The 70,296-nt window shown below is 45.0% G+C and overlaps 2 protein-coding genes, 1 long non-coding RNA gene and 1 pseudogene across 3 annotated transcripts; 2 read left to right on the top strand and 2 right to left on the bottom strand.

Annotated features, from left to right (window-relative positions):
- The first annotated feature begins 21,762 nt into the window (after positions 1–21,762).
- SULT2A1 (sulfotransferase family 2A member 1) lies at positions 21,763–42,645 on the top strand. The gene is made up of 6 exons (XM_066271670.1): positions 21,763–22,030; positions 23,400–23,608; positions 26,134–26,260; positions 34,472–34,566; positions 37,027–37,207; positions 42,235–42,645. The coding sequence occupies exons 1-6, from the start codon at positions 21,895–21,897 to the stop codon at positions 42,345–42,347; spliced, it is 861 nt and encodes a 286-aa protein (XP_066127767.1). The 5' UTR covers positions 21,763–21,894; the 3' UTR covers positions 42,348–42,645.
- A 7,765-nt stretch (positions 42,646–50,410) lies between these two features.
- LOC136330189 (tetrapeptide repeat homeobox protein 2-like) lies at positions 50,411–52,508 on the bottom strand. Its single transcript, XM_066266683.1, has 3 exons — positions 52,484–52,508; positions 51,460–51,629; positions 50,411–51,007 (listed from the first exon to the last, which is right to left on the bottom strand). The coding sequence occupies exons 1-3, from the start codon at positions 52,506–52,508 to the stop codon at positions 50,411–50,413; spliced, it is 792 nt and encodes a 263-aa protein (XP_066122780.1).
- A 2,905-nt stretch (positions 52,509–55,413) lies between these two features.
- LOC136329306 (ribosome production factor 1-like) lies at positions 55,414–56,444 on the top strand (annotated as a pseudogene).
- Positions 56,445–59,745: 3,301 nt separating this feature from the next.
- On the bottom strand, positions 59,746–64,113 carry LOC136329307 (uncharacterized). The gene is made up of 4 exons (XR_010730174.1): positions 64,004–64,113; positions 62,310–62,407; positions 60,862–60,940; positions 59,746–59,842 (listed from the first exon to the last, which is right to left on the bottom strand). It is a non-coding gene; the product is annotated as an uncharacterized lncRNA (long non-coding RNA).
- Between the last annotated feature and the right edge of the window lie 6,183 nt (positions 64,114–70,296).

A 70,296-nucleotide genomic window follows, 5' to 3' on the forward strand; every position in this document is an offset into this window, starting at 1 on the left:
TTTTGCCTCAGTATCCCCTCAGGCTCTATATAACTCGCCCCTAGTCTGTAACCCGGTGCACTTCTCCTGGAGGAGTGCCCCGGCAGGTCTTTCTTCTCTAATAAAGCCTGCACATCTGGTGATGGAGTGCCATCTCATTCTTACACGAGGGAAATATCAAATAGGTAGGGATGACAGCAGGAAGAAGCTGTCATCCCTACCAGACAGAGGAATTCCTGAATATTCTCCAAACCCCCCTTCCTTTTAAACCACAAATATTCAGACCTTCTAAAAACTTACACCAACAAGTTCCTTGTCTCTTAAAATCTCCACATGTCCTCTCATTTGAGAGGAACCAGACCAGCACATCTCATGAGGCTCATCCAGGAGACCATGTATCACCATGTCACTCTGCTCACTTGGCACTCGCAGCAAGCAACTAACAATTATTACCTCGCAAAATTTTCTTTACTTCATCACTCAGGTGTTCGAGGACATCGCCTGGTTCAGACCTCACAGCACGGAAATTGACGACCTCCTTAAATGGATGAGGGACTTGGCTTGGCAAGATTCCCTTCTTGAGTTCTCTCCAGAAGAAGCAATAATTTTTCAATTTTTTCTCCTTTTTCTCCTCATCACCCCTCACCATATATTATAAAATTAATAACTACCTTTCTTTTATATACAACCACAGAGTTGAGAAATGATAGATATGTGTATTCCAAACTGCCCTCTTGATGTTCCGCTTATCTGTCAGACCTCACCCTTACTGGACTATCGCCCCTGAGACAGAGGAATTCCAAAAAGCTGACAAGCCACCCCAAGGAGGAGCATTCCGGACATACCAGGACTTTTGCCTCAGTATCCCCTCAGGCTCTCCCAAACACTATATAACTCGCCCCTAGTCTGTAACCCGGTGCACCTCTCTTGGAGGAGTGCCCCAGCAGGTCTTTCTCCTCTAATAAAGCCTGCACATCTGGTGATCAAATGCTGTCTCGTTCTTATAATAAGATTATGGGAGATGGGATTATCTGGGACAGACCCTCCGGCTGCCTCTCGCTTTCCCCTCTCTAAGACTTGAAAGTCACATAGGCCCTCCATAGGTTAGGAGTAGTGACTTGTCGCCCTCTACTGGTGTGTGAGAAGTTGTGGGAAAGAGAGTGTGGAATGAACAAGATTGACACTAGGCTTAGAATCTATTGCAGAAGGCATAATGTCTGAGTGTTTAGTCTGTGCCCAAATACTAAGCAAAGTAAAGAAATTATAAAGAGAAACAGGGAGGGAGGAACTTTCCCAGGTGAACATTTAGAAATAGATTTTACTAAAGTAATTGACAGGTGGGTAGAAGCTTTTCCTACTAGAAATGAGTCTGCAGTAACAGTTGTTAAGAAATTGCTGTATGAAATTATTCCCAGATTTAGCTTGCCCATTAATATTGGGTCTAATGATGCACCTGCATTTGTATCCAAGATCTCACAGCTAGTAGGAAAGGCACTCAGTATTAATTGGAAATTACATTGTGCCTACAGGCCCCAAAGTTCAGGGCAGGTAGAATGCATGAATCGAATCTTAAAGGAAACTTTAACCAAATTTGTTTTTGAAACCGGTGAAAAGTGGCCCACCTTACTCCCCCTAGCCCTCCTTAGGGTGAGGTGTACCCCCTACAGGGAAGGATTAACTCCTTTTGAAATAATGTTTGGGAGACCCCCTCCCTTACTACCAAAACTTAGAGAAATAAAAGCTGACTTAAGTAACCACTCCTTCCTTAAGTACTTACAAGGTCTACAGATTACTCAGCAGGCTGTCCAAAAGACTGTCCAAGAGGCACCCCCAGCACTGCCAGGAGATCTGGTACATCCCTTCCAGCCTGGGGACTCAGTCGGGGTAAAGAAGTACACCAACCAAGGACTGACTCCCACGTGGACAGGTCCACACACCATGATCCTGACCACTCCCATTGCTGCCAAAGTAGAAGGCATACCCGCCTGGTCCACCACAGCCGACTGAAACCTGCAGTCCCAGCAGAGACACCCTTGTGGACAGTGGAGACTGACCTCACCAACCCTTGTAAGTTGACCCTGAGAAGGACAGCATGCTCTGCTCCAGCCACAAACCGGAAGCTGGCTGGTCTACGTATAGCTAATGCCTGAAGAAACTCATTGAGGACCTTTTAATGAGACTTTGGGGAGAAAGGGAAACTGGGGTCAAAGGAAAGCCAGAACAAGTTGTCATAAGGGTTGATGCATGTACTGCTATGAGTCATACAGAAGGGAGATATAAGTCCCTTTTATAGAAGGGAAGCTACAAGGTAAATGAAAAATATATATGTGCTTATACTTAACCTATAAATACTAGTTCTTAGAGGGAGGACACTTCCAAAAGGAAGTATACTTTAAAGGAAAATTACTTATTGCCATCTTGGTTGTCAGTAAAGGTTAAGATTTTTAAAATTAAGAGTTCTGACTAGAAAAGAATTGTATAGTTTGATAATAAAAGGTATAAGGTATAGAAATAGTTTTGAAAGAAAAAGGAAGTAAGTTGTTATGAAAGCTAGTTATTTCTGAATAGTTAAGAAAGTTTATAAAAATTAAGGGTTTATGTAAGTTGCAGAAGGTTTGTACAGGTTATAAGAAATTAATCAGTAGCATTTGTTTCTTCAGTAGACTGTATTACTGTTAATGAAAACATCAAGTCTACCTGTTAAATATCTGTTGCATATTATAGGCTGATGTTCCCACTTACAGGATCTGCAGATCACTAATCCTAGCCTTAACTTTAGGCCCCTGTCTACTCAACAGCCTCATGCACCTCGTTAAAATGAGTCAAGGACTTGAGTCAGGGTATAAAACCAGTGGGGAATTTGATAGGGGCCTAATGTCGTGTATGGGACCTCAGTATTGTGTATAGAGAGTTGGACATAAAGAGGAACTTTAAACTTGCTTTTGGTAGCTGCTTAGAGTAGAAAATCTCCAATACAAGGAAGTTAAGCATTAAATAAAGCTTGCCTGTGGCAGTAGCTTAGAGTGAAAAATTTTTACAAGCCCAACTAGTTAGATATCTTGACTTAAATTTTGCTTACAGAGGCAGGATATAGTTTTATGCTTTAGCCTTGCAGCAATTAACAGAAAGAACTGTAATCAGCTTTAGAACAAAGAATACTTTCTACAGAAATGTCAAGAATGTTGTGCATACATGTTGTAATAGCTATGACTTTGTGGTTTATCCCCTAAATACTGCTCTCTCCCTAGGTTCAAGGCTGTTAGCTCTTTCTCAGCTAGCAATTGCTGGCTGGCTAATAAAGGATCTTTAAATTTATAATCAATTTGGCTTCCAATCAATAATTACTTGCATTCGGTCCATAACAGCTACAATCCTCTAAACCGGTGTTTCCCAACGTGGGGCCCACGCCCCCCAGGGGGGCAATTTGATAGTTAAGGGGGGCAATTTGAAAATGGACTCAACACAACTTTAACTCTTTCGCCCCAGGCCATTTAAATGCAATGCTAGCTATCGGTGCCAAATTTAACAAAAAATGCAATTCTTAAATAATTGCGGTAAATAATTATTAAGTATAATTTCATTTGACGAGACCAAAATATCAACTGGGTGATTGGCGTCGTCAAGTAAACTTCGTCCTGGGTTCACCGTGGAGCGTGCCGTCTGCCGTGGGGAACCCCGGACGTTTTAAAAACTCGCTAAACAACGCAGTTATTCTCACCTAATTGGCCCATTGCAACTTCTGTAGTGTTTCACATCATTCAGTTGGTGTTAATTTGAAATAAGTGTCAGTCAAAACTGTTGTAAAAGCTCGTTGATTTAATAAATATACATATATATTGTATAGATATAATTGGTAAGTACTTGATTTTATTTTTATCAATATTAAACTCTTTATTAAGTACTTCTTGCTAGAAAGCACTAATATTTTATAAATATTATTGGGGCTATAATAGTGCATGCATGACAATTTTAATTTTAGAAGCATAACTTTCCAGAAAATTTTGTCAAGTGGAAAAAATATAGATACCTTTTGATTTGCAGTGGTAGTGTAGTAAATGTGTTATATACATTTAAATAAATATGAATTTTTAGTATATGTTTACTCTATGCCACATTGAATATATTTTAACACATATTTTAATATTAGTTTTTAATTGATCTTATTTTTATTTCTTATAGCCCATAGTAAAATGAGTGGGCAAGCAAGAAAAAAACTCGTTAATATTCGGAGGAATATTTAAAATTTGGGTTCATACCCGCTGTTCATGATGAGCGGATTCTTTTTTGTCTTTTATGCCAGCAATGCTTGACCAACGAATCAATGAAACGAGGTCATCTTGAGGCGCATTTGAAGGTGAAACATAGTGCTCATATTAATTCAGATTTGAGTTACTTTAAAACTTTAAAGAAAAGTTTTGAAAAAAGAACATTAAAGTCTCTATTTACTGCTCATACTTCAACTAATAATCGTGTTCTTGAGGCTAGTTATCAAATTTTTTTATTCTTCGCTAAAACTGGAGAAAATCACACTATAGGAGAGAATTTAATAAAACCGTCAATATCAGCATTTCTTAAAACGGTTCTTGAAAAAGATGTAAAAGCTATGCCACTCAGTGACAATACTGTTAGCAGAAGAATAGACGAAATGAGTGAGGAATTGAAAAACAACTTATTGAAAAGCTGAAAACAAGAAAATTCTCCTTGCAAATGGATGAATCAACTTTGAGAGACAGTGAGGCAGTATTGATAACTTATGTAAGATATATTGATAAAGGATATTTTGCTGAAGAAATATTGTTCTGTAAAAGATTAGAAAGCACCACTACCTCCAAAGATATATATAAGCTAAAAAACTACTTAGATGTCAATGATATACCAATGAAAAATATAACATCTTGTGCTGCACATGGTGCTCCCAATATGATGGGCAAGAAAAATGGCTGCTTAAAATTGATGAAAGATGCGAATCCAGAAATGATTCTTGTGCATTGTGTTATTCATAGGGAAAACTTGGTAGCTAAAAACATCTCGCCTGTTCTGAATGAAGTATTACATACAGTAATAAAGTGTGTTAATGCGGCCCTGGCCGGTTGGCTCAGCGGTAGAGCGTCGGCCTGGCGTGCGGGGGACCCGGGTTCGATTCCTAGCCAGGGCACATAGGAGAAGCGCCCATTTGCTTCTCCACCCCTCCCTCCTTCCTCTCTGTCTCTGTCTTCCCCTCCTGCAGCCAAGGCTTCATTGGAGCAAAGATGGTCCAGGCACTGGGGATGGCTCCTTGGCCTCTGCCCCAGGCGCTAGAGTGGCTCTGGTTGTGGCAGAGCGACGCCCCCGGAGGGGCAGAGCATCGCCCCCTGGTGGGCAGAGCATCGCCCCTGGTGGGCGTGCCGGGTGGATCCCGGTCGGGCGCATGCGGGAGTCTGTCTGACTGTCTCTCCCCGTTTCCAGCTTCAGAAAAATACAAAAAAAAAAAAAAAGAGAGAGAAACATCATTTGTAATGCCTGACCTGTGGTGGCGCAGTGGATAAAAGCGTTGACCTGGAACACTGAGGTCTCTGGTTCGAAACCCCGGGCTTCCCTGGTCAAGGCACATATGGGAGTTGATGCTTTCTGCTCCTCCCTCCCTTCTCTCTCTCTCTCTCTGTCTCCTCTCTCTAAAATGAATAAATAAAATATTTAAAAAAAAATAAAGTGTGTTAATGCTATTAAAGCTAGTGCCAAATGTGAGCGTCTTTTCAAGCTATTTTGTGAAGAACAAAATGAAGACCATGTGAGACTTTTACTTCATACTGAAGTAAGATGGCTATCTAAAGGAAACTGTTTGAAAAGATTTATGGAACTGTTTGATACTCTTAGTGATTTTTTAAGCAACAAACCTGAAATGAAGTATCTGTTAACAATAGATGGTAAAGCATTTGTGACTTATTTAGCCGATATCTTTGAAAAACTAAATATATTAAATAAGCAACTTCAAGGAACAAATAAAACTCTTGTCGATGCAAAAGCAAAGATATTTGGTTTCATTACCAACATTGAGTTATGTCAGAAACATATTAAAAACAAAAACTTTAAACAGTTTCATTGGCTCCAAAAATGTGAAGTAACTGATACCGCTTTACTTGTTATTGTCAATCATTTGAATATTCTATCGGCTGATTTAAAAGAAAGATTTTCTGATTTAAAACAAATTGATTTCCCAACATGGATGATGCAGCCAATGTTAGTGGATTTGTCTGATATATCAAATATGCAGTATCAAGAAGAACTCGCAAAATTGCAAAATGATGAGTCAGTTAAAGCTTTATTTAATATCAAAGGAGCGATGGCATGGCTTTGTGAGGAAACAGAAATCAAATACCCAAATTCAACCAAATGTGCAAGAAAACTATTGCTACCATTTCCATCTTCATTTTTAGCTGAATGTGGATTTAGTGCTGTAAATGATTTACTGGTAAAAAAAAGAAATTGGCTGGATATAACACAACGTGGAGACTTGAGACTAAAGCTAACCAAATTGGAACCTAATATAAAATCTCTGTGCAGCAAGCAGCAAGCGCAAGGATTACACTAAATTAAAATAATAAATTAATATAGAAAAATCTGTATTAAAATTATTTAAAATTTAAATTTCTGTTTTTCATTATATGTTTTGAAATTTTACTTACTGTGTTTTGTTAACAATTTCATAGTGATTTCCTAGAACCTATCATTTATGTTTATTAAGTGAACAAATCAATTTTTTAATGTTAAAAATTATGTATGTTACATAGGGGGGGACATAAAAATTTTAGAAAGGTAAAGGTGGGGCATGGCACAAAAAAGGTTGGGAAACACTGCTCTAAACTATCATTTTGGGGTTTTTTCTATTCTTTACCTTGAAATAGGCAGAGGGGACCCCTAAAGAATCTGACTACAGTTCAGCGGTAGAGCATCGGCCTGGCGTGCGGGGACCCAGGTTTGATTCCCGGCCAGGGCACATAGGAGAAGTGCCCATTTGCTTCTCCACCCCCAACCCCTCCTTCCTCTCTGTCTCTCTCTTCCCCTCCCGCAGCCAAGGCTCCATTGGAGCAAAGATGGCCTGGGCACTGGGGATGGCTCCTTGGCCTCTGCCCGAGGTGCCAGAGTGGCTCTGGTCGCGGCAGAGCGACGCCCCGGAGGGGCAGAGCATGCCCCCTGGTGGGCAGAGCATCGCCCCTGGTGGGCGTGCCGGGTGGATCCCGGTTGGGCACATGCGGGAGTCTGTCTGACTGTCTTTCCCCATTTCCAGCTTCAGAAAAATACAAAAAAAAAAAAAAAAGAATCTGACTACAAAATTTCCCAAGCAGCTGCCGAGAGTATATTTACTCCGGGAGGTTCTGCTAGTTTCACCCTCCAGTGCCTCTGTCAGAAAACGCCCTGACTGAGGTCAGGCAGGCATCCTCCTGGTCTGGTTGTGCTCTGAAATCCCATGTTCCTCTCTGGTTTGCCTGATTCTGGTTTCTGTTTAGTTTTCATCTTACATTATAACAGAATAGGTAGTGTTCTCTGTAGAAGGCTGCAAGCTGACAGAATCCTTGCAGTTTAGATTTGTGGGGGACTGGCAGTGAGCTGACAGAGTCCTTGCTGCCCATCCCCCATCTCACCTGCTTGCTTAAGTTGCTAGAGGCAATTTACATGCCTTTTCTCTCACCCTTTGTTTGTTTTGCTGTTGGTTGATTTCAGTTATGGCAGGGTGAGGGGATTCCTGTTTATGCCTTAAAAAGATTCCTGTTTATGCCTCAGCTCTGTGACTTTGTATTGGAGACTTCCTTATTTTGCATACAACTCGGCACTATATAATAAAGCAAACTAGGTTTTTTGCTTTGCTCTGGCTTGCCATCAGCTTGCAGAGACGTCTTGATCCCCTACTTATTTTCTCTGAGTTTATTTCTCCATTCTGCATCGTTCTCACTCATGACCTGGACAATCACAAGTTGTGCTGGTTTGCGGCAGTTTTTGTTCATTCCTAAGGATAGTCCCCCTATGGTGAATTCTGACTAACTGGTTGACCTATGCTTATAAATCTATAAAATAATATCAACTGAAATTAGCCAAAATGTGATCCTTTTGAGGCATGAATTAAGTTCTTGCATGCAAAAATTGGAAATGCCAGCTCTAATATTTAACTAAATAAAATAGTTTTTTTCCTGCATTGTTGCTTTAAAATGGAAACATTTAAGGAGCACTTATTTAAATTTAAATATTAATAGAATGAAATTTTGGATCCTAAACTTGTTAATCTAGTTAGTGTTTTGTGAGGTCTTGCCATGCTAATTGCTGTGCTCTGTGTTCTTTGTCTTTGGAGTTGGGGCCAAGTAGCAAATCTGATACTAGAATTAATCAGGTTTATGTGTCATGCTTGTGTCTACTGTAAATTGTCTTGTTTGTGTGTAAAATTGTACTCAGATCTATCAAACGAAGGAATTGAGCGAAGTTAGGCAAGGCCCTGATGAGCCATTTCAGGAATTTGTCTCACAGCTGCTTCAGGGTTGAAAGAATAGTGAATGGAGAAGCAGGATAGATTTCAGTAAAACAGCTAGTGTATGAGAATGCTAATTATGCTTGTCAGGCTGCACTCCAGCCTCACTGCAAGAAGGGAGATATAGGGGATTACATCAGAATATGCACTGATATTGGGCCTTCATACATGCAAGGTCTGGCTATTGCTGCAGTGCTTCAGGGGAGGCCTCCAGGACAATACTTTGATAAATGGCAGAACAAATGAAGGAAGGGAGGCCAGGGAAGTACTTCTGCCAATAGATCTAGTTTCCAATGGGGGGTTCAGGGCATTTTGCTAGAAATTACCCGACTCCCTCCAGAAATCAGTCTCAGCCTCCCCCTGAGGGGAAGCCAGCTTCTAAAGCTCCTGACTTCTGCCCATGCTGCAGGAGAGGGAAACATTGGGCGAGTCAATGTAAATCTAAGTATACTGCCAAAGGGCAGGTGATTCAGGGAAACAGACAGTGGGACCCTCCTTGGCCACGTCAAACAGTAGGGACAATGTTGGTGTTTCCTCAGCAAATTCTGATTCCAGCAGGCCAAACATCACCCAGTTATCCTGAGCAACAGTAGACAGCAAAGGACGGGCCTCAGTCTCAGCACCCAATTCATATTAACTCCAAAGATGGGACCTCAAGCTATACCCACAGGAATATTTGAATCGCTTCCCAGTAATACAGGGCTCTTATTAGGCAGAAGCAGTTTAACTATGGAAGGATTTTTTTTGTCTTCCCTGGAGTAATAAATTCTGATTATACAGGGGAAATTAAGGTCATGGCTCACACTCCAAGGAATATAAGGAATATAGTCACTATTTCCCCTGACATGAAGATTGCTCAATTAATCCTTTTACCTCTTTCAAGACAAGGCTACACCCTGCAGAAGGGGCACTGAGGAGATCAGGGATTTGGCTCCTCTGATGTTGCCTATTGGATTCAAAAGATAGGTCAGGAATGCCCTAAAATTGAGTTAACAATACAAGAGCATAAGTTCAGAGGACTCTTCGATACAGGAGCTGATGTATTTGTTATTGATTAGCAACACTGGCTTTCTTCCTGGCCCTCCTATGAAGCAGTCACTGAGCTGTGCTGCATAGGGCAAAGTAAATCCCCCCAACAAAACTCTAACTTTTTACAATGGGAAGATAAGGAAGGTCATACTGGTCTTTTTCAACCTCATGTGCTCCCTGGATTGCCTGTTAATCTGTGGGGTAGGGATGTTTTGAAAGATATAGGAGCTGTTACTTGTCAGTCTTAATGAGTTAGCCAGTACTCAAATGCTTCATCAGGGATTTTTGCCCATCAAGGAATTAGGGAAAGAATATCAGGGGAATTCTCACCCCCATAGAAGTGACACCGAATACCAGGAGGTATGGGTTTATGTATCAAAATTTAGCGTAGGAGCTGTGGTAGCTCCTGCTACCCCAATAATGCATTCTGCAGACTCAGTTACTTGAAAATCAGATTATCCTGTTTGGGTAGACCAATGAATGGCCCCTCTCAGAAGAGACTTGAGGCAGCTGCTCAACTGGTACAAGGGCAGTTATAGCTTGGGCACACAGACCCTTCTAATAGCTCATAGAATATGCCTATATTTGTCCTTAAAAAGAAATCAGGAAACTGGAGGCTATTACAGGATTTGAGAGCAATAAATACGACTCTGGAAATTATGGGTCCTCTCCAGCCGGACTCCCCTCTCCTACTGCCATTCCATGAGGTTTTCACCTTATTATTATTGATTTGAAGGATTGCTTTTTTACTATTCTTTTAAACCCTCATGATTGCAAACATTTTACATTCAGTGTTCCATCACTTAATTTTCAGGCCCCCATGGAGTGATTGATATCGGTGGAAAGTTTTGCCTCAAAGTATGGCTAACAGTTCTACCTTGTGCCAGAAATATGTTGCTTAAGTTGTGGAAGGAGGGGCAGGCCTCCCTTCCCTGAGAAGAAAGAAACAAAAAGAATACAAGGGAAAGGAGCCAGCTGGGGTAACTGAGTCAGCCAGTGATAAATTATCTATATCCCATAGTTACAATACAAAGCAAGAACAGCAAAATCTGTATGTAATTATGGCCAGTGATCTATGTTGGTAAAATAAGTTTGTAAATTGATATATATGTTTGCTCGCTTATATAAATAGTTTGCATTGTGTGTATGGGACAGGCTGTAAGCAGGCCATAGCCTGAGGCTTGGTTTTAAGACTAAGCTTTTCCCTACACCCTTGACTGTTGCATGATGTGGGTGGTGCACTCTTATGAGGAATCCCATTATGCCTCAGATAAGTGACTTTGTATCAGAGACTTCTTTATTTGTATATTGGATTAAAAGTTTTTATTTCTACACTATAAAATGGGGCAGACCAGGAGCTTGCTCTCTCTCGGTTCCTGAGATTAGCATTAGAAAGGAGAGCAGAAAAAGGCCATGTGGAGGAGAGGAGAGGCAGCCAAGATGGTGGAGTGCTAAGGGAGAAACCAGTTTGTGCAGAGAGGAGATGGGGAACAGAAATGAATAAGGCTGGTGAGGTAGAAACCTTTGATTCTAGGAAACTCAGATAAGTCAGTGGCTTTGGGAGCCCTGAATGGAAAGGGAAGTGTTTTCCCACTGTGTGTATTTTTTGCCCACTGGGTGCAAGCTAGGATAAAGATTGTCGGGAGCTGATCCACTAATGCTGGCTAACTAGGTCACAGCAGGAGAAGATCCACAACTGCTGATTGACAAAGTCACAGCAAAAGAAGATCAATGGCTATTGGTTGATAGAGTCACCGCAGTGAAGACCAACAGCTGCGGGTTGACAAAGTCACTGCAAAGGAAAGGCACAACAACACTTCCCCCTTTAATCTTTTGAATTAATCTGGCCTTATATTCCCCCCTTTTCTGGGTGTGTGCTATTATTTATGGCACAGGGATAATAGTACCGTGCTTTCCCTGTAGATTTGTAGTAATTTCTTTGGAAATGAGACAGAAGGTGTAAGTTCCACAGAAAAGCCTGTAAGCCCCTTGAACTGGGCTCATAAACATAAGAGGCTGGCTATGATATCCCTCATAAAGGGTTAAGTTTGTAGGAGAATTTATTCTTATTAATCATGTTAGAAAGAATAAAGTTAGAACTTAACTAGTGTATGAATATAGTAAATGAATAAAGTTTAACTAGACATTAGAATCTTAGGTAAGGTGTAGTAGAGTGGCCTGTTGTGTGGCTTTGGATAGGAGTGCAGCTGGCAAGTAAAGAATGTTTTGTTAAAAGACTTGTTTTGTGACTGAAGGCAGTTGCTGGGCTTTTCTCAGTAAAACATTCTCATGAGATTTTTGTATTTTCCAAGAATAAGGAGAGGAATGTGGTGGGATTCATAGCAGCAATAGCAATTAATGCCTTCTGATATTATGTTGCTACTAGCTATCTTGCAGGTGCACTCTATGTATCTTTAAGTAAAAGTTACTCTTAATACTATATTAGTTTCTTAAATAGCAAGCCTTTTGTAGTCTTGTGAAAAAAGAATTAGGACACTACATGAACTCAAGGCTATTTGCCTGAGCAAGCGGTGGTCCTTTGCTAGTCCTTGATGATTTTGTCTGCTATCTCTTTCTGCGCCCTTGACTCACAACAACAGTAAAATAGAGTTATTAATTAGTACTAATCTTTTAGAAGTTTGTACCGATATTGTTATTACTATTCAAGTTATTGTATAACTGTACTTTGAATAACTTACCACCTGACTTGTAGCTTATAGATATGAATTAACTGTTATCTGGAAATATGTAACCATAGTGAAACTAAAACAATGATGTATTCAAAATACCATGTGATTGTAACTTAGTGTGTGTGCATAAAAAGTAAAGTTAGACCAGCCATTGGCGGAGATACCTGGCAGTAAATGCTAACTAGAGAATAAAGAGAAAGAAAAGAATTCGGCTCTCTCACTCGATTTCGCCGACGCCGTCTCTTCCTGTGGGACCCCTGGATTCCCCCCGGGGCTGGACCCCGGCAAAAGATGATGGCCCACCAGTTCTTGGCTCCATTGTTTCATTACTGTCTGTCCGAATCTAATGCAAACCTGCACGGGCCAGGCAGCTGTGATGGTGGCCCTGGCTACTGGCTTTACAATCTGGAAACCCCATTCCCCATTGCTTACCCCACTGAAGCTTTCTCTCCCCTCTCCTTGAGTCCTGGGAAACCTTAAACAAAGAAATCCCATGCTCATTACTTAGATATTGTAAAGGTATATAACCTGTAAGAAAGTCAACTTCGGGGAGCCCGTGATTTGGAGCTACAAACTTTACAAGCTCCTCTAGCTTTAATAAATCCTACTTCCTTCATCAAGTTGTCTGGGCGTTTTGGTCCTCCTTTGATTCCTGCAATAAAGCCATCTCTCTGGTATGAAGACAACACCCCAAGCCTTACATAATTCATTATATGGATGATATTCTTATTGATCGTCCAGATAGAGACACTGTGTTGACCGTTTTGCAACAGTTAGAACATTCTCTGAAGTAATCAGGACTTTGTATAGTCCCTGAGAAAGTACAACAGTCCTTGCCTTTTTCTTATCTAGGACAAATCATTGAGGGACAGCAAATTTGTCCACAGAAATTAGAAATCAGGACAGGTCACTTGCAGATTTTAAATGGCTTCCAGAAATTGTTAGGAGACATTAATTGGCTTAGACCTTCCTTAAAATGAACTATAGGGGAACTGAAATCACTTTTTGACATTCTTAGAGGTTCCCCCGAACCAACTTCCTCTTGGCAGGTTACAGCTGCAGGGAAGCAAGCTTTACAGCTTGTAGAACAGGCCTTCCAGCAAGCTCAAGTGAAATGCATAAATCCTAAAGAACCAATCGCTTTACTAATTTGTCCCTTGAGCTACACTCCTACTGGACTATTATGGCAAGCCTTGGGTCCTATGAATGGATTCATTTAGCTGTTACTCCTAAGAAAGTTTTATCTCTCTATTTTGATCTTGTTGCTTTGTTGATTATCAAGGCACATGGAAAACTCTTACAGCTTATATCTTTTGAACCTCAACTCATTATTATTATTGTTTTCTTTTTTCTTTTTTTTTTTTTTTCATTTTTCCGAAGCTTGAAACGGGGAGGCAGTCAGACAGACTCCCGCATGCGCCTGACCGGGATCCACCCGGCATGCCCACCAGGGGGCGATGCTTTGCCCCTCTGGGGCGTTGCTCTGTTGCATCCAGAGCCATTCTAGCACCTGAGGCAGAGGCCACAGAGCCATCCCCAGCGCCTGGGCCATCTTTGCTCCAATGGAGTCTCGCTGCAGGAGGGGAAGAGAGAGACAGAGAGGAAGGAGAGGGGGAGGGGTGGAGAAGCAGATGGGCGCTTCTCCTGTGTGCCCTGGCCAGGAATCGAACCCAGGACTCCTGCACACCAGGCCAATGCTCTACCGCTGAGCCAACCGGCCAGGGCCTCAACTCATTATTGTTCCTTTTTCAAAAGACCAACAACAATGGCTCTGGGAAACTTCCGCGAAATGGCAAGCTGCTCTTACAAATTTTACAGGTCAAATTGATTCTCATTATCTAGCTGATAACATAGTTCAATTTTCATTAGTTACTACATTTGTTGTTCCTAAAACAATTGTTAATGAGCTCATTCCTGAAGCACCTACAGTCTTTACTGATGGGTCCAGCTCAGGAATTAATGGACAAGTTTATATTAAAACAGTCACCGCCCTGGCCAGTTGGCTCAGTGGTAGAGCGTCGGCCTGGCATGCAGGAATCCTGGGTTCAATTCCCGGCCAGGGCACACAGGAGAAGCGCCCATCTGCTTCTCCATCCCTCCCCCTCTCCTTCTTCTCTGTCTCTCTTCCCCTCCCGCAGCCAAGGCTCTGTTGGAGCAAAGTTGGCCCGAGCGCTGAGGATGGCTCTGTGGCCTCTGCCTCAGGCGCTAGAATGGCTCTGGTTGCAACAGAGCAATGCCCCAGATGGGCAGAGCATCGCCTCCTGGTGAGCATGCCAGGTGGATCCCGGTCAGGCACATGTGGGAGTCTGACTGCCTCCCCGTTTCCAACTTCAGAAAAATACAAAAAAAACAAAAACGAAAACAAAAAACAGTCACCTTAAAATCAGCTCAAAGGGTAGAATTACATGCCATTATCAGGGCTTTTTAGCATTTGCCACATTCCTCCTTTAATCTGTATATAAACAGCAAATATATGCTTATGGCTGTTTTCACTAGAGAGACTGCTATCTTGGGGACAACTGCAGATGAGGAACTATTTCAACAGTTTCTCCTTCAAAAACTTGTATGTCAGCATAAAGCTCCATATTTTGTAGGACATATTCGAGCTCACTCTATGCTCCCTGGAGCTTTACAGAGAATATGCTCTTGCTGATTAAGCCACCCAAAAGATTATTGGAGCAACCATGACAGATCAAGCAGTTCAGTCTCATACTATTTATTATCAAAATGCTGCAGCTCAGTTGATTGTTAAATCCTGCCCAGAATGTCCTATGCTGTAGTCTGTCCCCTCATTTGGAGTTAACCCTCGAGGACTCCTCCCAGGACCACTTTGGCAAATGGATGTCACTCATATACCCTCACCTGGCAAACAAGCCTTTATCCACATTACAGTGAATACTTATTCTGGATTTATAGTAGCCTCTGCCAGAACAGGTGAGTCTGCTAAGCATGTCATAACTCACTGTTTGTATGCATTTATTTTAGGACTTGCTAATATCATTAAAACTGACAATCCTGACTGACCAGGCGGTGGCACAGTGGATAGAGCATCGGATTGGGTTGCGGAAGACCCAAGTTCGAGACCCTGAGGTCGCCAGCTTGAGCGTGGGCTCATCTGGTTTGAGCAAAAGCTCACCAGCTTGGACACAAGGTCGCTGGCTTGAGCAAGGTGTTACTCGGTCTGCTGAAGGCCCGTGGTCAAGGCACATATGAGAAAGCAATCAATGAACTAAGGTGTCGCAACAAAAAACTGATGATTGATGCTTCTCATCTCTCTCCGTTCCTGTCTGTCTGCCCCTATATATTCTCTCTCTGTCTCTGTAAAAAAAACAACAACAACAAAAAAAAAAACCTGACAATCCTGCATATGTAAGAAAAGCACTTACTACTTTTTGTCAGACTTTTAGAATCACCCTGAGGACAGCTATTCCCTACAATCCTCAGAGCCAAGGCATTGTAGAGTATGCCCATCAAATGCTTAAAGGGTCAATTAGAAAAAATAAAAAAGGGGGAGCTATACTTCTTTATCATGCTCTTTTTACTTTAAATTTTTTAAATACTGATGTACGGGTATTTGAATACATTCAGTGGCTGAGAGACTCTGAAATCCAACGAGAAAAGCCTTCTCCAAAGTGCAATGGAAGGACCCACTCACAGGAATCTGGCAAGGGCCAGACCCTGTTCTCTGATGGGGCCGAGGATATGTGTGTGTTTTTACTAGGTCTGCTGAGGCTTCTTGGTGGGTTCCTAAACATTTGGTAATACACCATGAGTCAGGAGGAGAGACTCAGCCCACAAGAGCAATTGTATAAGGCTTATTTTACTCTTTCTTTTTTAACATTTTCTCCTCAGGACTTACTACAGCCAAGAGGCGCTTTTTTTTTTTTTTTTTTTTTTTACAGAGACAGAGAGTCAGAGAGAGGGATAGATAGGGATAGACAGACAGGAGTGGAGAGAGATGAGAAGCATCAATAATCAGTTTTTCGTTGCAACACCTTAGTTGTTCATTGATTGCTTTCTCATATGTGCCTTGACCATGGGGCTACAGCAGACCAAGTAACCCCTTGCTCAAGCCAGCCACCTTGGGTCCAAACTGGTGAGCTTTGCTCAAACCAGATGAGCCCGTGCTCAAGCTGGCAACCCTGGGGCCTCGAACCTGTGTTCTCCACATCCCAGTCCGACGCTCTATCCACTGCACCACCGCCTGGTCAGGCCCCAGAGGCATTTTATACCAGCCGAGCAACAGTCTACACCTCTCAGGAGGTAGCGGGATATATTAGCTGGCCCTGAGCGGCAGAATTCAACTTGGAGGCGAGAGTATATTTCAATTTTGTTATCAACAGGTCCTCTTTCAATATCAGTCTGGAATAAAAAAAAGTGAAGCATCATCATGAGTTGGCATCAGCCCCTAGAAAGCAACCTGGTTCTAGAGATCAAGAAGCCATTGACATTAAGCTTGAGGCAAAAACTTAATGCGCTGGAAGCAATGGTCATAGGACTTGGAAACCAGCCACAGAGTGTGAAAGTGTGACAGCAGCTCCAGTGCCATGCAGATTTTTTCCTGGATATGTGTGACTCCTGCTCCTTATAACAGTTCTCAATGGGACTGGAATAAGGTTAAGTTGCATCTGCAAGGAGTATGGAACAATAATAATGTCAGCATGAACTTGGTGAAATTACATCAACATATTCAAGACATTCATTCAGAACAGCAAAAACTCTATTATAGATCCTGCTGTATTGGCTAAGAATTTGCTTGATGATCTGAAAGGCTTTAATCCCTTCAGTGTATTAAAACACTCATTTTGGTATCTATTAGCATTGGCTATATTAATTTTGTGTTTACAGTATTTTGTATTTTTCCAGTCTGCCTCTGAATCAGGATCCAGGAAATCAGACAAGGACAAATCTCAGCACAGAGATAAAATAAAAAAAATTTAAAAGGGGGAACTGTGGGAGACAGGCTGTAAACTGACAAAGTCTTTCCTGTCTAGGATTTAGCCTAACTAAGCTTTTCCCCACACCCTTGGCTGTTGCATGGTGGGGGCGTGCACTTTTAAGAGGATTCCCATTTATACCTTACTTATGTGACTTTGTATCAGAAACTTCCTTCATTTACAAATGGCTTTTGTTCTATGCACTATATAATAAAGCTGGCCAGGGTTTTTTCCCCCATTCTTGTATGCCATCAGCTTACAGGAGGCTTCCCAATCCCATTCTTTTTCTCTCTGTGTTTATTTCCTAATCCTGCACTGTTCCCACTCAAGACCTGCACAATTACGAGTCACGCTGGTTTGTAACAGCTCTCCACCTGAACAAACCTGATTGATGTCTTACCTCTGCCTGACCCTCAGACATCCTGCCAGCCAGTCACCCCCTTCACTTACTGACCATTCTGTTGCTTGGCTATTAATCACTACCCCTCCCCCACCTTGTTTAACCTTCCATTGTTCAGCCGCCACATGTAACGGAGGTTCTCCCCCTGCGGTAAGAAATACAGCCTAACTCAGTCCTTTGCAGGCTGAGGCTTTTCATCCTCTCGCTGCGAACACCACTGGGCTTTCAGCCCATCTGTGCGCAGGAGCATAAATACATTTCTTAAAAACTCATCAGGCCTTGTGCATCCTTCCTTTGGCAACCTAACATTGTTAGCTTTGGCTTTGCACAATGGAACTGATGAGCAGTAAATGATAAGACACCTGTAGCTCTGGAAGGGGCAGGGTAGCATGGGGTCAAAGAGCATTGTGTCGGTTTCCAAGGCTGCCTAACAAATCACCAAAAACTTCATGGTTTAAATCAACAGAAATTTTTTCTCTTACAGTTCTGGAGGCCAGAAGTCCAAAATCAAGGTGTCTGCAAGTATCTGCTCCCTCTGAAGGCTCTAGGGAAGGATCCTCCCAGGTCTCCTCCAGCTTCTGGTGGTTTCCGGCGTTCCTTGGCTTGCAGCTGCATCACTCCGATCTCTGTCTCCCTCTTCATGCGGCCTTCTTCTCTGTGTGTCTTTTTCTCTTCTGTCTCTTAAGAAGACAGCTGTCATTGGATTTACGTCCCACCTGAGTAATTCAGGATAATCTCATCTCAAGATTTTTAACTCAGAGTTGAGGAATAGAGATAAATGTGGACCCGGGGCAAAGTCATCAAATCCCATGGACTAATAATAGAAATCTGAACACCTTTTACAAATGTACTGAAGTTATAATACCCTACCTATAGAAGCCACTCAGGGAAAGAATTGTTTGATTCTTCAGTCGAATGCTCAGCTTTTCCATAGCCTATTGTATTGTATGTATGTATGTATTTTGAGAGAGGCAAGAAGAGAGAGAGACTGGAACATCGAGCTGCTCCTGCATATGCCCTGACCGGGGAATCGAACTGGCAACCTACATACTCTGGGTTGACACTCCAACCAACCAAGGTAGCTGGCCAGGGCTTAATTTTTATTGATTTTTAGAAAGACAGAGAGAGGAAGGGAGAGAGGGGGAGGGGGAAGGGAAGCATTTGTTCTACTCAGTCGTGCATTTTTTTTTTTTTTATTTATTCATTTTTAGAGAGGAGAGAGAGAGGGAGAAAGAGAAACAGAGAGGGAGAAAGAGGAGAGAGAGACAGAGAGAGAGAAGGGGGAGGAGCTGGAAGCATCAACTCCCATATGTGCCTTGACCAGGCAAGCCCAGGGTTTCGAACTGGCGACCTCAGCATTTCCAGAGTTGTGCATTTTTTGATTGGTTCTCCTGTGTGCCCTGATGGGGTGTTGAACTCTCAATCTCGTTGCTTTGGGACAATGCTCTTAACTGACAGAGCTAACCAGCCCGGGGCCAACCTTTATACAAGAGTTAAGTGTATAACACACCACCCTATTACAGTATTGGCATATTCTGGATATATATTTACCTTTACTAATAAGTTACATGTATTCATGTTACTAATTAGCATTCTTTTGTTTCAGATTGAACTTTCCATATTTCTGGTAAGGCAGGTTTCACAGTGGTAAACTCCCTCAACTTGTGCTTGTCTGGAAAACTCTTGAACTCTCCTTTATGTCTGAAGGAGAACTTTACCAAGATGGACTATTCTTAGTTCAAATAATTCTGCTCATGGCATTTCAATGTGATGGATGAAAACTCTCTTAGCCCAGTTCCTAAAACCTGAAGTTTATTTCATTCAGCCATTTGAATATATCATCTCAATCTCCCTTGGCCTGTGAGGTTTCTTCCCGAGAAATCCACTGATAGCTTTAGGCAGGTTCCCATGTAAGCTATAAATTTTGTTTCTTTTGGTGTTTTAATTAATTAATTTATTTATTAATTTATATTTGGTTTTTAGCGGGGGGAGGGAGAGACAGGAACATCAACCTACTCTTCTATGTGACCAAACCAGCAACTGCTGCGCTTTGAGGCGAAGCTCTAACCAACTGATCTCTCTGGTCAAGGTTCTCTTGATGCTTTTAAAATTATCTTTGTCCTGGCCAGAGAGCTTGGTTGGTTAGAGCATCATCCCAAAATTCAAAGGTTGAAGGGTTGATACCTGGTCAAGGGCACATACAGGAACAGAACAATGTTTCTATCTCTTTCTCTCTCTCTCTCTTTCCTTTCTCTCTCTCTAAAATCAATTAATAAAAATTTAAAAAAATTATTTTTGTCTTTGATTCTTCACAGTTTTATTTTGTCTTGGAGAGATCTAAGTTGATGGGTGGGGCAGCTATATGCTTCATGAATTGGATATCCAAATCTCTCCCCAAATTTCGGAACTTTGCAGCCATTATTTCCTTAAATAAGCTTTCTAACCCTGTCTCTCTCTCTCTTCTCCTTCTGGCATCCTAGTAATTTGCAGTTTATTTTTATGATAATCCACATATTATGTGGGCTTTCTTTATTTATTCTTTTTCATTCTTTTTACCTTTTTCTCTTCTAACTGATCATTTCAAAGTTCCTGTCTTCAAACTCATGGATTCTTTCTTCTACTTGGTCCATTCCAATGTTGATGCTTTCTATTGTGTTTTGTTTTCCGTTTCATTCACTATATTCTTCCTCAGCTACAGAGCTTCTGCTTGGTTCTTTTTTATGATTTCTAGCTCTTTGTTAAACTTCTTGTTTTTTTTATGTACTATTTTCTTAATTTTGTTAAATTTTCTTTCTGTTTTTTCTTGTAGTTCATTGGGTTTTTTTAAAACCATTATTTTGAATTCTTTTTTGGTAAAATGCAGAATGCCATATCTTTGGATGTCAGCCAGTGTTAAGTGTCATACAGGTTAGAGTGTGGATCAGGTACGACCAGGGGATAATTGTAATTCAGCACAGAACATAGAGTCAGGAACCTAAGGGGCTGGGTGTGAGTCTTACTCAACCTCTTATTAGCTGTGTGATTCCAATAATATTAGCAATTTTATCTAGTTTCCTAGTGCTCCATGGAGTGTGAAGTGGGGGAAGACGATAACTTCCTCAGATAATCAGTGTTATGATTCAAACTCATATGTGTAAAGTGATCAAAATATTACTGACATATGCTAGCTCTCAATGGTTATTAGCCCTTCACAGTATCATTGATTACTATCTAGTTATTTGGCAACTATAAGAAATAAAATTATAATGAGTGAAAAAATAAAAGAGTTCACCATTTGGTGAAAATATAACTATTGGATCTTTTTTTTTTTTTTTTTTTTTTTACAGGGACAGACAGAGAGACAGAGAGAGGGCTAGATAGGGACAGACAGACAGGAGTAGAGAGAGATGAGAAGCATCAATCATCAGTTTTGTTGCGACACCTTAGTTGTTCATTGATTGCTTTCTCATATGTGCCTTGACCACAGGCCTTCAGCAGACTGAGTAACCCCTTGCTCAAGCCAGCGACCTTGGGTCCAAGCTGGTGAGCTTTGCTCAAACCAGATGAGCCCACACTCAAGCTGCCGACCTCAGGGTCTCAAACCTGGGTCCTTCCACATCCCAGTCCGATGCTCTATCCACTGCGCCACTGCCTGGTCAGGCTAACTATTGGATTTTATGCTCTCATATCCCCTTCCAGTTCCACTCAAATTTGAAATAACAATTTAAATATTACCTCCTTTCGGAACTTCACCTGTCTCCCAAACTTTCATGAGGTGCCCCTCCCATGTGTTTTTATAGGTCCCTTCACTGTCACCCTCATGGCACTTAATATGCTGTTAGATGATGACTGGTTTCTTCTCTTTCTCTCTCAAAAGCCAAGAGGAGCCTGAGGGGACACAATGACTCAATACAATGTAGTGTCCTGGATGGACTCCTGGGACAGAAAAATGACATTAGGTATAAACTAGGGGATTCTGAATAAAGTATAAATCATGAGAATTCTCTATATTAGTTTGGCAATTTCTCTCTATATCTAAAACTGTCCTAAAAATCAAGCTTATTAAAAATATTTTTAATTTGCTCACATTTCTACATCCTTGGGCTTGTTGTTGAATTCCTAGTTCCCTCCCATGAATCCAAACTCAGATTACCCCATAATGTTCTTGAATGCCTTTCCAGTTGCTCAATATCATCAACCTTGTGATCACCTGTGAGTTACAATACCTACGCCTCTTTATTATCAGCAGGCAAATTCTTCAACAAACCAGGGGAGATTAATGATTGTTTTATCTTTGCTATAAATGGTGATCTCTTGGCAGCTACTACAGCTTCTAACTGTGGCGACAGCTGAAACTCTAACACCAGGTACAAAGAGCTCATCGTCATGTCCGACGGTTTTATGTGGTTTGAGGGGATACCTTTCCCTGTGGTGGATTACACACCCGAACACCTGAGAGCAGTGCGGGAGAGTTTTGTGTTTAAGGATGAAGACGTCTTAACAGTGTCTTTCCCCAAATCAGGTAAGGACGCCGATCAGCGCCTGAGACGAACTGGGGCTGTGTTCCTCATCCGTTCATTAGACAAAGGAGGGCTTTCTCTTTGCCAGCCAGTGCTTTGGGGGGATGAATCTGTGGCCTCATATCAATTACAGTCAGGGAAAAGGGTTTAGCCAGGCAGTTACACACTAAGGTGAGTGTTCAGAGGGGGTAATAGAAGGCACTGGGGAACCCGTAGCAGAGAATCCATCGCCAGATTCAGGCGCTTGTGTGGAGAAGTGGAGGGCAGTGACCAGTGAAGTCCTTAGAGAAGAAATAGAACAAACTAATAATTATGTGAGAGGATGGATCTGTTAATTAGCTTAACTGTCGTAATCATTTCACAATGTATACACACACCAAATAGTCATGTTGTACACTTTAAATATGTACAATTTTGATGTGTCAGTTATATGTGAATGAACCTGGGAACAGGGGATGAATAAAACACAACTATCGAGCCCAGAAAGAAAAAGTAGAAGAAATAACACCCACACTGAGATGAAAAGAAGGAACATGAAATTATTCAGTGAAGAGGGATTATTCAGGAAGGGTCTCAGCATGAACAATGGGCGGGAACTGAGAAAGCCTGGCAGGTTCAAGGGGCCAAGAGGGTGTGGGTGAGGCCCCTGGGAGTAGAAGGGACTGCAGGTTGAGCAAGGACTGAGGCTGAAGGCATTGGAAGAGGCCTGGTAGTGAAAAGTCAAAGGCAATGGGAACAGATTAAAAAGATTTAGGCAAAAAAAAAAAAAAAAAAAAAAAAAGATTTAGGCAAATAGCCAAAAGGTGGAAGCAACCTGAATGTCCATTGGCAGATGAATGGATAACCCAAATGGGCTTTATACTATAATGGAATATTATCTAGTCTTAAAAAGGAACAGAACCGCTCCCCCACCCCCCACCCGCCCCCCTCCCGGCGACGGGGGGGGGGCCGCGCGGTGCCGGGGGCGGGGCGGACTGTCCCCAGTTAAAAAATAAAAATAAAAAAGGAACAGACACTACAACATGGCTAACTGAGCGCATTATGCAGTGCACTAAGCCAGTCACAGAAGGAGAAATACTGTATGATCCACTTAACTGAGCTATCCTGAGTAATCAAGCCCTAAAAGAGAAAGCAGGGTGGAGGCGGCCAGGGACTGGAGGGAGGCGAGACAGACCCGTTGTTTAACAGGTACAGGGTGTCAGCTTTGCCAGATGAAAGAGTTTGCACAACCATGTGAATGGTTACAACACTACTGGCCTGTACACTGGGAAATGGTTAAGAAGTTACAATTTATGTTGTATTTTATCACAATATTGTTAAAAATCAGACTGAAAAAAAATGAGTGAGCATCCTCTTTTCTTCTTCATCCAGGAACAAACTGGTTGATTGAGATGCTCTGCCTGATTTACTCCAAAGGGGACCCCACGTGGGTCCAGTCCGTGCCCATCTGGGAACGCTCACCCTGGTTGGAGAACACGCACGGATACAACACCCTGAAGGACAAGGACGGCCCACGCCTCATCACCTCCCATCTCCCCATCCACCTCTTCCCCAAGTCTGTCTTCAAGTCCAAGACCAAGGTCAGTGCGCAATGGTCAAGATATGTTTGAGGAAAGCTTTTCCAACTTAAACATGCCTGCAGAGACGGATTCAACGGCGGGCACACCAGGCATGTGCTCGCCCTGGGCCCTGACCTCTGAAGGGCCCTGCAAAACCCCTACTTGACACTTTTTTCTAATGAGAGGGGCACAATATTTTCTTCTGCACTCAGGGCCTCAACCAACCTTAATCCACCTCTGCCTGGGACTCACCTGGAGACAGTCTCATTCAGTAGGTCTGTGGAGGGGTAGGCACTGAGATTCTGCATTGGGTGATGTCACAGCCACACTTGGGGACAAGGATGTAAACTTTCCAGTTTATACTGGTCAGATGTAAACCAAAGGCAAAGCACAATGCCAGAATCTTAGAAAACCACGTTTTAAATCCAAGCAGAATATATCACTGTGTTACATGCTAGAGAACCTCATTTTGTTGCTCTAAAAAAAAATAACTAACCAGTCTTTATAGAAATAAATGCTGTCTGCCATGTGGGGAGAAGTAGCAGATATAAAATCAGCCATTTAGGAAGCAGAAATTTCATAAATGAAGTCCAAATCCAGGGTGATTGCTGGGGCATCGTGACTGGTTTTACTAACTGCTATGTCTTTCTATGGCCCTCTGATCTTAGACACACGAATCTCTCCTGGGGATAACAGATGATCACCAGAGGGTTCATGGAATTCCAGGCTCTCGCATATCTCAGATGATCTGTAGAAACACAATTGCCTGAAAGGTGCTAATTGGTTTGTGATTTTAAAAAACGTTTTATGGCCCTTGCCTGTTGGCTCAGTGGATAGAGCATCGGCCTGGCATGTGGATTTCCAGGGTTTAATCCCTGGTCAGGACACATGTGAGAAGCAACCATCTGCTTCTCTTCCTCTTTCTCTCTTCTTTCTCTCTCTCTTCCCCTCTCGCAGTCAGTGGCTTGATTGGTTTGAACATCACCCCAGGCACTGAGGATAACTTGGTTAATTTGAGCATCAGCCCCAGACAGCAGTTGCCGGGTGGATCCCAGTTGGGGCACATGCAGGAATCTGTCTCTCTATCTCCCCTCCTCTCACTTAAAAAAAAAAAAAATGTTTTATGCTTAAATTAGATTGCAAGGCTTAGAATAATACTCTTCTCTTGGAAATTTCACAATGTGTCACAGCACAATGAAGGTTTTTAATTTTAATTTTCAATTATGATTGGCCTTCATTATTCTATTAGTTTCAGGTGTGCAGCATAGTGGTTAGACATTTGTAAAATTTATGAAGTTACATCCCAATAAGTCACCATACATAGTTATTACCCATCTGGCACCATACATAGTTATTACAATATTATTGACTATACTCTGTATGCTGTACTTCATATCCCCGAAGAAACCCAAAACACTAATTTAAAAAGACATATATACCCTTACATCATTGCAGCATTATTCACAATAGCCAAGGTGTGGAAGCAGCCCAGGTGACCTTCAATAGACGATTGGATAAAGAAAATGAAAAACTTTCTTTTTAACCCATCACTTCTCAAGCTTATTTATAACACATCAATTATAAATTGTGGTAAGCATATTCACATTGTGAGTTCTCAGTGTTTGTTAGATCCCCGCATAGGGAAACTGAGGGTTAGTGAGAGCTGGGGTCTGGAATCATGGCACAAAGAAAATCGGTGCCGAATCCAGGGTACAACTCCGATATTCAAATGCCGAGCTCTTGCCTGACCTGTGGTGGTGCAGTGGATAAAGCGTTGACCTGGAGATGCTGAGGTCGCCAGTTCGAAACTCTGGGCTTGCCTGGTCAAGGCACATATGGGAGTTGATGCTTCCAGCTCCTCCCCCGCTTCTGTCTCTCCTCTGTCTCTCCCTTTCCTCTCTAAAATGAATAATAAAAAAAAAAATGCCAAGCTCTTGCACATGTGTGTGTCTGTGTGTGCACCAATCTGGAGTATTATCTTGTGGGATCTTTACACAACTGGGTAGCTACCGTCCAGATCCAGATTTAGAATATTTACCCCCAAAAAATTCCCTCATGGACCTCCCCAGTCAATGCTCCCCACAGAGGTGACCACACCACTGACTTCTAACTCCATAGATTAGTTTTGCTTGTTCTTGACTGTCATAGAAATAGATTCACCATACAAATGCCTGCTGTGTATCTGTGAATACAGCATAGTTTATTAGTCCCTCCTTCTGTTAGTAATCTTCAAACGACAGTACATAAACATAATACTGCGGAGCTTTTAAAACCTTCCGGTTGCTTCCTATTGTGAATAGGCTATGGTGTCCCAGAAGGAAGGAACAATGCTCTCCTCTTCCATTGTTATATGCTTAGCATTACCCCAGTGATTGGTCCATGGGAACTTTAAAATGTTTATTTGATTAATAAATGCAACAATTAACTTATTAAAAGAATCCATTGGTATTTAATAGGTATTTTCTAAAAATTGGCTTTTTTTTCTCCCATTTTTATGAAGATGAGACAGGACAGGAAACTTTCATTATCCCATTTTTCTCTTAAAGGTGATTTATCTCATCCGAAATCCCAGAGATATTCTTGTGTCTGGTTATTTTTTCTGGATCATTTCCAATTTTGTTAAGAAACCAGAGTCACTGGAGCAATATTTCGAATGGTTCATCCAAGGCAACGGTGAGTGAATGCGAAGGAGGGCGGCTGGGCCTTGTCAGAGGCTTCCTGCCTTCCTTGGACCTCCCTGACACCCGCCGGGTCTCTGCAGCTCACTAACCTGAGGGTGCAAGGCTCCATCCCCACTGCAACCCTAAGCTTCTAATCCCACAGAATCTCACGGTCACAGAACCCCAGCCAGCCTTCCAGATCGCACACCACGCTGGCTTTCCAACACTGACTTTCCAACACTGACACAGACACTCGGGTTTCTTTTCCTCTACTCTTCTAATTTTTAAAGGTCAGCCTTTTTTATTTTTAAAATGAGATGAGGGGAGATAGAGAGACAGACTCCCACATATACCTCAACTGTGATCTACCCGGCAACCCCTGTCTAGGGTCGATGCACGACCAACCAAACTATCTTCAGGGCCTGAGGCTGACACTCAGCCCAACAGAGCCACTGGCTGCAGGAGGGGAAGAGAGAGAAAAGGGGGAGAGGCAGGGGGAGAGAAACAGATAGTGGCTTCTCCTGTATGCCCTGACCAGGGACCAAACCCAGGACATCTACATGCTGAGCTGATGCTCTATCCATTGAGCCAACCCACCAGGGCAAAAGTCAGCTTTTTACTGGCCTCCTGTACAACTCAATCCTGACTTTCCCCCATGTTTTAGATGCATCCTTGTAGAACTCCCTATACCCTCTTATCTCATCAGTCTCAAAAAATATACACATCTTGCCTGACCAGGCAGTGGTGCAGTGGATAGAGCGGCAGACTGGGATGCCGAGGACCCAGGTTCGAGACCCCGAGGTTGCCAGCTTGAGCACGGGCTCATCTGGTTTGAGCAAAAGCTCACCAGCTTGGACCCAAGGTCACTGGCTCAAGCAAGGGGTTACTCGGTCTGCTGAAGGCCCGCAGTCAAGGCACATATGAGAAAGCAATCAATGAACAACTAAGTTGTTGCAATGCACAACGAAAAACTAACTAGAGATTGATCATCTCTCTCCATTTCTGTCCGTCTGTCCCTGTCTATCCCTCTCTCTGTCTCTGTAAAAGAAAAATTTAAAAAAATTACACATTTTTATCTTTTTTCAGTATGCAGAGTTTTTAGGCTTCCTCGAGTACTTGAACTTAGCCAATTTTCCCCAAAACTCTATAATGAGTCCCATAGTTTAGCTTGATGTGGCTTCCTAGCTTCAGAACGGTTTCTCTAAAACCCACAAACACGTGTCCTGGACAGAGCCATAGATTCCTCTCGTTCAATATGTTCAAAACCGACCTCATTGTCTTCCCACCCTAAATGGCTCCTACTGCAGATTTTTTTTTTTTTTTTTTTTTTACAGAGGCAGAGATAGACAGGGACAGACAGACAGGAATGGAGAGAGATGAGAAGCATCAATCATTAATTTCTCGTTGAGCATTGCAACTTCTTAGTTGTTCATTGATTGCTTTCTCATATGTGCCTTGACTGTGGGTCTTCAGCAGACCAAGTAACCCCTTGCTGGAGCCAGCGACCTTGGGTCCAAGCTGGTGAGCTTTTTGCTCAAACCAGATGAGCCCGCGCTCAAGCTGGCGACCTTGGGGTCTCGAACCTGGATCCTTCCGCATCCCAGTCCAACGCTCTATCTACTGCGCCACCACCTGGTCAGGCTGCAGATTTTTTCTGATTAAATAAATAGGACCACCCCTCACCCAAGGTCTGATGTTCCCACTTATCATCTTCTTCCCGTCCCAGCTCCCCATACCCCTCGCTGCTTGCCTTGGTCTCAAACCCAATGATTCATGCCTTCATTCTGGCCTCTGCTAAAATGCCTTTATATTGAATATTTAGAGAAATCTTTCTTTTCAGCACTGAATAGATAGCGTCCCTCCCTGTGTTATAGTGTTATCTTTTCACCCCTTAGCACTCCTCACCAGTGAGTATGTATTCTAATTATTTGCTCATTCCAGCCCTGGCTGGTTGACTCAACAGTAGGGCGTCAGCCGGATGGGTGGATATACCAGGTTCGATTCCTAGTCAGGGCACAAAGGAGAAAGCGACCATCTGCTTCTCCACGCCTCTCACCTTCTCTCTCTCTCTCCCTCTTTATCTCCCTCTCTCCTTCCCTCCCCTCACCTCCCCTCTCCTCCCACAGCCACACTTCAAATGGTTTGAACAGTATGGCCCCGGGTGCTGAGGATGGCTCCATGGCCTCCTCCTCAGGCGCTGAAATGGCTCACTTCTGAGCAACAGAGCAGCAGCCCCAGATGGGCAGGGCATCGCCCCCTAGTGGGTTTGCCAGTGAATCCCAGTCAGGGCACGTGCAGGAGTCTGTCTCTGCCTCTCTTCCTCTCACCTAATAAAAAATAAAAATAGCTCTGGCCAGTTGGCTCAGCAGTAGAGTGTCAACCGGAGTGTGGAAGTCCTGGGTTCGATTTCTGGCCAAGACATGCAGGAGACGTGCCCATCTGCTTCTCCACTCTTCCCCCTCTCCTTTCTCTCTATCTCTTCCTCTCCTGCAGCCAAGGCTCCATTGGAGCAAAGTTGGCCTGGGCACTGAGGATGGCTCCATGGCCTCCACCTTAGGCACTAGAATGGCTCCAGTTGCAATGGAGTAATGGCCCAGATGGGCAGAGCATCACCCCCTTGTGAGCATGCCAGATGGATCTCAGTCAGGTGCATGCAGGAATCTGTCTCCCTGCTTCTCATTCCATAAAAAAAAAAAAAGTAATAATTATTATTATTATTTGCTCATTTCACGAGTCTCCCACATGACCTCGTTGACTCACTCGCTTTTGATCCCAGGCCCTACAGTGGTGTGTGCTGCATAGTAAGCAGCTAATAAACCTTCATCAAATATGAGTATTTCTGTATTATCCCTTCCATTGGCGCTTCATTAGCCAGAGTCACTGTTACATCCCACCTAGGTTAACGTAACAGACTCAGCGGTGTTCTAGCCTGCGTGCCCTGTGCCCTGTGCCCTTCTAAGCTGTGTGGCAATCATCTGTTACCTGTGGACAAGTACACAGTCCCAGAGTTGTTTGCCCTCAGGGTAAAGTTCAGTCTTCAAAGCCCACCGTCATGTTTCTTATTGAGCTGATGCTGGCTGAACGCTTCAGCCCTCGTTCCCACATCACTCCTCGTTACTCTTTCAGGAAAAAAAAAAAAAGGCAACGATGAGAGCCCGTAGTGGAAGCCCAGATGTGAAGACACCCCCCCCCCCAAAAGTGGTGCTATATTTGATCTTGCTATTTGGTGTAGAAAGTAGTCCAAATTGTGCATCAACCGTCACCAGGAACCAGGACAGTCCAATCAATAGTGGGCAACAAAGGCATATCCTGAAAACCTGGTCACTCTCACAGTATCTTGCTTCTTTGTGCCTTAAAACTCACACACCAGTCTGTCTTATGAAGTCAACACCAAAATCTTTATTGTTATCAATGAATACCAATATCCTGAGTTGTCTACCATCCTGTAGGAGGTCTATCCAAGCCCTTGGGAATTTAAGGCTCCAGAAATACTGTCCTTAAACCCAGGTAGCCGGACTCCCTGACCTGGACCCTGGTCTTAGAACAGGCTCTGAATTATATATGACAAAGCCTTAAGAGTCACTGCTCTGGATACATTTCCTCCTGGGCAGAGTAAGGGGTCTATGGGCTCCTACAGCTTACAGCCTTTTCATCACCCATGCTCTGGCAAATTTGAACCCAAGAATCCCCTGTGCAAAAGACCCCAAGCTACTTTATACACCAAGCATGCTTTAATGGCCTACGAGGTCCCACCTCTAGGGCAGCCTGGACCAGCAGCACTGCTGGGTTAGGCTCAGCCAAAGGGCGAATCAAATGGAATGATGTGCCTGACCAGGTGGTGGTGCAGTGGATAGTGTCGACCAGGGACACTGAAGACTCAAGTTCAAAACCCTGAGGTCGCCAGCTTGAGCATGGGGTTGCTGGCTTGAGTGTGGGATCATAGACATGACCCCATGGTCTCTGGCTTGAGCCCGAAGGTTGTTGGCTTGAAGCCCAAGGTCACTGGCTTGAGCAAGGGGTCACTGGCTGGGCTGGAGCCACTCCAGTCAAAGCACATATGAGAAAGCAGTCAATGAACAACTACGGTGCCACAACAAAGAACTGATGCTTCTCATCTCTCTTCCTTCCTGTCTGTCTGCCCTTATCTCTCTCTTGCAAAAAGAAATAAATAAATAAAGGAATGATTGCTGTTTGCAAGCATCCCTGAAGCTGTTCATTTGTGATCAAATGCTTCCCCCAACATTTTATAAGTTCAAAGTCAAAGGGCTATTAGGAATAATGCCTCTCTGGTGCACATGTGCATAACCTTCTTTCTGGTTCATAAACCTAGGCGTAGAACTGCTAAGGCATAGCAAATATGAATTTTCAACTTTAAAAGAGAATAAACCATTTCCCATAGTGATTGTATCAGTTTATATTCCCACAATGTAGGCATTAATGTAGGCATTTATCATAAATTTCCCACAAATAACACCTGAGAGCCCCTGTTACACCGTATCCTCAGTGACACTGGTTATTGTCAGTATTTTATGATTTTTTTTATTTTATTTATTCATTTTTAGAGAGGAGAGAGAAAGGGAGAGTGAGAGACACAGAGAGAGAGAAGGGGGTAGGAGCTGGAAGCATCAACTACCATATGTGCCTTGACAGGAAAGCCCAGGGATTCGAACCAGCGACCTCAGCATTTCCAGGTCGACGCTTTATTCACTGCGCCACCACCGATCAGGCTTTATGATTTTTACTGTAGTAATTTTACAAAATAATTAGTGGAGAAATGACATGTATCACTTAGTTTATTTCTTCATGTATAGGCATGCCTCTTTGTTTATTCCTTCTCTTGCTTAAAGCTTTTCAAATGTCTTAAATGATCTTCCATGATTTTTTTATGGAAAGCAACCCTTTTTTGAATGTATTTCATTTCTCCTTAGATTAATGACATCTTTTTTTTTTTTTTTTTTGTATTTTTCTGAAGTTGGAAACGGGAAGGCATTCAGACAGACTCCCGCATGCGCCTGACCGGAATCCACCCGGCATGCCCACCAGGGGGTGATGCTCTGCCCATCTGGGGCGCTGTTCTGTTGCAACCAGAGCCATTTTAGCACCTGAGGTGGAGACCATGGAGCCACCCTCAGCGCTCGGGCCAACTTTGCTCCAATGGAGCCTTGGCTGCGGGAGGGGAAGAGAGAGACAGAGAGGAATGAGAGGGGGAGGGGTGGAGAAGCAGATAGGCGCTTCTCCTGTGTGCCCTGGCTGGGAATCGAACCCGGGACTCCTGCATGCCAGGCTGACACTCTACCACTGAGCCAACCGTCCAGGGCCCTAATGACATCTTTATGTTACATTTTCCAGTTGTCTGTGCCTGATTTTGAGGAATGTAATCGATTTTGAATGTTGATTGTGGATTTGCCAATATGAATTAATTCTCTTCTTAATTCTGTTTCCCTGTAGGTTCTCTTTGATTTTCCAGGAAGTATGAATATAACTTTTGAGTAATGACTATAATCTTAACTTCAAATAGGTATATATTGTCTTTATTTTTTTTCTCTTATCTCTTTGGCCAGGGCTCTGAGACAATACCGAATAGCAGTTCAGCCTGTAGTTTATAATCCTTTCAATTTGCTCTTGTATTCAGGTTGCTAATATTTTGTCAAAGATTTCTGCATCTATATCCATCAGGGATATTGGTCTGTCATTTTCTCTCCTTATAGTGTCCTTATCTGGCTTTAGGATCAAGGTAATGCTGGCTTCATAAAATGAGCTTGGGAGTGTTGCCTCCACTTCAGATTTTCCTTTTGACATTTGAGAAGGCTTGGCATTAATTCTTTTTTTGGGGGGGGGGATTTTTCTGAAGTTAGAAGTGGGGAGGCAGTCAGACAGACTTCTGCATGTGCCTGACCAGGATCTACCCAGCATGCCCACCAGGGGGCAATGTTCTGCCCATCTGGGTTGTTGCTCCGTTGCAACCAGAGCCATCCTAGTGCCTGAGGCAGAGGCCATAAAGCCCTCCTCAACACCTGGACCAACTTTGCTCCAATAGAGCCTTGGCTGCGAGAGGGGAAGATAAAGATAGAGAGGAAGGAGAGGGGGAAGGGTGGAGAAGCAGATGGGTGCTTCTCTTGTGTGCTCTGACCAGGAATTGAACCCAGGACTTCCACATGCTGGGCTGATGCTCTACTGTTGAACCAACTGCCCAGGGCCGCATTAATTCTTTTTAAAATTTTTTTCACTTTATTTATTTATTTATAAGTGAAAGGAGGGGAGACAGTGAAACAGATCCCCCTGGACCCCAACCAGGGTCCACCTGGCAACCCCTTTTGGGGCCAATGTTTACAACCGAGCTATTTTTAGTTCCTGAGGCAAGGCTCTACAGAGCCATTCTCAGAGCTCAGGCCAAAGCACTCGATTCAATCAAGCCATGGCTATGGGAGGGGAAGAGAGAGAAGGAAAAGGGGGAGGGTGGGTGAAGCAGATGGTCACCTCTCCTGACCGGGAATCAAACCCAGGAATTCCACATGCCAGTTCAATGCTCTACCATTGAGCCAGCCAGCCAGGGCCAGCATTAATTCTTTCTTTAATATTTCATAGAATTGACCAGGAAACTACCTGATTCTGGGCTTTTCTTTGTTGGGAAATTTTGATTACTAATCCAGCCTCCTTACTTGTTATTGCACTCTTTCTGATTTTCTTTTTCTTCATGATTCAGTCTTGGTAGGTTGTGTGACAAATTTCTAGGTATTTATTCATTTCCACTAGGTGTGTAATTGTTCATAATGGTCTCTTACAATCTCTTGTATTTCTGTGGCATCTGTTGTAATGGCTCCTCTTCCATTTCTTTTATTTATTTGAGTCTTCTCTATTCTTTTCTTAGTCTAGCTAAAAGTTTGTCTATTTTGTTTATTTAAAACAAACCAGCTCTTATTTTTGTTAATCTATTCTAATGTTTTCTGGTCTATTTTCTTCTCCTCTGGTCTTTGTTATTTCCTCCCTTCTGCTAACATTGGCCTTAGTTAGTTCTTCTCTTTCTAGTTCCATGAAGTGTAAGGTTAGGTTGTTTATTTGATATCTTCCTTTTTCTTCATGTAGAAGTGTATCACTCCAAACTTCTCTCTTAGAACTGCTTTTGCTGCCTCTCATAAGTTTTGATATATCGTGCTTCCAGCTGTTTGTTTCAAGAGTTTTTCAATTTCCCTTCTGATTTTTTCTTTGACACACTGGATCCTTTCCCCTGGATTCACTTTATTTGTTCCTGAAGTATAACTTAAACTGGTTTTCTTGTGACAAAAGTTGTAAATTTCCTCAGCATTTTGCCTGAAACCATCTTTATTTTGTGCTCATTTTTGCATGCTAGATTAACTGAACAGGATTCTCAGTTGATAATTGCCCACTTGACTTTGGGGTCAAGAAGGGCTTGGATGTGGTAGAAAACCTTTTAGAATTATGAAAGTCTTAAGAAATGGAAGATGGAGTGAGAAGATTTACCTCCCAAGAAGAAAATATTAACTATAGGAAATGACAAATTTCAGGTAGATGTGCCTGAGAATTACTGGCATTGATGAAATCTCAGGTTGAAGAACCACACCTGGCCTCACAGAGAATTACTACAGAGAAATCTTCACCCAGTCTCTAAGAAAGCTGCAGTGGAAAAAAAAAGGAAAGAAAATCTTAAACCAGAGAAAATGCAGATAATTTCCAAAGGCATCATAATTACAATACCAACAATGAAAGCAAGAAGATAGATAAATATTTTCAAGGGCAATGAGAGTGACCTAACAACCAAAAATTCTAAATATGAACAGATTGGGCGCAGCAAGAATATCAGTCCCCAGGTGAACATACAATACAATGTAGAGATAGCACATATAAAATTGTACACCTGAAACCTGTATAATTTTATTAACCTATATCATCCCAATAAGTTCAATTAAAAAAAAAGAATACCATTCCTTCAGCCACATGGTTCTCTGAAGAGATCTCCCTGGAGACCCTTGAAAGCTAGGTATATAACCTGCTCTAAATGAACCCTGCTCATATGAGGTAAATGCCTGGTGTTGGGTAATAATTTTCCATCTCTACACTCACTCAAGCATTCAGCAAATAGTTATGAGAGTTGTAAATGTGCCAGACATTGTGTGATCTGGTGTGCCCACAAGAGTGGATATAATAGATGGGTCCATACTTTCACAGATTCTGTAATCCACCTGCTCTTTCTGCCTCCCCCATGCAGTGGCATTTGGATCATGGTTTGACCACACTCGTGGCTGGATGTCCATGAGGGAGAAGGAGAACTTCTTGATAGTGAGTTATGAAGAGCTAAAACAGGTAATTTTTCTTCTTGTGGTGAGCTCCTTGTCTCATCACCATCTTTACGCCCTCTAATTTCCATCCGTTCCTCTGTGTCTGTCGTCCACCTTCTCTTGTCAAAGTGTGGCCTAGTGAAGGGTCATCAGGTGTGAAAGAAGCTCCCTGGTCCTCATTAGTCCTCTCTGGTTGGCCCCCCGGCTCCACGCTCTATTTCTTTATGTGTTCTCCTTTGTTTCATTTGCTATCCTAGGGGCTCTGTTTGTGTGTGGAGACAGAATACAGTGGCTTATAATCACACTGGCAGCTGGTTCGAAAATTTCTAGGGGTGGACACACGATGCTGCTGATAACCTCGTGGTGGGAGGGACTGAGAAACACCCGGCTCTCTCTCTTTCCTTCCTTCCTTCCTTCCTTCCTTCCTTCCTTCCTTCCTTCCTTCCTTCCTTCCTTCCTTCCTTCTTTCTTTCTTTCTTTCTTTCTTTCTTCTTTTCCTTCATCAATTTGGGACTGGGTAGAAGCAAGTTTGATTCTGAAGATGTGTCCATCTGTCTGGAAACCCAAACTGATTGATGGAAGGAAAAAGAGCTCATGAAATCAATCTGTGTAATTATTTTGACATGCCAAGTATTGGGCAGGACAAGCTGTCAGATGAAGCTCAAAGCCCTTAAGGGTGATTGAGCCATTAAAAGACCTTTACCTATTGGTGGGATCTTGGAAAAAAGAAAAAAACCCCATAAACACAAGGCCTGACTGTTGGTGGCACTGTGGGCAGAGCATTGACCTGGATGCTGAGGACCCAAGTTTGAAATCCCGAGGTCGCCAGCTTGAGCAAAGGGTCACCAGCTTGAGCATGGGATTATAGACGTGACCCCTTGGTTGCTAGCTTGAGCCCAAAGGTTACTGGCTTGAAGCCCAAGGTCACTGGCTTGAGCAAGGGGTCACTGGCTCAGTTGAAGCCCCCAGGTCAAGGCACATATGAGAAAGCAATCAATGAACAACTAAGGAGCCACAACTAAGAGTTGATCTTTCTCATCTCTCTCCCTTCCTGCCTCTCTCTCTCTCTTACTAAAAGGAGGAAAGAGAGAGAGAGAGAGAGAGAAAGAGTGAGAAAGAGAGAAAGAGAGAGAGAGAGAGAGAGAGAGAAAGAAAGAAAGAAAGAAAGAAAGAAAGAAAGAAAGAAAGAAAGAAAGAAAATAGGCTTTATTTTTTATCTGACAGATGTCATTCCCATCATCTTCTTCTGGTTTCTTCTGTCCAATCCTCTGTGATTTACACATGAATTTTATTTTGACCCAAAAGCCTCTTGTAACACATTTAGCATCCTCAAGAACATGCTTTCATACCCTCCTGGAATTATGCTTTCAAGTCACAATTTGAACTTTTATTGTATTAATTTCTTTGTTGTGCATGTTCTTGTTAGATCATGTTGGCTCATGAAATAAAGCAAATTTTTACTTTAAAAAATTTTATGTATTGATTTGAGGAGGGAGCATTGATTTGTTGTTCCAGTTATTTATGCATTCATTGGTTGATTCCTGTATGTACCCTGACCAGGGATCGAACCCACAACCTTGGTGTATCAGGTCGACGGTCTAACCAACTGAGCTACCTGGTCAAGGCAAGAAAATATTTAAAACACTGTAGCTCTAAGAGGAAGGTCAATGATTCAAAGCAAACTGTTTCTGGTTATAAAATTCATTTTTAAATAATCTTCCAGTAACATGTGCCAGGTTTTAATTATTAAAATAACATATAAGAAGATATTGTAAAACTCTACATGGTTAGTTATAGAAAACTGTATGATTTGATGGCATGGCCAGAATTTGAAATCAATCCCTTAAAGATTTGTCAAGTTCTCCCTAAACTTCTCCACGCTTAATCCTTATCATAATTATCTAGAAGCCTTTTCTAAGTCTCATTAGAAAATCCAGGCCTGCCTTGGCTGGTAGCACAGTAGATAGAACGTCGTTCTCTGGTGCCAAGTTTGCCGGTTTGATCCAAAGGGTGCAGGCTTGACCCTCAGGTCACCAGTTCAAGCCCTGGTCAGGGCACATATGAGAAGCAATCAATGGGTGTATGACTAAGTGGAAAAACGTGTTGATGCTTCTCTCTTTCTCTTTTCCTTCCTCTCTTTTGTATCAATGGGGAGAAAAGAGGGAAGGGAAGGGAAGGGAAGGGAAGGGAAGGGAAGGGAAGGGAAGGGAAGGGAAGGGAAGGGAAACCCAGGCTCTATATTTCATTGTTAAGGTGTCTAGAATTCAGCTGCGCTGTGAAATTCCTGTTGACTCCATCTTTTACATATTTGTGCTCTTTCTTTCTACCTTCTTCCCCCGGTCACATCCAGCTCGACACCTCATTTCAGTGCAGTTCCTCTCTTCCTCTCCTTCCTCCTCCGCTCCCAATCCTGCAATTTCCTCCTCATTTTCCTTTTTATATTCTTTCTCTCTCATATCCTTTCTTTCGCTTCTTCGTCTTCCAGGACACACGAAGCACTGTACAGAAGATCTGCAGATTCCTGAGCAAGAAATTAGAACCAGAAGAACTGAACTCCCTCCTCAAATATAGCTCCTTCCAGGTCATGAAAGAAAACAAGATGTCCAATTATACTCTCTTGCGTGGTTGGCTTTTGGATGGGGAGAGTGGATCACTAATGAGAAAAGGTAAAAGAAAGCAGTCCTCCTTCACGAATGTGTCAGAACAAGAGGACATTCTGTGCTTGCAGTAGGGCACTAGCAGGTGGGACTAGGGAGTGTGTTTGAACTTATCAACTGCTCATCACCCAGAGGACTTGTCACACACTCCTCTCAGGGGGTCTCTGTTCAGGGCACCGAAGTGGGCTGCAGGCACTTGGAGAAAGTTGACTAGACTGGAGTGGTCATCTGACTTAGGCAAGTCATTCAGATTCTCTCTCCTCCAAATTGGGCACAGGGGTACCAATTCTACAAGTGGTGACCAGGTAAATTTGCACACCTGCCAACCTGCCGGCTATGACTGACCTCGGAAGTGAGGACATGAGTGGGATGGTCATGCTGGTGCTACCCCATTGCTTATTTAGCATAGAGAACTTCCTGAACAAAGAAATGTGTGAACAATGACTCACCTGGAAAAGGAGAAAGGAGAGACTTTTCACTTAGCTAAGAGCCTGTCTTGCTATCAGACAATGTGGTGAATAATTAATCGTGGCCGCCATGTCTTTGGACTAAAGATGAATAAAGAGTGTCCACTGCATGGAATAGGAGAAGCCCATTATCCCAGACACCCTGGAGTTCAAGCACATCCAGGATGATCCACGGAACAATGGAATTAAACAATTCAAATAGGTGAGGGCTGCCACCCAGCGCAGAATGGGTAGGAGCCACCACCCTAGTGAGGCCAGGTGGTCAGAGCATCAAGACAAAGAAGCTAATTCTTGATCTTTAAATTCTAGAGGGTTACTAGATTTATCGTGATCACATGACAAGGTATATAAATGTCAAATCGCTGTGTTGTACACCTGAAACGGATGTAATATTGTATGCTAACTATACTTTAATAAAATAATATTTTTTTAAATTTTATTTATTCATTTTTAGAGAGGAGAGAGAGAGGGAGAGAGAGAGACAGAGAGGAAGAGAGAGGAGAGAGATACAGAGAGAGAGAAGGGGGGAGGAGCAGGAAGCATCAACTCCCATATGTGCCTTGACCAGGCAAGCCCAGGGTTTCGAACCGGCGACCTCAGCATTTCCAGGTCGACTCTTTATCCACTGCGCCACCACAGGTCAGGCTAAAATAATATTTTTAATCTAATGAAATATAACCTGCCAGGTTTGAATTTGCTTGGGACCCATGATCCCTTTCTTCTTTCTGATTTCTCCCTTTTGGAACAGGACTATGTACTCTACGCCTTTCATACCATTGTATTTTGGAAACAGACAACTTGTTTGGTTTCACAGGTTCACCTGTACAGAGACATTCCCTCTCCTTATGGTTCACATGGGGCAGCCATGTTGAATTCACAAACACTTTGGTACCTCAAGGGCTCATTCTAGCTTACTCAGTCAGGTGTGCTATGGAGGACACATGCACACAAGAGATCAAGTGTAATAAAAACTGTTCTAGGCCCTGGCCTGTTGGCTCAGCAGTAGAGCATCAGCCTGGCGAGTGGAAGTCCCAAGTTCAATTCCTGGTCAGGGCACACAGGAGAAGCAACCATTTGCTTCTCCACCCTTTCCCCTCTTCTTCCTCTCTGTCTTCCTTCCCCTCCCACAGCCAAGGCTCCATTGGAGCAAAGTTGGCCCGAGCACTGAGGGTAGCTCCATGGCCTCCACCTCAGGTGCTAAAATGGCTCTGGTTGCAACAGAGCAACACCCCAGATGGGCAGAGCATCGCCCCCTGGTGGGCATGCTGAGTCGATCCCGGTTGGGCACATGCAGGAGTCTGTCTGTCTGCCTCCCTCCCTCTCACTTCAGAAAATTACAAAAAAACCCCAAAAAACAAAACTGTTCTAGCCCTTGCTGAATAACTCGGCTGGATAACTCAGGTAGTTAGAGCTTCGTCCCCAAACTCAGAGGTTGCCAGTTTGATCCCAGTCAGGGCACATACAAGAATAAATCGATGTTCTAGTCTCTCTCTCTCTCTCTCTCCTTTCCTCTTTCTCTAAAATCAATAAATAAAATTTTTTAAAAAAAAATAAAAATTGTTGCCCTGACCGGTTGGCTTGGTGGTAGAGCGTTGGCCTGGCGTGCAGAAGTCCCGGGTTCGATTCCCGGCCAGGGCACACAGGAGAGGCGCCCATCTGCTTCTCCACCCCTCCCCCTCTCCTTCCTCTCTGTCTCTCTCTTCCCCTCCCGCAGCAGAGGCTCCATTGGAGCAAAAGATGGCCCAGGCGCTGGGGATGGCTCCTTGGCCTCTGCCCCAAGCGCTAGAGTGGCTCTGGTCGTGACAGAGCGACGCCCCGGATGAGCAGAGCATCACCCCCTGGTGGGCATGCAGGAGTCTGTCTGACTGCCTCCCCGTTTCCAGCTTCAGAAAAAATAATAATAATAAATAAAAATTGTTTTAAGCCTGACCAGGTAGTGGTGCAGTGGATAGAGCGTCGGACTGGGATGCGGAAGGACCCAGGTTCGAGACCCCGAGGTCGCCAGCTTCAGCGTGGGCTCATCTGGCTTGAGCAAAGAGCTCACCAGCTTAGACCCAACGTCGCTGGCTCCAGCAGGGGGTTACTCGGTCTGCTGAAGACCCGCGGTCAAGGCACATATGAGAAAGCAATCAATGAACAACTAAGAAGTTGCAACGCGCAACGAGAAACTGATGATTGATGCTTCTCACATCTCTCCGTTCCTGTCTGTCTATCCCTGTCTATCTCTGCCTCTGTAAAAAAAAAAAAAAAATTGTTTTAATAATGAAGAGGATGAGCATGAGGGTGACAGCAGATATTTCCAGGGCACCAATTAGACATTCGGCTATATGATTTCTATGCAAATAAGTTAACTGCTCACAAAAATTAGGGGATCAGGGAACGTGCAGATACTACAATACTTTCAGCCTTTTGTATAGTGCATTTTCACCAATGAAATAAAAGATGGTTTTGCATCTCATTTGCATAATCAAACCTTTTTTTTGACTTGTCATTTGCTTTTCTGATGTTCCTGTTTAATAAAAAAATCAAATGCTTCTTTTTTTATCGTTTCATATTTATTTTGAAATATCCCCTAATTTTTGTGAGCAGTATATATGTGTACTACTAATTTATATTTTTCTTTTGTACATTAATTTAATCAATGTATTCCTTTAGTTAATATATTAATTATACTGAAATATTAATTTATATAGTATATAAAATAATAATATAGGCCTGACCTGTGGTAGTGCAGTGGATAAAGCGTCGACCTGGAAATGCTGAGGTTGCCGGTTTGAAACCCTGGGCTTGCCTGGTCAAGGCACATATAGGAGTTGATGCTTCCTGCTCCTCCCCCTTCTCTCTCTCTGTCTCTCTGTCTCCTGTCTCTCCTTTCTAAAATGAATAAATAAAATAAAATAAAATAATAATATAATCACAAATTAAGAATATGGCTTCCGGTTTCAAAAACTTTCTCTTCTGGCCCTGGCCAGTTGGTTCAGTGGTAGAGCGTCGGCCTGGCGTGCGGAAGTCCTGGGTTTGATTCCCGGCCAGGGCACACAGGAGAGGCGCCCATCTGCTTCTCCACCCCTCTCCCTCTCCTTCCTCTCTGTCTCTCTCTTCCCCTCCCGCAGACGAGGCTTCATTGGAGCAAAAGATGGCCCAGGCGCTGGGGATGGCTCCTTGGCCTCTGCCCCAGGCGCTGGAGTGGCTCTGGTCGCAACAGAGCGACGCCCCGGAGGGGCAGAGCGTCGCCCCCTGGTGGGCGTGCCGGGTGGATCCCGGTCGGGCGCATGCGGGAGTCTGTCTGACTGCCTCCCCGTTTCCAGCTTCGGAAAAATACAAAAAAAACCCAAACTTTCTCTTCAAACCCACACCCATCACTTTCTGTCCACCCTCCCCGCCTCGGGCCTCTTTCTCCTCGTGGTAAGGTGGAGACAGGAACAGCACGGTCCTGACTCTTGCAGTCATCCTTTCAAGAAATGTTTGAGGACATGCTGTGTGTCTATGACTCCGAACACTAAGTCTCTGGCAACTTAAAATAAAAGTGTGTGGCTTTCTAAAACAGATATTGGAGATACATGCCATGCAGAGCGCTCACACACAAAGGATCCGTGCAGCGTCGGACGTGAGAAGTGTCAGGAAGTAAAATAAGAAGCAAGGCTGGGGGCTGACAGTTCTAAACTGGGCTGTGAGTGGACAGAACATCCCTGGGAGGATGGCATTGGAGTGAAGACCTGAAGGAAGCCCACGGGCAAGACATGGGTGCGAATATAGTGCTCCAGAGAGAAGGAGTGCGACAGGCAGACAGTCTGAAAAGGCAGACGCCTAGCACGCTGGAGGCAGAACAGTAGACTCAATATGACGGAGCTGAGGAGCAGGTGGTAAGACATGGAGCCAGAGAAATGGCAGGGGACCAAATCACTGAAGCGGCGTGGAAGCCGCGAGCACTTGCACAGAGTGGAACCAGAAGAAGTCCTTGGAGAATCTGAGCAGGAACTGACATGATCTGGAATCACGCCGTCGTGGTTCCCCAGGAATCTAGACGGCTGCCGTGCTGTGGATAACTTAGAAAGGAGGGAGAGCCAAAGCAGAGAGGCTGATTAGAAACCTGATACAGGGCGTGAGCACACCATACGGTGCACAGGGATGTGCTGTAGAATTGGGGAGCTGAAACCTGTATCATTTTGTTAGCCAGTGTCATCCCCAATCAATTCAGTCAAATAAATAAATAGAATCGAACACAATAATCCAGGTGAGAAATCATGTTGGCTTGGTCCAAGGTGGTAGCAACAGAGGTGGGGAGCAGTGGCCGGATTCTAGATGCACGAGAGCGCAGAGCTGCATTGCTGCTGCTGAGGTGTATCCTGCGGTGGGGGGAGGAGAGTCTAGGAAACTGTTTCCCGACGGGCTGAAGTAGAAATGGGTACCATGCAGGCAGCAAACGCCCCCCACTGACCCACTGGTCATTCTGCCATATTGGCTACCATCTCCATGTCAAGTAAACAGAGGAGTAAGTCCAGAAGGAGACATGTTGGGGTCTCAAGACCTGCCCTTACATCTGATCAGAGTCTCTATTTTGTTTGTCAGGCATTTGTGGGGACTGGAAAAATTACTTCACGGTGGCCCAAGCTGAAGCGTTTGATAAAATATTCCAGGAGAAGATGGCAGACCTTCCTCAAAAGTTGTTCCCCTGGGAATAATGTTTAAAGACTTCTAGATCTCGTGGAGATAAATGTTTGTTCTCCTGCCCTTATACATGTGGTGACTGGCGGTAACTGTATAAAACCTGTTGTTTCATCTCGGAGCCTTGAATTATTAAATCTCTGAACTTTGACGGACTTGATGATTAAAAGTTACCAGGGAAACTCTAATTCACTGCCTGGCATCCCAGCTGCTAAAAAACATTTAACACATGAAGAATGATACATAATGTAAGTGTTACCCATCATTATGCCAAATTATTTTTTTGTAAAAATGAGAAATAAAGTTACAGAACTAGTTTAAACTCCTTTTTGATAGGGTTGCAGGTGGGGCTATGACCCCTTCCTCCCTTAAGTAGCTGAAGGGACATTAAAAAACGGGACATTTCACCTGACCTGTGGTGATGCAGGGGATAAAGTGTCGACCTGGAATGCTGAGGTTGCTGGTTCGGAACCCTGCACTTGCCTGGTCAAGGCACATTTGGGAGTTGATGCTTCCTGCTCCTCCCCCCTTCTCTCTCTCTCTCTCACACACACACACACACGCTCTCTCTCACTCACTCTCTCCTCTCTAAAATGAATAAATAAATTTAAAAAATTAAAAAACGGGACATTTCAGATCACCTCCCCCAAGACATCGGGACTGACTCACCTGGGTGTGGGAGGTCTCTAGCTTACTTATGGTTAACCCCCCCCCAAAAGACTACCAGCCTCCACCCTCGAATCCCCTATTTAACCCTACCTGTTAGAGAACCAGGTGCTGACTTCCACCTTAAGAGTCAGCGCAGCAAATGACCCCCTAATAAACTTTTCTTGCCTGAACTCAGGTGTCCTCCTTCAGCCAACTTTACACTTTTCTTTCCATTGCCTGTGTCATCCTAATTTATTATTATAATGACCTTGCAGAATATAATTCCCAACCTCGCATTATTCTCTTACTGTGTGATGCTTGACCATAAACAATATATGGTATTTGTGAAGGCTTTCAAAACTTAGATAAATGTACTCTGGCCAGATGGCTCAGTGGGTTAGAGCATTGTCCTGAAGCACAGACGTTGTGGGTTTGATCCCCAGTCAGGGCACATGCAGGAACAGATTGATGTTTCTGTCTCTCTCTCTTTTGCACTCCCTTCCTCTCTCTCTAAGATCAATAAAATAAACTTTTAAAACTTAGATCAATGACATACTGTATAATGCATTCATTAACAGTTTTACTCAGTATTTTATATTTGGTTTCCATCCATGTTGATTGTATAACTTGTATAGTATATAACATTGGGACATATTTTAGTGACCCATTCCCCTGTGGGTGAATCTGGGTTCCTTTTCTACCAGTTTTTCCCCATTTAAAAACATTGCTTTGGCCTAACCTATGATCAATCCTGGAAAATGTTCAACAGATGAATGGATAAAGCAAATGTGGTCTAGACAACAGCAGAGAATTATGGAACCTTAAAAAAGGAAATTATGTCATTTGTGACATGGATAAAACTGTAAGACAATATGCTAAGTGAAATAAGGCAGACAGAAGGACAAATAAAGCATGGTTTCACTTAGATGAGGAATCTAAAATAGCCAAAATCATAGAAAGAGAGTAAGTGGTAGTTAGCTAGAGGAGGGGCAGTAAGAGTTGCTGTTCAGTGGGTTCAAAGTTCCAGTTATACAAGATGAATGAATCCTAGAGACCCGCTGTAAAATTGTAACCATAGTTAAAGATACTGCATTATGGGTTTAAATTTATTAAGATGGTAGATCTCATATTAAGTGTCAGTGCTCATGTGGAGTCTTTATTTTATTGGATGATTGCACCAAATTTTACTTTAACCATTACATCATTGATGAGCACTTGGGAAGTTTCTAGTTTGAGTTTATAATCCTTAATGTGTCTTTGAATGTGTTTTTTGTGTGTGTCTCTTGGTGACCATTTTTATTGGATATGCGCCCAGGACTGGAGCTGCTGATTCATAAGATGTGTGTTTCAGGATTTAGTCAGTTTTCCAAAGGAGTTGTTTCCAATTTAAATTTCCACCAGCCATGGTTCCAAATCCTTGCCAAATTAGCATTTTCTAGCTGTTTGGTTTTAGCTTTAAATTATACTAATGGAAATAAATCATGTTACCTCTGTGTCTTCTCTCTGCTTTTCTGCTGCTTGAATGTGGAATGTCTCCCCTATCCCACCGGAGGTCCCCAGTCCTGAAGCAGTGGTGTGTTGGTGACCTCTGGTGGCCATAGGGCATCACAACAGGTATGTGGACACCCAGACTCTCCCAGTGCTATGGGTGCCCCTGAATGAACCACATCTTTGATCTGACCCAGCTGTGCCTCCTGCAAGTTGCTTACTGTAACCACAATTTTAAAACTACACTAGTTTAGGGTTATTTCCTGTTAGGCATTTTATTTAAAGGAATTTCAAGTACAGAATCAAACCAGGATTTTAATTTTTTAACCAGGAAAATTACAGGCAGATACTGTATGTATTTATTATAAAAATGATGATCATTAAAAAAGTCTTTCTATCTGTGGCACTTGATGTTTTAGATGGATTTCTGCAAAAGGGACAGCCAGCCTGACTAGGCGGTGGCGCAGTGGATAGGGCGTCGGACTGGGATGTGGAAGGACCCAGGTTTGAGACCCCAGGGTTGCTGGCTTGAGTGAGGGCTCATCTGGCTTGAACAAAAAGCTCACCAGCTTGGACCCAAGGTCACTGGCTCGAGTGGGGGGTTACTTGGTCTGCTGAAGGTCCGCGGTCATGGCACATATGAGAAAGCAATCGATGAACAACTAAGGTGTCGCAATGAAAAACTGATGATTGATGCTTCTCATCTCTGTCCGTTCCTGTCTGTCTCTATCTATCACTCTATCTGACTCTCTGTCCCTGTAAGAAAATTAAAAATATTCCTCAAAAAACTGCAAATAGAACTACCTTATGACCCAGCAATCCCTCTACTGGGTATATACCCCAAAACCTCAGAAACATTGATACGTGAAGACACATGTAGCCCCATGTTCATTGCAGCACTGTTCACAGTGGCCAAGACATGGAAACAACCAAAAAGCCCTTCAATAGAAGACTGGATAAAGAAGATGTGGCACATATACACTATGGAATACTACTCAGCCATAAGAAATGATGACATCAGATCATTTACAGCAAAATGGTGGGATCTTGATAACATTATACGGAGTGAAATAAGTAAATCAGAAAAAAACAAGAACTACATGATTCCATACATTGGTGGAACATAAAAATGAGACTAAGAGACATGGACAAGAGTGTGGTGGTTACCAGGGGTGGGGGGAGGGAGGACATGGGAGGGAGGGAGGGAGAGAGTTAGGGGGAGGGGGAGGGGCACAGAGAACTAGATAGAGGGTGGCGGAGGACAATCTGACTTTGGGCGAGGGGTACGCAACATAATTTAATGACAAAATAACCTAGACATGTTTTCTTTGAATATATGTACCCTGATTTATTAATGTCATCCCATTACCATTAATAAAAATTTATTTTAAAAAAAAAGAAAATTAAAAATAAAAATAAATTAAAAAAAAATTTTTTTAAAAGGGGGCAGCCAGATACAATCTTCAATTTTCTTTTCATAAAATAAAGTCTTGGTGTGGTCTCAGTGATCATAGCAATATATCAGCTCTGAGTCCACTGCTTCTCAGCAGAGGTTTGATTGAGATTTGCGCATTGGAATCCCTTAGGATTCCACACACTAGTGCTCAGGCCCCCTTCCCAGAGACGCTGCTGTCCTGGCGTGGGGTATGAGAATGTTAAAACTCCAGGTGACAAAGTTTGAGAACCACAGATTCTGTGCTGGAAAAGGGGCTAAACTGAGAGGTCCCCACTGTGGGGCGCACCCTGTAGGGACCTGACAGACCCTTACAGACTTGGAGTTTAGGGGAACCAGGCAACTTGTCTGGTGGGATGGAGGGGTCATGGGGACAGATTCCAGGTTAAGACAGGTGAGGTGTCATGTGTCCCACCTTCCCTCTCGCCAGGCTGAGGAGCCGGCTTACCTGGGTCTCAGTTGGTGATTCTGTCCAGCTCAAACAGTGCTCCATCCCCTGCACCACTCAGAGAGTCTGTTTGTCGCTGCTGGAAAATGGGTCACCTCTTCGATTTTCTCCAGTTTCCATCTTTTCATCCTAGAAACAGAGGTCCAGATAAACTAAACTAGAAATTGACCATGCACCTGCCTCTTCCTCCAGCCCCTTGGATAGGGTTGCCTTTTTAGTATCTGTTCCACACTCATTCCTCCTGGATAATGTCTTTGGGTTCTAATATACCCCATGCTGTTCCCTGGGTATTTCTGTGACTTAGAAACCTGTTGAATTCAGACACCCTTCAGGTCCCACCTGGCCCCTCATTTTGGGGCTCTCTGGATTTCCATTTGGCTCCCTTCTCCCCTCTCTCCAATCCTCACAAGGCAAGGACTCTTGTACCTGCACCCGGCCATCTCCACCCAGAGCACCCAGAACGGAATTAGTCTTAGACTTCACCCACTTGTTTTTTTGTTTTTAATTAATTAATTATTTATTCATTTTAGAGGAGAGAGAGAGAGAAGTGAGGGAGGAGCAGAAAGCATCAACTCCCATATGTGCCTTGACCGGGCAAGCCCAGGGTTTCGAACTGGCGACCTCAGCAGTCCAGGTCAACGCTTTATCCACTGCACCACCACAGGTCAAGCTTCACCCACTTGTTATACACCAGAGTCCTTTTCCTACAAACACCCCTGCTGAGTCTAAAAACTTTACTTTCTCCAGAACAAAACACAGATTCACATCTTTACCGTGGATGTCATGGAGACCAATAGATCTACAAGGATCACCATGGAAACCACCAAAGGTGGATCACTGTGGATCATAGGGTTCACTGTAGGTCCCAACAAGATCAACAGTGCTGCCATATGACTGGTGGCACTACAGGTACACAAATCAAGAGAAATCTTGGTCCGGCAATGCCTAGGAAGTCCCAGGACCTCCCCTTTTCCTGAGCAGAGGGAGCAGTCTGGATGCAATCACTGCGGATGGTCAGGGCGCAGCTGGGGCTTGTGAGGAAACGTGAAGTGGAGCTTCCTGAGAGATGGCAGAATTCCGGGCTCAGAAAAGGGGGTGTTGCTGATACTGCCAGGGAAAGAAATGAAACGGGACTGAGCAGCTGAGGAAGAGAGGGGTCCTGTTCACTTAATCCAGTCACTTCCTAGGCAGCCTGTCAGGACTAAAGCAAATTCTCCATTCATTAAAAAATTAATCCAGTTTCCATTCACTGCCGGTCCTCGGGTACCTGGAAGACTCTACTCTCCCTTCCCCCTGTCCAGGGTGTAAATCTGAATCTTATCTCCATCTCCTGCCCCCACAACATCCCCAGGGACTCCCCACCTAGACTTCTCTTGGAATAACAGAAAATTCCTTCCTGCCCCACCTACAATGTCAGGGTTGAGGTATCAGGTTTGTGTGTGCATCCATTCCTACCAGGGGCTGTCAGATAAGTAGGAAGGGCTTCTACTACATCCTGGCAGTCAGTCTTTCCCTTCCCCACTCAGCACTCCCTTCCAAATCTGATCTAATTCTCTCTTTGCTCTGCCCAGGCTGGCGGGCCTAAGAGGATTGGAACATTTGCTGAATGGGACCAGGCCAGGGTCAGAAAACAAGCGTGGGAAACCCAGGGACCAGGACAGCCGCAAGGGGGCGGCAGAGGAAGCCAGAGGGAGAGACAGAAGCAGAGAGAAGGGGTGAGGGGTGTTCTTATGTACTGGAGTTTAGGGTGGGAGGTACCAAAGGGCAACACTCGCAGACTCTGCAGAAAATAGCACTTTATTAATTTTCAAATTATCAAGCCCAAAACAATGTCCAGAAACGTTATTAGAATTTTAACTGGCCCTGGCCAGTTGGCTCAGTGATAGAGCATCTCCCAGGCATGTGGATGTTTTGGGTTCGATTCCCGGCCAGGAGAATCGAACCCATCTACTTCTCCACCCCTCCACCTCTTGCCTCTCTCTCTCTCCCTATCTATCTCTCTCTTCTCCTCCCCTTCTGTAGCCATGGCTCAAATAGAGCGAGTTGACCCCAGGAGCTGAAGATGGCTCCATGGCCTCCAGCTCAGGCACTAAAAACTGGCTCCAGTTGCAACGCAGCAAGGGCCCCAGATGGGCAGAGCATCGCCCTCTAGTGGGCTTTCCAGGTGGATTCCAGTCAGGGTGCATTCAAGAGTCAGTCTCTGCCTCTCCTCTCATAAAAAATAAATAAAATAAAATAAAAAAACCTGACCAGGCAGTGGCGCAGTGGATAGAGCATCGAACTGGGATGCAGAGGACCAAGGTTCAAGACCCTGAGTTCGCCAGCTTGAGCGCAGGCTCATCTGGCTTGTGCAAAAAGCTCACCTGCTTGAACCCGAGGTCGCTGGCTCGAGCAAGGGGTTACTCGGTCTGCTGAAGGCCCACAGTCAAGGCACATATGAGAAAGCAATCAATGAACAACTAAGGTGTCGCAACGAAAAACTGATGATTGATGTTTCTCATCTCTCTCCGTTCCTGTCTGTCTGTCCCTATCTATCCCTCTCTCTCTGTCCCTGTAAAATAAATAAATAAAAATTCAAAAAACCCCCACAATTTTGAGCCAATTCCCTAGTTCAAAATAATAGAATCGGCCCTGGCCGGTTTGCTCAGTGGTAGAGCGTCGGCCTGGCGTGCGGAAGTCCCCGGTTCGATTCCTGGCCAGGGCACACAGGAGAGGCGCCCATCTGCTTCTCCAACCCTCCCCCTCTCCTTCATCTCTTTCTCTCTCTTCCCCTCCCACAGCCAAGGCTCCATTGAAGCAAAGATGGCCTGGGCGCTGGGGATGGCTCCTTGGCCTCTGCCTCAGGTGCTAGAGTGGCTCTGGTCACGACAGAGCATCGCCCCCTGGTGGGCATGCCGAGTGGATCCCGGTCGGGTGCATGCGGGAGTCTGTCTGACTGCCTTCCCGTTTCCAACTTCAGAAAAATACAAAATAATAATAATAATAATAATAGAATCAACTGATAACAAAATGCCATGTGAATGGGAAAGGTTTTAAAATACTACCCATAAATAAAATCTAGGCCCTGGCCGGTTGGCTCAGCGATAGAGTGTCGGCCTGGTGTGCGGGGGACCCAGGTTTGATTCCCGGCCAGGGCACATAGGAGAAGCGCCCATCTGCTTCTCCACCCCCCTCCTCTCTGTCTCTCTCTTCCCCTCCCGCAGCCAAGGCTCCATTGAAGCAAAGATGGCCCGGGCGCTGGGGATGGCTCCTTGGCCTCTGCCCCAGGCGCTAGAATGGCTCTGGTCGCGGCAGAGCATCGCCCCCTGGTGGGCAGAGCATCGCCCCTGGTGGGCGTGCCGGGTGGATCCCGGTCGGGCGCATGCGGGAGTCTGTCTGACTATCTCTCCCTGTTTCCAGCTTCAGAAAAATACAAAAAAATAATAAAAATAAAATAAAATCTAATAAAATAAAATACCATCCAAATGTCAGGCAATAATAATAAAGTACAGAAATAAACCTACACAAATCCATACCTGAACTTCAATGATTAAAACAGTAACACTGTAACACTTTGTGAAGTCTTTGTAAACAACCGAATGAAGCAAAAAATGATACACTTAGATTGTAAAGCTTATAATATATAAAGATGTTAATTAACACCACATAAACATTTCTGGATTTAATGCAATTGAAATTAAGTGACCGATGAGGCTGGTCTGGGTCGTTTGTAAAGTTCATGGGCAGCAGCAGGCAGAACATCCAACAAGAGCAGCACTTCCGCTCCTGGATCTGAGAACCCGCACAACTGTCACGTATGTCCTAAGTAATGCGGCGGGAACGTTAGAGCAGCGTGACACCTGGTGGCCGCACAGCGAGCACAGCAAACGCCACCTCCTCAGGTCGGATGAACGGAGGTGCATTCACGCTGTAGAAGAGGAAAGCACTACCAAGAACCACCTGCCACCGCTTCTCGCACCCGCCTGAGCTCATGCGCTGGCCAGCGACACCCTAGTCCCTCTGTCCCCCCCGATATCTACAGGACTTTGTGGGAACAGAATCCCCTATAGGTCCAGTAACTCCTTGGGGCCGGAGTCGTTCAAACCCACAGAGTCATGTCCTGGGTACCCAGCCGTAGAGGAAGAGGACGGTTCTTGCAAGAATGAGAGTAGCTCTGAGAAATGAGGAATCACAACAGGGTCTGGCGAGGAATTCGGAGCGTAGGAGTCCTGAGGCCAGACTGGGGTCGAGGCCGAGGCCGGGGCCGGGGCCGGAGCTGGTGCAGCCGGGACCATGGTCTGGGCGCCCTGCGCAGGGTCCCACCAGGCCTGGCTGTGGCTGGAGACGCCGGATTCCGCTGCTGGGACGACTCCGAAGGCGCTGGGCGGAGAGAGGCTGCAGAAACCTGTGTCCTCGAAGAGCGCAGGGACCCCAGCGAGCACCGGGTCCTCAGAGAACACAGGGCCCCCGTGGAGCACCGAGTCCTCGGGGAACACGAGGCCCGCAGGGGCAGGCGCAGGGGCAGGGGGAGGCGCAGGGGCAGGGGGAGGCGCAGACGTGCAGACTCCGGGGCCCTGGGGCGCAGCGCGGGCACCCCGGCCTTTCTTCTTGGTCAGTCCCAGCAGCCTATTGTGTTTGGCCCTGCGGTTCTTAAACCACAACTGGGGAGAGAGGACAGCGAGCAAGTGTAAGAGGACAGAAGTTTGGAGCGCCCACCTTTGCCCAGGTGTGAGGCTGCTCAGGTGAGAAGGGCCAGCCTCACACCTCCCCATCCGCCCTCAAACCCAATTAGGGGCCAGGGTTTCCATGGCCTCTGGGGTGACCCAGAGGGCAGGAGGGCAAGGCGTGGACACCCAGGGCAGGAAGAGGTCTTCCCGAGAGGGTCCCCGGGACAGAGGCCCTGAGCTCTAGGCACGGGGAGACCGAGGGCATCATCAGTCCGGGCTGGACCGTGTTGACTGCTTTGTACCACACAGGGTTGAGGCGCACTCAGGGCTCAGCCTTGACTCCACACGGGTGACCTCTTGCTGGAGGTGTGACCCGGGGTATTACTCGGCTCCTCTGGCCTCGGTCTCCCCGTGCTGCAGTGGGAGGGGTTTGGGGGGAGCGGTACCTGCACTTGGTTCTCTTGAAGGTTTAGCTTGGCTGCCAGGGCCTCGCGTTCCTCGTAGGTCGGATAAAGCTTGCTCGCAAAGAATTCCTCCAGCTCCTGCCTCTGTTCTGCGCTGTAACTCGTGCGCTGCCGCCGCTTTCTCTTCGGGGGTCCTAGGGACGGTGAGAAACCTGGCCGAAGGGAAAACAGGTCAGAGGAGCCCACAGACAGTCCCAACCCGCCAGGCCCCTCCGGCCCTGCCTGGGTCAGCGGTGAGCAGGTGGGGGGCCAGGCCTGAAGGTGGGAGGCAGCGCTGTGGGTAGGAGTGGGGCATCTGGACCCGCAGCCCTGACCCTCCACCGTCCTGCCCCGGCCCCTGACCTGTCTAGGCCTCAGTGTCCGCATCTTTGTTTTTTTGTGTGTGTGGGGGGGGGAGGGGGGTTTGTATTTTTCTGAAGCTGGAAACGGGGAGAGACAAACAGACTCCCGCAGGCGCCCGACCGGGATCCACCCGGCACGCCCACCAGGGGCCAAGCGCTGCCCACCAGGGGGCGTCGCTCTGCCGTGACCAGAGCCACTCTAGCACCTGGGGCAGAGGCCAAGGAGCCATCCCCAGCGCCCGGGCCATCTTTGCTCCAATGGAGCCTTGGCTGCGGGAGGGGAAGAGAGAGACAGAGAGGAAGGGGGGGGGGGGGTGGAGAAGCAGATGGGCGCTTCTCCTGTGTGCCCTGGCCGGGAATCCAACCCTGGTCCCCCGCACGCCAGGCCGACACTCTACCGCTGAGCCAACCGGCCAGGGCCCCTCCATTCAATGACTGAAGCCATCCTGACACTCGCAAGAGGCTACTCTGTGTTAGGCCCTCTGCTCAACTCGTCCCCCAAATATAATTCCATCCCCAAACTCTCTAAGGCCCCCGGCCACAAGCTGGTCCTCGTCTGGGTGCCCAGACGCCTCCAAGTCTCGGCCACAAGGTCCCACTCGCACAACCCCACAGTGGCTTCCCTATCCTCATCTCCCTGTCCCCTCACAGCCAGCCCCACTCACCCACGGGAAATTCGGGTTCCTGCATTCTGGATGCTGCTGGGTCCACTGCTCTTGAGCCTCTATCCTCAGCCTCTTTGAGGGTCTTAGGGACTGCGAGAAACCTGCCAAGTCTTCGTCTTAAATAGCACCTCGGGGCGGAGCTCACGCCCCTCCCCCACCGGGGCGGAGCTCGCACCTCCGCCCCCTTCAGGAGGTGTGATCATTGATTCAGCCTTTCATTGGGCAGCTACTGCGCCCAGACCTGTCCTGGGGGCTGGGAAACGCCAGTGGCAAGACAGCCTTGGCCCCGCCCCCAGGGGGAAGAGTTCAGGAAAACCCGACATTGTGTGGATGCGGAGTCTTTTTTTTTTTTTAAATACATTTTTATTTTAATGGTGTGACATCAATAAATCAGGGTACATACATTCAAAGGAAACTTTCCAGGTTATCTTGTCATTTAGTTCTGTTGCATACCCATCACCCGAAGAGAGATCGTCCTCCGCCACCCTCCATCCAGTTCTCTCTGTACCCCTCCCCCTCCCCCTCTCCCTCCTTCCCTCCCCCCCCCCCCCCCCCCGTAACCACCACACTCCCGTCCATGCCTCTTAGTCTCGCTTCTATGTCCCACCAATGTATGGAATCCTGCAGTTCCTGTTTTTTTCTGATTCGCCCATTTCACCCCACACAATGCTACCAAGACTCCACCATTCCACTGCAAGTGATCCAATGTCATCATTTCTCCTAGCTGAATAGTATACCATGGTGTATATGTGCCCCATCTTCTTCATCCAGTCCTCTATTTTTTTTTTACAGTGATTAAAAGCCTTTAAGCAAACTCTTGGCCAATACAGCAAGAATCCCTAAAAGAGTAGTGTCCTTAACATGTTCACCAAGTCCAAGTTGGCCCCATCACCATGCCAAATCCCTGAAAAATGCAACCCAACCACAGTTCAGTCTGTTAGGAGCTGTCACAGGGAGCAGGAGTCCAGGAAAGTTCCCCACAGGAAAAGCCCGCATGGCACTGGAATTGTTGTCACCATTCTATACTTTGCAGCTCATGTCCAAGTCCCAATGACCGCTGCTTCTAGCTGGTAATGATTCAGGTAGACTGGAAAAAGCCATTTGCAGCATGCGTGGATATGGAGCTTCTGTTCTCCTCTGCCTGAAGAGTTAAGACCAGGTTGCTTTTCTCTGGAGCTCTGTGACTGTGGCATGGTAAAGAGAACCTTGGGATACACTAAGCTGGGTGGCATAGGTAAATTCATAATACAAGTTGGCAAAAGGAGGAAAGAGAGCTCTAAATTAGGAGTAGGTCCCAGCCTGAAATATGAGTGGGGCATTGAGGTAGGAGGGATAAAGGAAACACATATAATAAACACATATAGTGTATATTAAGCAAAGCAGCAGAAAATAGGACTATCAACACCCACAACAGAGATCTTTGAGGGAAGAATAAAAAACCTGACTATTCAGGCAAAACATAGTTAAGTGGGTGCGGAGTCTTCATCGCAGGAAAACTGTCCCTCCAGTCAACCAGCCAGTGCCCAGAGGTCATCCTCTCCTTTCCCAGACCTGGAAGTCCCATCTTTCCCACCGTCCACCTGCCTCCTCCCAGGTCCCCAGAGGTCACTCTCACTTCTGCAGTCCATTCCCCAGGTTGTCCCAGGTCCTGGGGTGGGGAGAGTGCAGACATGCTGGCCCTGACCATGGACTGGAGTCGGGCTGGTTTTCCAATGAGATGAAGGTGGGCTGGGGTGCAGACGGACAGTTCACCTTTTTTTTCTGAAGCTGGAAACGGGGATAGACAGTCAGACAGACTCCCGCATGTGCCCGACCGAGATCCACCCGGCACGCCCACCAGGGGGCGACGCTCTGCCCCTCCGGGGCATCGCTCTGTCGCCACCAGAGCCACTCTAGCGCCTGGGGCAGAGGCCAAGGAGCCATCCCCAGCGCCCGGGCCATCTTTGCTCCAATGGAGCCTCGCTGCGGGAGGGGAAGAGAGAGACAGAGAGGAAGGAGAGGGGGAGGGGTGGAGAAGCAGATGGGCGCTTCTCCTGTGTGCCCTGGCCGGGAATCGAACCCGGGACTCCTACACGCCAGGCCGACGTTCTACCACTGAGCCAACCGGCCAGGGCCTCGCCTTTTTTCCTTATGAATGAATGAACTGAGTCTGGTCTGTGTGTCACTGGTCACTGACCCCAACCCCTCTGAGCTCCATAGACCCGCAACTAAACCTCAGACCGGACTCCTCGCTTGTCCAGGGTCTGGTGGGCTCAGCGCACGGGACTTTTATTATAATCAATGTGAGTGACAATTAACTAGGTGATCTAACACAAAAGGAAACAAAGCAAAGAGATCTCATTAGATTGGCCTCACACCCTCGACTGCCTCTTCCTGTGGCAGAGGCATTCTGCCATAACCTGGCATTTTTCTGCTTCTTGAGAACACGCTGGTCTCCAGGACAGATGATGGCCCTGATGTCAACAGGCATAACCCGGCAGTTTCCTTGTCTCTAAAATGTGACTAGAAACCTCCTTCTCTCAAATGCTGAAAGAAAATTAAAGTGTATCATTTTGCTGATTTTATTTGCAAAAATGAGGAGAGGGGTCATACCTGGGGCTGGTGGGTGAGGGGACGAGGAACCTGGCTGTCCATCTTTTGGAGTGTAGGTTGGTTTCTGAGACAGACGTGGTGATATCTGCCAGCTTCCGTCAGTCAAAGACCATCGGGAGCACACTGGCGGTGACTCTGTTCTGTCCAGACTCCTCGGTAACCCCATCTCCTTGAGGCAGGACCCTCTTTGGGTCAGGATCAGGGTGTGCCTGACAAGGCTTACAGTCCAATGAGCTGGAAATTACCAGGAGGTCGAATTCAAAATTAAACAAAACAGACACCACGGAGCAAACACCATGGAGGAGACCTGCGGCTGCAGAAAGGTGCGCAGTCTTGAGGACGGGGCGACGGAAAGTGGGCTCCAACCTCCGAAAATGTCTGCCTTTCCTCCAGGCTTCAGCATTTCAGAGATTAAGGGCAAACAACGGCGACACTTAATGTTCACGTGGTGGAAACAGCAGCAGCAGAAGGAAAAGTTGGTAGATAAGAAAAATACTTTAAAAACAAAGAGAAGCTCTTGGTGATTAGGCTCCATCAAATCCGATTCCCAAGACCACTGTCAACCAGTGAGTGCATGAGGAAACGGCAGGACACCCTCACGGTGAACAGGTTGCTTATGATGAAGCTAGAGATGAATTTGCTTCTTCAACAGACAAATTCTCCCACAATTCTCATTACGACAGCAGAGAGACCTCATGGGAGAACATTACGACTCTGAACAGGGCTCCAGTTATACCAAACTGACATGTTCATTACAGAAGAGGACTGGCTCTAAAAAAATTATCACACAGTGCATCCCAAGAGATTTCACAAATCTGATCAGTATTAATGAAGATGGTAAAACACCACATGGATAAATTCTTGTCACATGCCAAACGGATCAACTGATGAATTTTTTAAAAGATTTTATTTATTGATTTTTAAGGGAGGGGAGAAGGCAGGGAACAGGAGCTGGAAACATCAACTCATACTTACTTCTCGTTTGTGCCTTGACCAGGCAAGCCCAGGGTTTTGAACCAGCGATCAGGTCCAAGCCATATGCCACCACAGGTCAGGCTAATTCTGAATAATTTTACAACATGGCTGGGTCATTCTGTCTGATGGACATTTGCATCTTGCTTTCCCAAGAGTCCTCGGGTTAGAAGGCAGGTTGCCACGTTCCACAATCAATAAGCTTATATCTTCCTCAGTCACAGCTATGTATTCAAGAGTGAAAAGAAAGTGGGAATCCAAGAATTTGGACCATGTTTTGCCTTAAAATTAACAAAGGTCTCTTCAGAAAGGGAAATTTGATTCTGAATATGGAGAGTATGAATGGGTCCATAAACCCCAGGAAATGGATACAAATAGAAGAAAATTTCATTTATAAAGCACTGAAGGATCAGTATTAGATTTAGATGAACAGGTCGATCTTGAGTTTGTGACAGAAGGTTCTTCAAAACGGCATTAACTGATTTCATACATCTTTTTTGTTTGTTTGTTTCTGGACAAATTACCAAGTGTCATGAATTACTGCTTACTGTTTCCATAAGAAATACAAATAAAAGTCATTTTGGTGAGAGTTTTAAAAACATTTTAAAAAATAAAACTGCAGACATTTTTATTCAGGTCTAGTGCACAATTTTGAACTGCTACTTAATGTTCGATAATGGAAAATACCACAGCCCATCAATTCTTCCCATCTAACAAGTTTGCACACCTTATAAACATGCTAGAAAGGCTGTGGTGACAGGGAAAGTCATGTGGCTTCCCTCAAGTATTTGGGAGTATAGCAATTTATTTGGCCAAAAATGGTGTATATAGAATAGATGGACCAGCTCACTGATACTGTTTGACAGAAATGTGCATATAAGAAAGTTCATGGCAGCACTGATCACAATGGCCAAAAAGCAGAAACAAACCCAAACCCTGTCTACTGAAGGATAAACAAAACATCATGTATTCAGGCCTGACCTGTGGTGGTGCAGTGGATGAAGTGTCTACCTGGAAATGCTGAGGCTGCCGGTTCAAAACCCTGGGCTTGCCTGGTCAAGGCACATATGGGAGTTGATGCTTCCAGCTCCTCCCCCCTTCTCTCTCTCCTCTCTCTCTCTCATCTCTAAAATGAATAAATAAAATTAAAAAAAAAAAAACATCATGTATTCAAACTATGGAATATTATGTAAACATGAAAAGGAATTTCATGTTTGAATTGACCCAGGCTGCAACATGGGTTAACTTTCAAACATGATTCAAAGTGAAAGAAGCCAGGCACAAAAGTTCATTTAGTGTAAGACTCCATTTCTACAAGCTCTCCAAAATAGACAAATCCATGGAGACAGGGTAAATTAGTAACTGCCAGGAACTGAGAGAGGCGAAATTGGGACTAACTGGTGATATGCATGGAGTTTCTGCCTGGGGTGATGCAAATGTTCTCAAATTGATTGGGGTGATGAATGCATGACTCTGTGGATAAAATAAAAAACACTGGATTGTTGCTTGGTATGTGGTGGCACAGTGGATAAAGCATCAAACTGCAATGTTGAGGTCGCAAGTTTGAAACCCCTGGCTTGCCTGATCAAGGCACATACAACAAGCAAGCAATGAACAACTAAAGTGAAGCAACTATGAGTTGATATTTCTTACTCCTCCCTGCATAAAATCAATAAATAAAATCTTTTTATAAATAAATAAAAAACATTGAGTTGTAGACTTTAGATGGGTGAATTTTGTTACATGAATATATTGCAATTTAAAAAAAAAGTTGGCCCTGGCCGGTTGGCTCAGCGGTAGAGCGTCGGCCTGGCGTGCGGGGGACCCTGGTTCGATTCCTGGCCAGGGCACATAGGAGAAGCGCCCATTTGCTTCTCCACCACCCACCCCCTCCTTCCTCTCTGTCTCTCTCTTCCCCTCCTGCAGCCGAGGCTCCATTGGAGCAAAGATGGCCCGGGCGCTGGGGATGGCTCCTTGGCCTCTGTCCCAGGTGCTGGAGTGGCTCTGGTCACAGCAGAGCATCGCCCCCTGGTGGGCAGAGCGTCGCCCCTAGTGGGCATGCCGGGTGGATCCCGGTCGGGCGCATGCGGGAGTCTGTCGGACTGTCTCTCCCCGTTTCCAGCTTCAGAAAAATACAAAAAAAAAAAAAAGTTGCCTGACCAGGCAGTGGCATAGTTGATAGAGCCTTGAACTGGGACGCGGAGGATCCAGGTTTGAAACCCCAAGGTCGCAGGCTTGAGTGCGGTCTCATCCGCTTGAGCATAGGGTTGCTGGCTTGAACCCAAAGGTCACTGCCTTGAAACCCAAGGTCACTGGCTTAAGCCCAAGGTTGCTGACTTGAGCAAGGAGTCACTCACTCTGCTGGAGCCCCCTGGTCAAGGCACATGAGAAAGCAATCAATGAACAACTAAGGAGCTGCAATGAAGAATTGATGCTTCTCATCTCTCTCCCTTCCTATCTGTCCCTATCTTTCCCTCTCTCTCCCTCTCTCTCTCTCTCTCTCTCTCTCTCTCTGTCACAGAAAAAAAAAATAACAGAAATGAATGCATTGCTCAGTTTATTGTCCACTGGGCTGATCAAGATGAAATAAATTGGTTGCATCTAGACTTGGTGGGATGCGGATGGCAGATGTGGCTTTCTCTGGCCATTGATGGAGTGTAGGCTAGTGAAAAAATTTTGGAGATTTGGGAGTCTGAGTGGTGACAGCTGTCTTTTACTCAATTGTTTAATCATAAAAATAATTATCCTGGGAGAATTCCTGTCCACTGTGAACAAGCACAAACACATGTTTTTTGAGATATCAATGAACGGAGTTCATTGAATTAATTCCTAGTTACAAATAAAAGAATAATTAAATATTTTTTGGTAGCCCTGGCCAGGTGGTTTAGTGGATCAAGCGTCATCTCAACATTTCGAGGTCATGGGTTTGATTCCAGGTCAGGGCACACATGAAAAGTAAACAATGAGAGCACAACTAAATGAGACAACTAAGTGGAACAATGAGTTGATGTTTCTCTCTCTCTCTCTCTTCCCTTCTTCCTTCTCCTCCTCCTCCCTTTCTTTCTCTCTCTCTCTCTCTCTCTCAAATCAATGGGAAAAATTTTAAAAATATTTCTTGGCAAAATTGACTAACTAACTGTTAAAATGCATGAGTGGTAGGACTTGTAATAACAATTGAAGATTTTCAACGTATTTTTTTGTTGCGTGCCTGGTGAAGGGAGGGCTGCTTTTCTTTTGCCAAAATAAGTATGGTCTGAACGCAGTCACAATTAGACCTTTGTCCCTGAAACCCCACCACCACCACCTTGTTTAGAATGAGGAAGGCTCAGTGTTGATGACTAACAGTGCGCTAAAAGATTAAGCAAGTGCAGTATTTGACACAGTGTAATTAATGTCTCAGGCACGGTTCATTTCTAAGAAGGTACACATTTAATTAGCACATGCAAAAAACATTCATACACATACATACATAAGATATTTAAATTCACAGCAACAACAAAACACCCTGCAAAAATTAATTACACGAGGATTATAAAGAATGCTGAATGCTCATTGTCTTTATTTCCCACAGATTTTTTTTTTTTTTTAATTTGCAAGCAGGAAAACAAGGACAGTTTCTGGCTCTGGATGTCAAACGGGCATGGATGCGCGGCCCTCCATTCTTCTGACCCAAGTCCTTCCGGAGCTGGGTGGGGGTCCCGAGGTGCGGAGCCCGCCTGGGGCGCCTGGGGAGCAGGAGTTTTTCCAGGTTCCTCCTCGGCCTCCTCCGGCTGCCATTCAGCCCCCAGGACACATCTGTGGTCCGCAGTCAAAGAGAGTAGGCGGGAGGAAAGGGGGTGGAATATGCATTGAGAGCAAGGAGTTAATCCACTCATTTTGGATTCAATCACAACAGAAGCACTGGCTCTATCTATCTCACCCATCAATTCCTCCGCTCCCTCTGCGGCGCCCTCCCCGCAAGCCCTCATGCTGGGCTTCCCAGCCAAGATGCCCACAGACGCCAGACAACTGCCGCCCCCTCTGCAGCAAGAGGCATTACTCAGATGCTCAGAAAGGGGGTGGGAGGTGAGGGTGAGGATCTAGCTGGGCTTTAAAGACACTCATAGGCAGCTGGAGAAGTGGGGGTGGGGGAGTTGGTCTCTGCCTTCTAGTAACTTCTGGCTTGTTTTTCTTTCTTTCTTTCTTTCTTTTTCTTTTTCTTTTTTTCCAAGTGAGAGGAGAGGAGCTAGATAGATAGAGTCCCTCATGCGTCTGGACCTGGATCCACTGGCAACGCGGCAACCTGTCTGGGGCTATGCTCCCAACTGAGCTATTTTTAGCACCTGACCCAGGCTCTGCTGGAGCCATCCTCACCTCTCAGGGATGCATTCCAATCGAGCCATGGCTGGGGGGGGGGGGGGGAGGGAGAGAAGGGGGGTGGGGAGGAGTGGAGAAGCAGATGGTCTCTTCTCCTGTGCGCTCTGACCGGGAATCAAACCAGCCAAAGCTCTATCTCTGAGCCAACCAGCCAGGGCAACCTAACGGTTTTTCTTCATTGGGGTTGCTCCCTGTGTCTCTAGACATTGACTGCTCTCTGCTTCTTCTTTCATTCAAAAGTACTGTCAAGGTCTGACCTGTGGTGGTGCAGTGGATAAACACATTGACCTCAAATGCTGAGGCTGCCCGTTCGAAACCCTGGGCTTGCCTGGTCAAGGCACATGTGGGAGTTAATGCTTCCTGCTCCTCCCCTCTTCTCTCTCTCTCTCTCTCTCTCTCTCTCTCTCCTCTCTAAAATGAATAAATAAAATCTTTTAAAAAATAATAAAAAGAAGTACCGTCGATCGCGTATTTGCAGATTCCGTGTCCAAGTGTTCCGATGCTCAGATTGCGGCAACTCAGCAATTCTCGGCCTCCCTGCACGGCAGACAATATTTCTATCTCCGTTTAAAAATTGTGGTAAAAATATATAACAATATTTATCATTTTAACCATTTGTAAGTATACAATTCAGTGGCATTACATACATTTACAATATTGTGTAACCGTCATGGCTATCTGCACCTAAAAGCTTTTCTCATCATCCCCAACAAAGACTTCATACTGATCAACACGAACTCCCCCCGCCACCCTCCCCACCGCCCCCCAGCTCTATTTCACTTTCTGTCTCTGTGAATTTGACTACCTCATATAAGTGGAATTGTGCAATATTTGCTCTTCTGTGGTTGATTTATTTCACTGAGCACACTGTCTTCAAGTTTTATCCACAGCTGACTATTGTCTGCATATACAGTACTACCTACTTTTTCTCCAACTGTCCATTAATGGACACTCAGGTTATTCTCAGTGGTGGGATTCAGCAAGTTCACACCCATTCTGCAGAACCAATACTTAATTTTTTGTTGAGTTCTGCAAACCGGTTGTTGAAATGCCACTAGTAATCTGGGTTCTGTCTAAGGTGGGCACCGGGGCAGCCACCCAATGTGGAAATCACAAATTTACATTCCTTATCCTTTTCTAATGTTCATCTGCGCAACAGCGTATTCTAAGCGCCCGTAGGAATGTTCATTCCATCCACAGGTGAAAAAAATTGCAAGCGAGTATGCCAATCAAGAAGCAATACAGGCCTGACCTGTGGTAGCGCAGTGGATAAAGCATCGACCTGGAAATGCTGAGGTCGCTGGTTCGAAACCCTGGGCTTGCCTGGTCAAGGCACATATGGGAGTTGATGCTTCCAGCTCCTCCCTCCTGTCTCTGTCTCTCTCTGTCCCTCTCTGTCTCCTCTCTAAAATGAATAAATAAAATAAAAAATTAAAAAAAAAAAAAGAAGCAATACAGAACTATTTTATATAAGTTTTATTGTTTTTGTCAGGTATTATCTAATATTTTTTCATTAATATTTTTAAACTCTTATAATCTGGTTTGAGTGTCTTTTTATTGTTCTTATTTAAGTATTAAATGCATGAAATAATAAACTACCTTTTGCTATATCTTTTTTTATACTGAGAATGGTCATTAGGGCAGAAAACCGATTGTTAAATTATTTAAATCCCATCACTGGTTTTTCCCGCCCTCGGGCTGTTGCACAGCTGTGAATTCTGGTGCACAAATGTCTGTGTCCCTGTTCTCAGCTCTTTGAGGATAACTCAGGAATGGAAGTGCTGGGCCGTGGGGTATTTCTCCACTCTTTATTGATGATTTTGCTTCTCAAATGAGTCCCCAAGCATAAGACCCAAAATGCTGTCTATACCGTCCCTAACTGTAAGAAGGCTGGGATGTACCTTACCAAGAAACACGCAAGCTGGGTAAACTCCCTTCCGGAGTGACTCAGGGCTGCTGGCGTGAGTCCAACGCGACTGCCTGCATGTATATTACACAGGATGTCTGTCCTCGAACAGAAATACACATGAAATAGGGTGATGTATTGATCAGCTAATGAAAATGTGACTAGAGCCTCACAGGAGTGCAGGAGCAGAAACAAATTCTCCATTTTGGTGTTGGAGGTGACTTTACAGAACAGAACCACTCAGAGAACCCTCAGCTTGCAAGTTAAGGGAGTGGGTGCACTGGGGCCGCGGGAGGTCTGGGCCCTGATCTGGGCCCGGGATGGGGAGTGGGGGCAATCGAAAATTCCCAGAGACGGCCTGACCAGGTGGTGGCGCAGTGGATAGAGCGTTGGACTGGGATGCGGAAGGACCCAGGTTCGAGACCCCGAGGTCGCCAGCTTGAGCGCGGGCTCATCTGGCTTGAGCAAAGAGCTCACCAGCTTGGACCCAAGGTCGCTGGATCCAGCAGGGGGTTACTCGGTCTGCTGAAGGCCCGCGGTCAAGGCACATGTGAGAAAGCAATCAATGAACAACTAAGAAGTTGCAACGCGCAAAGAGAAACTGATGATTGATGCTTCTCATCTCTCTCCGTTCCTGTCTGTCTGTCCCTGTCTATCTCTGCCTCTGTAAAAAAAAAAAAAAGAAAAAAAAAAGAAAATTCCCAGAGAAGTGCCAGGTACATGGGGACAGCTGGTTCCAGACCAAACAGCTTTCTGCCTCCATGAGCTCCTCCTTTTGGTGTCTCACCCCTGCCCTATTCAGAAGGTTCTGGAAAGAATGTGGTTCATGAGATTTGAGATCCTGGGACTTTTTGCAGAACACTGTCCCTGGGAAGAGGCCCTGAGCTTTCACCAGCTGCCGAAGGGAAAACTGCCCCCAGGGGATGCCCGTTCCTCTGCTTAAAGCCTGTCCTCTGGTGAGTCCTTTTGCTGTGTGGGAGGGAGTCTGGGTGCCCCTCGGGGCAGCCGCGGGCATCACCCAGCCTCTGCCTCTGCTTCTGTCCCCATGACATCCCCACTCATGGAGAGAACCGAGGAACCATCAACATCTGTTCCATAAAAACACACATGCCAAGAAGTAATCATTCTGGAGAAGAAAATGGGTCCCATCCAGAGAGGAAAGATGTTCTAAAAGTGTAGAGAGGGCTCTGGCCAGTTGGCTCAGTGGTAGAGCATCGGCCTGGCGTGCAGGAATCCCGGGTTCGATTCCTGGCCAGAGCACACAGGAGAAGTACCCATCTGCTTCTCCATCCCTCCCCTTCTCCTTCCTCTCTGTCTCTCTCTTCCCCTCCTGCAGCCAGACTCCATTGGAGCAAAGTTGGCCCGGGCGCTGAGGATGGCTCCATGGCCTCTGCCTCAGGCGCTAGAATGGCTCTGGTTGCAACAGAGCAACACCCCAGATGGGCAGAGCATCGCCCCCTGGTGAGCGTGCCTGGTGGATCCCGGTCGGGCGCATGCGGGAGTCTGTCTGCCTCTCTGTTTCCAACTTCAGAAAATACAAAAAAATAAAATAAAATAAATAAAAGTGTAGAGAAAAGCGTTGGGCTCTATGGTGCTGAGAGCCAAATGTGGGAAACTACTTCCCGGGAATGAGGAACAGACATCTTGGCTTGCAGGTGCCCTCTTTGACCCTTAGTCTCCTCTTCTCTCTGTACCTTGGTTTGTCTTCTCTGTGTCTTCAGTTTCCCCTCTCACTGCCTGTGATCTGCTGTGGTCTGAGTACGTGAGAAGTCTCAGGCCCCCTCTATCATTTCAGATCGGTAGAGTTTCATTCTACTCAGTCTGCTCCCCCCACCCACCCACACACACATATGTACAGCCTGTCCCTCCCCCAAATCTGATGTAATTCTCTCTCCGCTCTGCTGAGGCTGCCTAAGAGGATTGGGGCATTTGCTAAATGGGACCAGGCCAGGGTCAGAGAACCAGCTGTGGGAGACCCAAGGGCCAGGAGGCCACAGGAGGGCAGCAGAGGAGATGGGACACAGGAGCAGAGGGGAGAGGTGAGGAGCACAGAAGGACACACTCCCTGGCTGTGTGGGAAACATGATTTAAAGGGTTAGGAGGAAGCCAATGCTTGATTTTTTTAAATTTTTCATGAACCTAAATCCTGATTTCCTACCCACTCTCCTGTCTCTGTCCTTTTGGAGGCCACACATGGCTCTGGAGACAGGAAAATGAGGATCTGGTGGTGTCTGACCAGGGCCTTCAGAAGTGACCTGGGCCTCCTGTCCCGGGAGTGCCTGGAAAGGTCTGACTGCCAGGAAGCTGGCAGAGCTCTGGGGTCTCTGACATGAGCTGCCTGCGGCATTAGGGTATCCAAGTAAAGCATTAAAGCAAAAAAAATTTAATACAGAATTTTAAATCTTTTTTTTTTTGTAGTAGTAGAGATAGAGAGAGTCAGAGAGAGGGATAGATAGAGACAGACAGACAGGAAGGGAGAGAGATGAGAAACATCAATTCTTCGTTGTGACTCCTTAGTTGTTCATTGATGAATTTCCCATATGTGCCTTAACCGTGGGGCTACAGCAGACCAAGTAACCCCTTGCTCGAGCCAGCGACCTTGGGTCCAAGTTGGTGAGCTTTGCTCAAACCAGATGAGCCTGCGCTCAAACTGGCAACCTTGGGGTCTCGAACCTGGGTCCTCCGCATCCCAGTCTGATGCTCTATCCACTGCGCCAATGCCTGGTCAGGCTAATTTTTTTTTTTTTTTTTTTCTGAAGCCGGAAACGGGGAGAGACAGTCAGACAGACTCCCGCATGCGCCCGACCGGGATCCACCCCGCACGCCCACCAGGGGGGGACGCTCTGCCCACCAGAGGGTGATACTCTGCCCCTCCAGGGCGTCGCTCTGCTTCGACCAGAGCCACTCTAGCGCCTGGGGCAGAGGCCAAGGAGCCATCCCCAGCGCCCGGGCCATCTTTGCTCCAGTGGAGCCTCGGCTGCAGGAGGGGAAGAGAGAGACAGAGAGGAAGGAGAGGGGGAGGGGTAGAGAAGCAGGTGGGTGCTTCTCCTGTGTTCCCTGGCCGGGAATCGAACCCGGGACTTCTGCACGCCAGGCCGACGCTCTACCACTGAGCCAACCGGCCAGGGCCCTAAATCTATTTTTAACCAATTTAAATATAATCTTTAAAATTTGTCCATTTTAATGTGTAATACAGTAAATAGTGAGTGATATAGCCTTGACAACTTTCAAGAGCGTGATAGGACCCAGGTGTGTCTGTAACGAGGGACGTCCCCTTCAGACCCCAGGCCTGGCCGTAAGCAGCAGGGCCATCGGTGACAGGGTTTTGAGAGGCAAACAAGCATAAGCCCCTTTACTGTTTTACTCCATCTTCAGCTGTGTGTCTCCGGCAAGACCCTCACATCTCCAAGTCTCAGTTTTCCTCCTGTGAAGACAGAGGTTGATAATCCTCATCTCCAGAGGGTTTGGTCGGCCTGGTGACACACCAGTATGGGGGATACAGTTGCTACATCGATCTGTGCTCCGGAGTGTGGCCAACACGTGTGCCCTAAAGTAGGAAAGCAACTCCCCTCATCCCTCAGGGGCTCCTATGATGTGGGACTTTCAGCGCTTAACCAAGATGTTCCTGCCCGGTCAGGGCACATGTGGGAGTTGATGCCTCCTGCTCCCTTCTTCTCTCTCTCTCTCTCTCTCTCCTCCTCCCTTCTCAAAAATGAATAAATAAAATCTTTAAAAAAAAAAAAGAAAGAAAGAAAAGAAAAGATGTTCCCAAGAAAACTGGGTCATTTGGTCACCTAATCCCTATGTGCCCCGGGGGCCCTGTCTTATGGGAACCCTGTGTGTCCCTGGGGTCCAACCATTACAGGGCAGTGGTGGGTTCAAATAATGTAACAACCAGTTCTCTGCCCTAATGACCTTTTTTTTTTTTTTGCCCTAATGACCTTTTTAAGTATAAAAAAATGATATCCCAAAAGGTAGTTTATTATTTCATGCATTTACTACTTAAATAAGAACAATAAAAAAGGTACACAAAAACTAGATTATGTTATGAGTTTTAAAATATTAATGAAAAAATATTAATACCTGACAAAAAACAATAGAACTGTTATTTATTTATTTTTTTTTAATAAATTTTTATTAATGGTAATGGGATGACATTAATAAATCAGGGTACATATATTCAAAGAAAACATGTCTAGGTTATTTTGTCATCAAATTATGTTGCAAACCCCTCGCCCAAAGTCAGATTGTCCTCCATCACCCTCTATCTAGTTCTTTGTGCCCCTCCCCCTCCCCCTAACTCTCTCCCTCCCTCCCTCCCATGTCCTCCCTCCCCCCCCCCACCCTTGGTAACCACCACACTCTTGTCCATGTCTCTTAGTCTCATTTTTATGTTCCACCAATGTATGGAATCATGTAAGAACTGTTATTTAAGATATTGCCATATTGCTTCTTTTTTTTATTTCAATATTTATTTATTTATTTATTCACTTTAGGGAGGAGAGACAGAGAGAGAGAAGGGGGAGGGACAGAAAGCATCAATTCCCATATGCGCCTTGACCAGGCAAGTCCAGGGTTTTGAACGGTGAGCTCAGAGTTCCAGGTCGACACTTTATTCACTGCGCCACCACAGGTCAGGCCTCCATATTGCTTCTTGATTGGCATCCTCACTTCCAATTTTTTTCACCTGTGGATGGAATGAACATTTCTATGGGCGCTTAGAATACGCTGTTGCGCAGATGAACGTTAAAAAAGAGTAAGAAATGTAAATTTGTGATTTCCACGTTGCAGCGTCCACCTTAGAGAGAACCCTGATTACAAGTGCCATTTTAACAACCGGTTCGCCAACCTCAACAAAAAAATCAGGTATCAGTTCTGCCGAACTGGTGCCAACCAGCTGAATCCCACCACTGCTACAGGGTCATGTTCCTAGGACCTGGTCTAGTACCACAGGCTCTGCTAACCCTGTTAGGGCCCAAGGAGTATTATATATAATATGTAAAATATAATAATAATAAATATAATATATATTATGATGGCATAATATAATACATAATGTATAATAACATATATGTGTATATCTATCTGAATCTCTTTTTTTGTGACAGAAATAGTCAGACAGAGGGACAGACAGACAGGAAGGGAGAGAGATGAGAAGCATAAATTCTTCGTTGAGGCACCTCAGTTATTCATTGATTGCTTTCTCATATGTGCTTTGACTGCAGGCCTTCAGCAGACCAAGTGACTTCTTGCTTGAGCCAGCGACCTTGGGCTCAAGCTGGTGAGCTTTTTGCTCAAACCAGATGAACCTGCGCTCAAGCTGGCGACCTCGGGGTCTCGAACCTGGGTCTTCCGCATCCCAGTCCAACACTCTATCCACTGCGCCACCGCCTGGTCAGGCCCGAATCTCTTTTATGTGTGAGAAAAAGTACATCTTGATGAATCTTCACAAAATGAACAAATCTTACCAGCACCTACAGTAAGAAATCAACGTGACCAGCCTCCTGGAAGCCCTTCTCATATCCCTCACATGCTCCTTCTCCTCACCAAGGGCAGCCATGACTTCTAACATCATAGACCTGGGGTGCCGGGTTTTGTAACTTGCGTAAATGGGATCATGCTGTATCCTCTCTCCCTCTCTCTCCTTCTCTCCTCTGCCTACTCTTTGCTTTTCCCCTTCAGCATTAGGGGAATAAAATTCTGGCTTTTCCCCTTCAGCATTAGGGGAATAAAATTCATTTGTGTTTTGTGTCTCCTTTCCACTTTTTATTGTGGAAAAGCAGCTGTTTTCACAGGGTTTATGATAAATGCTTTTCTCCTGTAAGCCATCAAGGTATGGACCGTTTTTCCCACCCAGAAACTTTCCCCTTGCCACTTTGCAGCCAACAATACCTTTTCTGATTAAAAAAAAAAAATAGTGAGAGCTAACTCACATACCATAAAATTTATCATTTTAAAGTATACAATTCTGTGGTGTTTTAGTACATTCACAATGGGTTGTGGGGGTTTTAAAAGATTTTATTTATTGATTTTACAAAGAGAGGAGAGGTAGGAGGGGAGGAAGAGAGAAGTATAGTTGTTTCACTTTAGTTGTTCATTGCTTGCTTGTTACTTGTCATATATCTTGACTGGACAAGCCCAGGGTTTCCAACCGGTGACCTCAGTATTCCGGGTGAACACTATCCACTGTGCCACTTACGTTCACAATGTTGTGCAGCCATCACGAGGATCTATGATAATTCCAGAACACACACCCCCCCCACCATAAAAAGAAAGCCCCACTCATTAAGTAGTCACTCTTCATTCTCTATTCTCCCCACCACCCCACCAACCCCTGGAAACCATTTTCTTATTTAAAATTTTGTGTGTTCCTGACCCCTGATGGCGCAGTGGATGAAACATTGACATGGCATACTGAGCACATAGTAGAAGCAACTACTATGAGTTGATGCTTCCCACTCCTCCACCCCGCCCTCCGCCTTTCTTTCTCTCTCTCTAAAAAAAAAAATCAATAAATAAAATCTTTAAAAAATTGTGTGTGTGTGTTCTTGAACTTGAAAATTCTATAATCTGGTATGTGTTTTCCAACACTAATAAACTCAATTCTGACACTATCTATCTGAGGACAGTGTGAACTTGAAAATAAAAAGCTCTTTCAAACAGATAGGCAAAGGAGTGTTTATTGGGGACCAGTAAGAACAGCTACTCAGGACGCACTGACTCAGGCAGAAGCCCAAACAGGGTTCCAGTTTGCAGACAAAGGCAAGGTATATTTATGAGAAAGGCAAGGGGACAATTACATCAATATAAGGAAGGCATTTTTCTATTGGCGCAGATAACATAAAGATGTGAATTCTTTTTTTTTTTTTTAAATTAGGTCTTTTTTTTTTAATTTTTATTTATTCATTTTAGAGAGGAGAGAGAAAGGGAGAGAGAGAGACAGAGAAGGTGGGGAGGAGCTGGAAGCATCAACTCCCATATGTGCCTTGACCAGGCAAGCCCAGGGCCTCGAACCGGCAACCTCAGCATTTTCAGGTCGATGCTTTATCCACTGCGCCACCACAGGTCAGGCCATAAAGATGTGAATTCTAAACAATTGTTTTAATTTTCAGTCTAGTGCCAACTTGTTATCTTTGTAAACAGTCCTTTGGGAAACAAGGGTGCTCAGGCCCAGTCCAGGGGTCATTTTGCCCTGTTCTAACATTCCAAAGGTTTGAGGGTGAGATGTTCCAGGCAGTTTATGACAGCCGTCAGGGGAGAGGTGGGGGAGGGACTGGATGAAGGAAGGGGAAGGAATTAGCCATAAATTATATACACATAACACACAGACCCAGACAATAGCCAGGGATGGGGGTGGGGTAGGTGGAGGTGGGCAAAGGCAGGGGAAGTGAGGAGCAGAAAGAGGCTTTGCTCAGGGCAGAAGGCACATGACATGGTGTGCAGATGATGTTTTATTGAGTCGTGCACTTGAAACCTGTGTAGTTTTGTGAACCAGTGTTATCCCAGTAAATTCAATAAATACATATACGTATAGAGCCAAGCACAACAAAAGAAACAACAAATAAAGTGGTTCCACTGACTTTGTTTACAAGAGCAACAGGTCCCCGGGTTAAGGGCTCCGTCCCACAGGCTCCTCTGCCCTCTTCAGACAAACTTGTAGGTCCAAGTTGTCACCTGTGGTCACAGCCAACGGGCTATAAATTGAATGGTCTCATAAACTCCCTCTTTATTTGTGTTAATCTAAAGTTATTAGGAAGCATTAATCAAGCAAAAATGTTTATTTGGGATGAAAGAATTGCAATTCTGGATTCACAGATTTGGATAGCAACCCAAATGGTGTTCCACGAGGAAGCAAGTCAGGGATTTTTAAAGGAAAAGAAAAAAAAATGTTTGCATATGTTGTTTAGAGTTGTCTGATTTGTGGAGACACAGTGGATAAAGCATCGTCCTGGAACGCTGAGATTGCTGGGTCAGATTTCTAGGCTCA

Source organism: Saccopteryx bilineata, chromosome 3 (genome assembly GCF_036850765.1).
Source record: "Saccopteryx bilineata isolate mSacBil1 chromosome 3, mSacBil1_pri_phased_curated, whole genome shotgun sequence".
NCBI lineage: Eukaryota > Metazoa > Chordata > Mammalia > Chiroptera > Emballonuridae > Saccopteryx > Saccopteryx bilineata.

Coding starts and splice junctions, on each gene's coding strand:
- SULT2A1 (XM_066271670.1), top strand. CDS start 21,895: ATGTCCGACGGTTTTATGTGGTTTGAGGGGATACCTTTCCCTGTGGTG. Junction 23,609..26,133: donor TCTTCAAGTCCAAGACCAAG/GTCAGTGCGCAA, acceptor TTTCTCTTAAAG/GTGATTTATCTCATCCGAAA. Junction 34,567..37,026: donor GTTATGAAGAGCTAAAACAG/GTAATTTTTCTT, acceptor TTCGTCTTCCAG/GACACACGAAGCACTGTACA.
- LOC136330189 (XM_066266683.1), bottom strand. CDS start 52,508: ATGCAGGAACCCGAATTTCCCGTGG. Junction 51,630..52,483: donor GGAACCCGAATTTCCCGTGG/GTGAGTGGGGCT, acceptor CCCTTCGGCCAG/GTTTCTCACCGTCCCTAGGA. Junction 51,008..51,459: donor TTCAAGAGAACCAAGTGCAG/GTACCGCTCCCC, acceptor CTCTCTCCCCAG/TTGTGGTTTAAGAACCGCAG.